Below are 72,089 nucleotides of genomic sequence, written 5' to 3'. Positions count from 1 at the left end.
GTGTTAGTTCATGCTAATTTTAACAAACGAACGCTTATTGTAAAGTGTCACCAAAACATCTTTATGGTCCTCAAATGAGTTTATTTTGTTCTGCTATGTTCTGTGGTGAAATATGAGCTAGAGATGTTTGTGAGAATCATCTGTTAAACTCTTGGAGCGCTTCACCCGCGTTCATTCCGTCAGTACCACAACATTCAGACAGCGTTCACTGCAAGTACCACACAACTCAACACACAGAGTCTGGTTTAGTGTCATCATGCTCCATGCACACCAGAGTTAACCGGTTAAACCACAGCATCACCACCGACACGCGGTTGAGCGATCACGGACACGTACCCTTCGTAGTCGTGCCTGGGCTCCTGTCGTCTGATGATCAGGTACGTGACCACAGCGATGATGATGATGCCGATCACGGCTCCGATCACGCCGCCCACGATCACCGCTGTGCTGGTCTGAGGAAGAGACTCTGAACACAGAGAAACACGCTCACTGAGAATACAGCGCCAGCAAAACACAACACAGTCCAGGGGTCCGTTCTTCGTACCTCGCTAACTCAGTTAGCTGGATTTGATTGTTGACGATTCTGCGTGATCTTGGATCGCTCGGTTCTTCGAAGCTCATCCTGGACTTGCTGTCATAGCAACAGGTGCGCAAGCTTAAACCTGCTCGGGAGCAGGTTTATTTCATGTAAACAGGATTTAGGCTGCGCTCCTGGCGGGTTATGATTGGTTGAAATGGCGAGGTCACATCTGACTGGTTAAAGAGCACGACTGACGCGGACTGACTCACGTGGGAAAAGAAAAGTATCTTGCAAGAAAGTGTATATATATGACAGGTTCCAAAAAATATTTGGCAGCACAACTGTTGATATTATCCAACATTGATCATTCTAATAATAAATCAGTATATTAGAATGATTCCTGAAGGATCGTGTGACACTTAAGACTGGAGTAACAGCTGATAAAAATTCAGCTTTTCATCACAGGAATAAATTCTATTTCAAAGTATGTTAAAATATATTAAAAAAACAAAAACATTATTTTATTTTGTAAAAACAATTTGCAATATTACTGTTTTTTCTGTATTTTTAATTAAATAAATGCAGTCTTGATGAGCATAAGAGACTTCTTTAAAGACTATTGCAAGTCTTACTGACCCCAAACTTTTGAACGGTAGTGTATAAAAAAATAAAAAAATAAATAAAATAACATATCAAGGAAAAAACATGTAACATGGGCAGCATTAACGTATTTAATTTGTTCACTACTTTTTGCCAGCCCTCTCTCCTTGCTTTTCCAGCCTTTGCAGTTTTCCCTTGCGTTTTAATTAAACTCTGAAACTCCTGAAATCCCTCAATCAAGAGTTCTTGCTCTGCTGCAGAAAAATACTGAGCTCGCTCCTTCGTCATGTTCGCCGACCAATCAAAGAGTTGCCGATCAGTGTTTCTACTATCGATACGTATCCCCTTTTAAGCCACCCAGTGATCTCAAATAACTTCATCCAGCTATACTGATCATCAACAACAGGTGCGTTCGGAGAACCGGAATAGCGAGCTCATAGTTAGAGCGATGATTTGATCTTGGATGTGTCATTTGATCTTGGATGTAGTAAGCGAGGTACGAAGAACGGACCCCTGATATTAATCCTGATGAGTGTCACTGTGTTCATTTACACGTAAGACGTGTGTTTTCAGCATCTCATCATATCATAGTAAGAGTACAGTGGTGTTTGTTATGTCAGTTCTCACTAGTAATAGTGCTGATCGTGATTAGTGCTGAAATGTTTAATATTGAGTATTAAAGTTGAGTCTGTGCATCAACATGCATCATTTGTGCTCCAAACATGAATAATTCCTTAAATCATGTCTTGTTGAGATTTTATTTTATAATTTATTTAGTTTGTTTTATTATTATTTATTTTTTTATTAAAAAAATATTTATTTTTTTATTAAAAAAATAATAATTTTTTTATTTTTATTTAATTTTTATATTATTCTGATTTAGGGCTGGGCGATTTGGCCTAAAATCAAAATCTCGATTAATTGAACATTCTAACCCGATTACGATTAATGAACGATTATTTTATTCATTAATAAAATTATATTTAATTATATTTAAATAATATTTATTTTTTTGCCCTCATAGTTCACTGACAAGTTTTGTACAGTAAATATGCTCACATATTACAAGTGAGAGATTTTTGAATGAAGGGTGCACACACTATCTACGATCTATGATTATTTATTGAACATCAGTGTTGAACGACTGAAATTAAAGCACATATTGCTTAAAACGAAAAGTCACATTTTTCTTAAATTAGTGAAAATAAATAACTTGCACTTTTGGAAACAAAATAAATTTATAAAATAATAATAAATATTAAAAGTAGAAAATAAGCAGTATCTCTTCTAAATAAAATTACTCTTGTATATCCTGTAAATACTTTTTACTGTATAAATACTGCTTAAGCTCTCCATCGACATGTCGGAGGAATAACGCAACGTAACGGAGCGGGGTCACCTGACTCCACACGCAGTAATGTTTTTAAAGGGAAAGTAATTGAAATAATTGACCTGGAAAAATTTGATCGATTATAGGTTCTGAATGTCGATTTCGATTACTTTTCGATGAATCGCCCAGCCCTATTCTGATTATTATGTTGTAAAGGCAAATGTAACTATTTTCTATATTATTCATATTATTATATTCTTGTTGAGGAGAGGTGATTTAATTTTCTGCTATATTTTATTTATATTACTTTTATTTGTTTATTTTATTCTATTTTTTGTTTTATTTTTTTTTTAATTAAATTTTCATATTGTTCTGTTTAATTATGTTGTAATGGCAAATGTAACTTTTTTATGTTTTTTGTTATAATTATTTTGTAATATACCTGTTTTATATATCATTTATAATTTTACACTAAGTATTAAAGTTCAGTGTTTATGTCGTCCTTTGTTGTCATCTTGTTGAGGAGAGGTGATTAATTATGCACTATATTTTATTTTTGTTATTTTTATTTGTTTATTTAATTATTTTTTTATATGTATATTTTTCTGTTTAATTGTGTTGTAATGGTATAATTATTTTATATATTATTTATTTAATTTTTTTATTTAATTTAATTATTCTGTATTATAACTGTTTTAGATATTATTTATTATTTTACTCTAAGTATTAAAGTTCAGTGTATATGTCGTCCTTTGTTGTCATCCTGTTGAGGAGAGGTAATTTAATTATGCACTATATTTATATTTGTTTATTTAATTAAAATTTTTGATTTGTTTTATTATTATATATATATATATTTTTTTTTCCCCAGTTTAATTGTGTTGTGATGGTATAATTATTTTATATATTATTTATTTTTTTGCTTTATTTAATTATTCTCTAATATAATTGTTTTATATATTATTTATTATTTTACACCAAGTATTAAACTTCAGTGTATATGTCTTCCTTTGTTGTCATCTTGTTGAGGAGAGGAGATTATTTAATTAAGCACGTTATTTTTATTTATTTTATTTTTTGTTTTATTATTATTATTTATCTTTAATTGCTCTGTTTAATTCTGTTGTAGTGGTATAATTATTTTATATATTACTTATTAAATTTTTTGCTTTATTTAATCATTCTGTAATATAATTGTTTTATATATTATTTATTATTTTACACTAAGTAAAGTTAAGTGTGTATGTTGTTGCTTGTTGTTGTGTGCAAGTCACTTTGGATAAAAGCGTCGGCTAAATGATTAAATCCCAGAGCAACCAGATTCACAGTACATGATCCACATCAACTCTGACACACTTTAAAGTGCATTTGAGAATGAAACATGTACCAAACATCTTCACAAAATTGAAAGGAGATGCTCTTATCAACTTATCAAGCTTTATGATTTCCTGCTGTTTTAAAAGAAATGTTACTATCGTTGTAAGAAATTACTTACAGATAATTTATTCACCCGCTTCTCATCCAAAATCATGTCTTTCCTTCTTCAGTCAAAAATAATTTTTTTTTTTTTTTTGAGGAAAACATTCCAGGGTTTTTCTCTATAAAGTGGACTTCAATGGTGCTCAAGGTTAAAAATGCAGTTTAAATGCAGCTTCAAATGACTCTAAACGACCCCAGTCAAGGAATAAGGGTCTTAGCTAGCGAAAACATTTGTCTTTTTTTTTTTATTAATATTTATACACCTTTTTTTTTTTTAACCTCAAATGCTCATCTTGTCTAGTGGAAAACTCCCATCTCATTTTCTCCTCCAACTTCAGAATCGTCCTACATCGCTGTTTTACTTTTTTTGTAAATGGTGTTTGATCTTCTTTGCATTTTGGAAGTTCAAATTCTCCACTATATGGAGAACATTCCTGGAATGTTTTCCTCAAAAAACTTGTGATGGATGACATGAGAGGGTGAGCAAATTATCAGGAAATTTTTATTTTGGAAATGGATTAATCCTTTGAGTCACAGGATATTTTGGTTGATTTAAAAAAAAAAATGCAACTTATTTTCCGGAAAGTACAGGAATCACACAATTTTTTCCAATTTTGCACAGACCTTTCACCCTACAGCCGCTCACCTTTCATGACCACCCTGACTTTTATAATGGACATCTGTCCAGAAATGTCTGGAGGGTTCTTCACGTCGCAGCTGAACGTCCCGTTGTCCTTAAACTGCATCTGGGTCACACGGATCGACGCGTCCTTCTTGTTCATGTCTCCGGCCCATTCCACACGAGACTTAAACTGCGGCACTGAGCCCGGAAACGACCTCCCACCGGAATAATAGAAGATCTGAGGAAGAGAAACATATGTGTTCAGCAGTGTTGGGGTAACGCATTACAAGTAACACAAGTGACATAATAATATTGACAATTGACAAGAATTATTGACAATAATTGACAAGAAAATATCTGAGTTACTTTTTCAAATAAGGAACCCCAGTTATCCCCCCTTCATTTTTTGATTAATAGCTCTCCTGTCCTCATGTTGAGAGAAATTGTGAGTAAGATGTTACTTTAGTTCTAGAATAAATGTGAACATGCATTAATTCATCTCACTCACTAAAAAACAGATACAGTGTTCTTCAAAATGAATAAAAACACTGAAATTCAACGTAAACCTGCAATAATTAAATATGTTCAATAATACAAATATCCTTTGTGTATTTAATCCCATTTTATTAACCGATGTCTTTGCTGCAGACCTTCGATGATCCAATTCATCCATACTAATAAACAGAAATGACTCAAGATAATCTAACATTTGTTTAACTTTTTTATTTCTGAAGAGTTGACATTTGTTCTTCTGTGGTCTACTGTACAGACGTCAATTTACTTTTCTCTAAATCTGAGGCTTTTGCTGTAAAAAGGCTTTTACATTTGACAAAAACAGACATTTTTATATTAAAAACAAACAAGCAAGCCCTGCCCAGATTTACAAAGTAACGCAAAAGTAACATAGCGCATTCCTTTCTATAAAAAGTAACTAAGTAACGTAATTAGTTACTTTTTTAGGGAGTAACTCAATATTGTAACGCATTACTTTTAAAAGTAATATGAGGAAACTCTTACTGAAGTGGATGGTCCTGTTTCTCCCTCTTGAAGGAAAGACCAGGTGACTGACGCTGAACTACTGATCACCTCTCTAGACTTAAAACTACAGGACAGAGTGGCTGTGGTCCCGTTCTCAACAAACACCTCGGCTGGAGTGAACACGTCTATCGCCGACACGCCAAACACACCTGAAACACAGATACACCTCAGTCAAACACCCACAAACATGACCACAAACAACACTAGATGTGCTATGGTGCATTAAACTGCTGTACTGTAATTATATAATATATAGCATGGAAATGAATGATTATCATACTAATATAGGGAAATCATTCTGTGACAATTTAACCAGAGTTCCCCGGCTTGAATTTTTGATTTTGCTAATATTTATTTTGAAGTAAGATAGACATGTATAGTGATGAAAGCCAAAATATTAAATGTCATGGATGAATATTTGCGGAGTAATCCACTATTTTGTAGAAGGAGGTCAAGATGGCAATTTTTAGCTGAGATTCTGAGTCAAGTTACAGGTAGTTCAAAATAACTTCAGAAAGATGGCAGCTGCATAATGTTATTTTTACAGAGATTGGTAGCTCTATTAGTAAAATCTGTTGACTTTAGCTATCTTTGTTCCATTATGTTTTGTTAGATGGAATTCTATAATATAATTTCAACATTATTTCTTTTTCAGACATTGTTCTTTAAATACAATAGGTATCAGCTGGATACAAAGTGATTAACATTTGGATTCGACCACTGAAAAATTATGACATTCAACAATCTAGACATTAAGCATCATTGAGATTCCCATTTCTCGTGGACTGAATGATATAGGGTCTTGGAAATGAACATTTCAAAAGAAAAGTTTATCATTAACTAGAATCTAAAATCACATTGTGGTATCTTTAATACTCCTTGAGTTATAGGCACACAAACTTTGAAAAAGGAATATTTATGGCACTCAGACTGGTGTGTTCAATGCAGTTGTCTTCACAGAAAGAAACGAGATACATCTTTAGTTTTAACATTATTTGTTCTTCAGATATTCCTTTTTAAAAGAAAATAAGTATCTTTTTTTTTTCATACTGACCCACATTTGGATTTTGACCACTGAAAACGCCTTATTGAAATCCCAATATCTCTGGTTACCGAATCTCATAGGGCATTTCAAATAAAGATGCCAAAAGGAAGGCTTGCTAAGACCCAATATCTAAAATGGCATTAAGATATCTTTAATACTTACTAAGTTGCAAACTTTGGAGAAAAACTCAAAAAGTTTCCTCATTCTTGAATGGTCACCATTGGCACATAATGCAACAAAGATTGCTAAAGTCAACAGATTTTACTAATAGAGCTACCAATCTCTGGGTGAAAAATAACATTATGATGCCGCAATCTTTCTGAAGTCATTTTCAACCTCGTAATTTAGCTCTGAATCTAAGGTGAATATTGGCATTTTGACCTCCCTCTACAAAATAGTGGATTATTCAGTAAATATTCATCCATGACATTTAATATTTTGGCTTTCATCACTATACATGTCTATCTTTCCTCAGAGTAAATATTAGCAAAATCAACAATCTGAGCTGGGGAGGTTTTTGAATATTTGACTGATTTGACACAGAATGACTCAGTCATGATATATGATGGTTTTCAATAGCATAGTATTACTATAGTACTCCTTGATACTTTTATCAAGGAGTAAGTTTTTATCTCGTTAAATCCAGACATAAAGGACACTATATTTACACCATCTGCTCACAAAAAAAAAAAAAACAGAAATAAAACGTAATAATGAATTCACATGCTGATTTGATTCTGTATTGTTCGTCTCTAATGTTTGCTAAAGGCTAATCAATCAGGTTTAATTAAATTCACTATTACACATTTACAATCACACGAGTGCTTGATTATATAAATAAAATAAAATATAAACACTTAGTATACTTTATCAACGGATTAGAAAGTGTTTTCGTGAGTAAATATGATATAATGTAATGATAATAAAGAGGGAGGCTAATGTGCTAACAGAACAATACGAGCTAAACTTCCTGAACTGAGAAAGACATTAAACACTCGATTTAATTAAATCAACTGCTTCAGACTATGAAATTAACACAACACAAGAGCTGTTCCTTATAGACTCAGTTCATATAATGTTAATATGATATGAACCTTATATATAATATCCGCGTTCGCGGAGCTGCATGCTAACCTGCTAGCCTCAGATGAGAACAAAACGCCTCGTAGAAATACTAATGAAACTTACCAGCGTAAACAAACACCGCAGAGACACATAATAAAACATGGTTGTGTGTGAAAACAGGAAGCCTTATTTCCATCCTTAAGATTTCATTAATATCGTCCGAGAAGCGGAGCCTCAGCGTTTGTTTACAGTATGAGACTGACGGAGACTCACGCTGATCTCAGATCAGACTCACTGACGACAGCGATGACGCCCAACACACGCCACTCAACGCTAATGGAACGAATGCCATTTCCTGCTGATCTCAGATCAGACTCACTCATGTCATCTCTACCGAATCAGATTAGGCTCATTGACTAAAGCTCTAATGAACTAATGACTAATGTGATCCTAGTTCTAATGCACCGAATGTAATGTAAAGCTGATCTCAGATCAGATATGGAATATGTTTTTAAGATCTGAATGCATTATCTGGGTGATTCTATAATTGCAGCGTAAGCCATTTTTCATTCAATAGTTATATTTTAAATACTTTAATAATGTGTTACCTATTGTTATGAATTGCAAGATGTTATAGTCCATAACAATATACTAATTTCTGTAAAAAAGTGTCTTAAGGCGAGACACTGCAGGTGAATATGGTAAAAAAAAATAACTAATCATCTTAATTACTCAGATGATTGATTACATTGATAATTGCAAAAAAAAAGTATTACAAGTTTTGAATATGCAAATGAGCATTATTTAATAAAATATGCGCAAATTTGGATATATTTCTAGTACAAAAATCTAAACACTGGATAAAGTCAGTTTGGAAATTCTTGTTTAATTTTTGACATATTAGAATTAAATGTTTTTGCTGAGGGGATTTGGGGTATCTCAATTTGTTACTCCATAATTCAGAAAATACTTAGAACAGGCAGAAAGCAATATATATATATATATTTTTTTTACAATTTTGGGGGGGATAAAATATTAAAATGTAAAGTTTGGTGTGTGTAAGTGCTACTGAAGTGGAGATTTATGGCTCAGTGTAGGAGAAAAAAACTCATTTTGAGAAAACAGCCTTTAAAAATATGTATTGCAATTGAAATCTATTGACACAAATAGATAAAGTGCTATAAAACAAACACTTAACAGTGTCTTTGGATGTTTTCTGTCTACTAGTCTTAAAAAAACACTTTATGAAAAAACAAAAAACTACTGTTTTAAGAATATTTTACTCACCACACTGGCAGATCATTTGACCTATTTTAAGCAAACTTGCATTTAATTTATTACTTTTTTATTTACAAATTTTCTATTATCTAGTAAATGCATCTTAATAAGAAGTTTTAGATATTTTACTTAGAAACAAGACAAAAATACTAAGTAAGATTTTTTATTTTTGCAGTGTATTTGAAAATCTGGAATCTGAGGGTGCAAACAAATCTAAATATTGAGAAAATCGCCTTTAAAGTTGTCCAAATGAAGTTCTTAGCAATGCATATTACCAATCAAACATTACATTTTTATATATTTACGGTAGTAAATTTACTAAATATCTTCATGGAACATGATCTTAACATCCTAATGATTTTTGGCATTAAAGAAAAATGGATTTTGACCCATACAGTGTATTTTTGGCTATTTCTACAAATATACCCGTGCTACTTAAGACTCATTAAATTCATCCCCAGATGCCAGATCCTGTCAGAAAATGTCAGTTTTTACTTGTAACAGAACAAAGATGAATAGTCTTATCAGCCAAGAGTTTGACTGAGAAAAGCCAGAAAACAGCAGAAGCAGGAGACGAAATGATGATGATAAAAAATAATGTTTCAAGACCAGCACAAATCCAACTAGTGTTTTACCAAACCGCTTCACAACAACATTCGCCTTTATCTCTCATTCATGAACACAAACAGCCCTTGAAACACACTGAATAACAATTCAGCCACATCAGTTTACACTTCATACACCATAATAATGACAAAGCAAAAACCAGATTTGCAAATGTTACAAATGTATTAAACATAAAACACTGAGATAAGTAGATTTGCATAAGTATTCATCCCCTTAACTCAGTCCATAGTTGAAGCAGCTTTACAGCCTCAAGTGTTTTTGGGTCTGATGTGAGCATCTTTGCACATCTGCATTTGGCAATTATCTGCCATTCTTTGCCTCACCTTTTCTCCTCTCCATCTCTGTCAGCTTGGACATTTTCTAGAGTCCTAGTTGTTCCAATCGTCTTCCATTATGGAGAATGCTTCTGTCAACCTTCAATGCAGCAGATTTGTTTCTGAACTCTTCTCTAGATCATCGCCTTAACGCAAGTCTGTCACTGAGCTCTACAGGCAGTTATCTTGGTTTTTGCTCTGATCTGCATTTTGATCTGCATTACAGCTCATAAACTGGAAGCTGATTTTATATGTGCTATATATAGGTGGACACTCTTGAGACTCCTCCTGCCTTCTTCTTATCAGAAACTGAGAAATAATAATTGCCTTCATAGTCATCAACACATTTTTTAAATCTTGTAATATTTTAAAGCCTTTATTATTTTCCAACTCTACAGCTGTGCAATACAATTCACTTCAAAGATTCACTTTTCAATCATAAAAACGACATGGAAAAAATGTATTTTCACGGCTGCCGTTTCAACTCCATAGTTTTGCAAGACCTCTTTTTTTCAATTTATTATAAAATTACTAGCATAATAAATTGTAGTACTTTTACCGCACTGAAGTATATAGTATAGCAAGTGCAGAAAGTGCAGAAATAAATAAATAAGCTCAGACACAAACTTATAATGATAAAAACAAACAAATTATTGAAATAAATAAATATAGTTCACTACAAATTAAATAAGTTAAAAATGAATGGTAAAAGAATTAAATAATGCACTCGATATGAATTTGAAATATTTGATATAATTTAATAACTACATCTTTTAAGCTTTATCTTGAACTGTGAAAGCTAATAAATTGTCTATATTTAACCAACACAAACTTGTTACTGCTGTAGTTTTGTTATTCTGAATTTAGTCTCATTTAATGCACAGCTCTGTTTTTGACATCAGTTTGTCCAAAGTTTACTGTCAATAATAGCAATGACTCACACATATTTAGCCCATTTATTCACATTTTTTTTTAACTTACGTTTGTCATTCTTGAAACGGTATACATGGACGTTTGGTCCTCTTAGACAAACTTTAAACAAAACTTTTCTTGGATTGTGAATGGATTATGTGGAGAAAATGAGCAAAGTACACTCCTATTATAGCACACTACAGCTGACCGGAAATGACTGAGCTGGCTTGACTACACAAGGAAGTAATCTGTGCATATGGTCCATTAAAATGAGAAAATAAGATAAAGATGATCATATGATGATGATGATGATGATGATGATGTGTGAGTGGGTCAGGAACATCAGAGCAGTGGAGATGAGGAAACTCTTACTGAAGTGGCTATTCCTGTGGCTCCATCCGGAAAGAAAGACCAAATCACTGATGCTGAACTACTGATCTCCTCTCTAGACTGAAAACTACAGGACAGAGTGGCTGTGGTCCCGTTCTCAACAAACACCTCGGCTGGAGTGAACACGTCTATCGCCGACACGCCAAACACACCTAGGAAATGAATAGGAAAAACTGCAACAATTCAGAGAATCTTTTGGTGGTACAAGCTACAAATCAGCCACTGTGCTGAAAACAAGTGTTCAGCAATCGAGCAATTTTAATGCTGAATGAAATGTTGCATTTATTAAAAAATAATTAAATACACAATATATATATATTAGTTTTAGTGGAAAAAATGTTCATTAAAATTGTATAAATATTGCGTAGTACCATAAAAACTCCTCAAAATTCTAAATAACAATCACAAAATATTATTGAACAAAAACGTATTTCATTGATTTTCCAGAAGAAAAAAGAAAGTTACTTTTTAACTGCGAAGGAGCCAAGTGTGACCCAGGGGGTTAAATCAAGAAGGATTTTCTAAACAAGTCAAAATGAAGTTTTTGCTTAGAACAAGCAAAAATAATCTACCAGTGGGGTAAACAAAAAAAAATCTTATTTCAAACAGAAAACAAGATTATTTTTCTTACCCCATTGGCAGATTATTTCGCTTCAAAAATGCACTTAATTTTTACTTTTTTTTCTGAAAACAAGACAATAATCTTTACTCATCTAGAAAATCCTTCTTGATTTAAGAATTTTTTATATCTTGGCTGGAAACAAGACAAAAAATATAAGTATGAAAAAAGCATTTTTTGCAGTGAAACAAACAGAACACAAACTGCAGCATCTCCATCAACTACGGGTGCATTAAAACTACTGAACTGTAATTATATTATATACTGTATATCATGGAGCTGAATGACTACCATACTAAAACAGGAATGATATATAATTATCAATAGCATAGCGTTACTATACTCCTTACTTTGTTTAGTTTTTTCCTGTTAAATCCACACATAAAGGACACTATATAAAATAGAGCATCTAGTAGATGTTATTTAAGGGTTTACACCATCTGCTTATAAAAATACAATAATTAATTCAGATGCTAATGATTTGAGTTAATAAAATAAAACATAAATCATTTGCATGAGTTATTAATTTATTAACAGTTGTTTTTGTGTGTAAGATATTATGTAATAAAGAGGGAGGCTGCTAACAGGACGTTATAAGCAGTGATGGAGAAAGTTACTTCTAAAAGGATATTTGTATTATTGAACATATTTAATTGTTTTATTCATTTTGAGAATCACTGTATCTGTTTTTTAGTGAGTGAGATGAATTAATGCATGCTCACATTTATTCTAGAACTAAAGTACAATTTCTCTCAACATGGGGACAGGAGAGCTTTTGATAAATTAATGGGGGGAAAGTAACGAGTTACTTATTTTAAAAAGTAACTCCGATATTTTCTTGTCAATTAAAAAGTAATGCGTTACTTTACTAGTTACTTGGAAAAAGTAATATTATTACGTAACTTGCGTTACTTGTAATGCGTTACCACCAACACTGCTTTTCGGTTGCTATTAATATAAAATCAGCAGATAATTTAACGTGAACTGAGCGTAAACAAAACTTACCAGCGTAAACAAACACCGCAGAGACACACAATAAAACACGATTGTGTGTGAAAATCGGAAGCCTTAATTCCATCCTTAAGATTTCTCAATATGCGTTCTTGTCTGTGCTTGTGTTCAGTATATATTTCTATAGTCTTGACATAGATCTCTGCAGGAAGGCGAACGCCTTATTCAGCCAGCCGCCATTTTGAATCGAAAACGAGGCTGTGAGGGATAGCAGTCCAGCAGCGCCCACTGTGGCGTATTGTTGCGTACCGGGATGTAGATTGTATAACCGTAAAATAATACGTCATTTCACATTTTTCCACAGGACAAAGAACTCCAGAAAACGTGGATTGTTCGACAGGACATATAACCTAACTTTCAGGTAACAATATTGCATTTATTTAAGAAAATGACTGTGGAAAGACTGCTAATTTCTAATGTGAGCATGTTTATCTTCCTTTAAACGCTTATACAGAGTTTTTCAAATGATGTTATATAGATTAAAATGCTTAATGGTTTGTGTTAAGAGTCTGCAGCTAGGTCATAAGCGTCTTCCCGACCTTTATTATGAAATTACGATAAAAATGATGTTTTCCTTGTCTAAAGCAAAACAGAAACAAAAAATAATGTTCTGAATATCATTTTGCGATTTTAAAAGGGGTTGACCCCAAACTCTACACGGCAAACTAATTAATAAATGTTATCTTTTGATCGCTTTGCATAAAAATAAACTTTCTACCCACTGTTTTTTGTATGACTTAACATGTTCTCTGAAAGAGGCTTACGATCTAACTGCAGGCTCTTAGCACAAACTATTAAGCATGTTAATTTTTAAAACATCATAAAAATAATATCTTTTTCATTTACGATCGCAAGGTTTTCTTTTCGTGAGGTCTTTGAGTTCAGGTAAACACAGACGGAGCTGAACCCTCCTTAAGCTTCCTAATTCCAGTCAGTGTTTTTGAAAAACAATCCTGAGTAAAATGTTAGGAGCACACTCTTGTGTTCTTTGTAATCTATACAAAATGTAGATATTTAGTTTAGTTGTTGTAGTAAAACATAACATTTTAGCTCTGCGTAAACTTTTAAAGGAAGATAAACATGCTCACATTATAAATTAGCAATTAGCCAACCGGCTAGTTTCCACAGTCATTTTCTTAAATAAATGCAATGTTGTTACCTGAAAGTTAGGTCCTATGTCCTGTCGAACTTTAATAATACACATTTTCTGAAGTTCTTTGTCCTGTGGAAATTAGTGAAATTATATTTTCTCTTTATTTTTATGACAAAACAATCTACCTCCCGGTACGCAACAATATGCCACAGTGGGCGCTGCTGGACTGCTATCCCTCACAGCCTCGTTTTCGATTCAAAATGGCGGCGGGCTGAATAAGGCGTAATATGGGAGGAGCTGGAGGTAATGGGTGGAGATAGACACCTAACCACGCCCTAATCCTTCTCCTTTATCCAATCACTAAACAGAACTCCACCCATTTGTTCACACAGAGGTGGAACTGGTCATCAGAGGAGGAATGCCATTCCACAGCGAAAGCGCATTATCAGAATTTGATTAAAGAAACAAACTATTTTTTCAGAGGATTAATTTGCATGGATTAATTGTTCATCTTAAAACTAACAATGTGCACTAACAAAATAAATATTGAACATTTTGATTTCACCCGGACTTTAAAAGATTTGAGATGCGCTCTAAAGTCCTGATCGGCAATCTAAATGATTCAGGAACCCGATCCAAAGTCCTAATCAACTCGCTAGATTTATGAGATTTAACTGAAAAAAGCGAAAAGTGTATGCTGTTTACAAATAAAATATGTAGATTTCTATTCCAGCATCTAACACAAATTAGGAACATATTGAGGTGAGGTGACCAGTGTTGGGGGTAACGCAAGTTACGTAATAATATTACTTTTTCCAAGTAACTAGTAAAGTAACGCATTACTTTTTAATTGACAAGAAAATATTTAAGTTATTTTTTCAAATAAGTAACACCAGTTACTTTTCCCCCATTTATTGATGATTGTAAGATGTTACTTTATAGTTCTAGAATAAATGTGAACATGCATTAATTCATCTCACTCGCTAAAAAACAGATACAGTGTTCTTCAAAATGAATAAAAACACTGAAATTCAAGCAAACCTGCAATAGTTAAATATGTTAAATAATAGAAATATCCTTTATGTATTTAATCCCGTTTTATTAACCGATGTCTTTGCTGCAGACCTTCGATGATCCAATTCATCCATACTAATAAGCAAAAATTACTCAAGATAATCTAACATTTGTTTTCCTTTTTTTATTGCTGAAGAGTTGACATTTGTTCTTCTGTGGTCTACTGTACAGACGTCAATTTACTGTTCTCTAAGTCTGAGGCTTTTGGTGTGAAAAGGCTTTTACATTTGACAAAAATACAACTTTTCATATTAAAAACAAACAAGCAAGCCCTGCCCAGATTTAAAAAGTAACACAAAAGTAACGTAACGCAATACATTCTATAAAAAGAAACTAAGTAACGTAATTAGTTACTTTTTTAGGGAGTAACTCAATATTGTAATGCATTACTTTTAAAAGTAAGTTTCCCCAACACTGGAGGTAACAAGTTTACTGCTAACTTGTGAAACACCATTAATATGACTCAAAATACATGTTATATGTAAACACTGTGCATTATGATAGTTTGTATTATCATTCACTATATTTGAAATAGTTTGAGCTGCAGTTCAATAGGAAATCACTTGAAAGCATCCAGTCATCTCATAGCATTGAAGTCAATCTTACATTTATCAGTATGTAATAAATATTTGAGACATTATTGTTGTATCTGATTGTATTAGTCTATATAGAGTGGTAGTCAATGTAAAAAGAGCAGATGAACACAAACGTGTGGTAATTTAAATCGTTTTGTGGATTACAAATTTAGAAATCTACTGAACCAAAAACTAAGGTGAAGTACATTGCATTTAGTATTTATGGTAAAGATGACGACATCAGATGTTTGTAGCAAAGGCATCCTGTTCACCTTATTGTAAGTCAAAGGAGCCAGATCACTGACACTCTCAGCTTTTGTCTGTAATGGCTCTTGAAGCCCCTGACCCATTCTTTGAGTAGTTACTGTATGCTGATTGGATTAAGACTGGTGAAATGGGGCAGGGTGCTATACCTCAATACTTCATTTGCATACATCTGCATTTCTAAGCACTGTCCCCTAAATGTATATGCAACGTCTGATGCAAACACCACACAAAAGTGGAAACACTTCAGGAGTTTCAAAGTCGTCATCAGATTGGATGAATTGACCATATGCACTTAGTGTTCTCTAGAACTTGCGCATAATGATAAAGCAGCTCGCAAACTTCCGCTGAAGCTGATATTATATAGGTGGACACTTTTAAAACTCCTCTCCTGCCTCGTTCTTATCACAAACTGAGAAAAATAATAAATGCAACATTGTAAATAATGATAGCGGCATAAACATTCAGTTTCATATTATTTAACAACATATCATTTAAATCCCAGAAGAGAACCTGCATATAGTTGTACATTTAAATATGCACAGATTCACTTTTCATTCATAAAGACAACATGGAAAAAAAGGAAAACAATGTCTTTTTAAGATAAAAATGAGATGAAATCACTCATATAACCAGAAGATGGAAGCAGAGGATCAATCATTGGCTGCCGTTTCAACTCCCTAGTTTTTTCAAGACATCTTTTTTTTATTTATTATAAAATTACTAGTATGACAAATTGTAGTACTTTTACAGCACTGAAGTATATAGTATAGCAAGTGCAGAAAGACATTAAAATAAATAAATAAATAAATAAGCTCAGACACAAACAGCCTATAAGGGTGAATTTTTTAAATACTTATAATAGTACACTACAAATTAAATAAGGTAAATATTAATGGTATAATAATTGATGCACTCAATATGAATCGATATGAATTTGAAATATTTGATATACTTGAATAATTACATCTTTTAAGCTTTATCTTGAAGTGTTAATAGTGAAGAGCTATTAAATAGTCTATATTTAACCAACACAAACGTGTTACTGCTGTAGTTTAGTTACTCTAAATTTAGTCTGAATCATTTAATCCACAGCTCTGTTTTTGACATCAGTTTGTCCAGTTTCATTCGGTTATTAATAGGGATGTCCCGATCCGATCACGTGGTTTCAGACTCGATTGGAATCGGACGTTACCTCCGGATCAGGATTTGGATATATATGTATTATATTCCAGGGCTCGCAAAATCCAAAATGTTTCACCGGGCTATCGTAAAGTAGAGGGCTCCCGCAGGTCCTAAACTCCTCAATTTAGTCGTATCAAATTTAAGGCCATAAAAAGTTTTAAATATGTTAAACAGTATAAGAAAAGTCTTAATTATAATTTAGGAGGTCTAATTATTAGATATTAATAATAATTATTATAAGATTTATTATAAGATTATTAATCTTATATTGAGTATATATGCCTTATTTTTTAGAATTCTTACCAAGTGCGATTTGTCTTGTTTCATTGGCAGATTATTTCACTTAATTTAAGAAGCTTTCGTCTAAAATCAAGTATTTTAAGGGTTAGGTTTGTCGAAAGCTTCTTAAATTAACTGAAATAATCTGCCAATTGTCACAGCATACAAGGAGGAAGTGACGGAGGTAAGTATAAAACATAAACGGTGAGTTTATTAACAGAATGGTAAGTATATTGCAGCAGGTTTTGAGGTGAGAATTCTTATCTGAGAAGTGTCACAGTTCTGTCTGTTTTGTCATTGGTTTTTCCCATTTGTCTTCCCCCTGTCATTTTGTGATCATTTGGTTTAGTCCTCGTTTGTGTAACCACAGTCACCTGTGTTTGACTATCAGTCATCTATGTCACCTGTGTGTCTTGATTAGTTTGTCTTTAAGAGTCTGTCTTTGAGTTCAGTTCCCTGTCGGTCTTTAACGTTAATATATGTGTGTGAAAGTGTTCCTGCCTGTTCCTGCCTTGTTCCTCTTGAAGATTTATATTAAATATATTGTTAATCTCGTCTATTGTCTCGTCTCGTCCTGCACACACCCCTAACAAGAAGTTCCAAAGTTCTGGTAAGTAGATCCAACAGGGCAAACAGGAAGACACAGAGTCCAAAACCGTCATGGAGAGAATGCGATCGCAGGGATGTGATCTGGAGATCAGAGGCTGGTGAATGAAACAGTCCAGGTATTTATAGGGTGAGGTAAGTGTAATCAGGTGTGTGTGTGTGTGTGTGTGTGTGTGTGTGTGTGTGTGTGTGTACCTGGTATTCATCACGTTGTGGGGACCAAATGTCCCCACAAGGATAGTAATACCAGTAGATTTTGACCTTGTGGGGACATTTCTCAGGTCCCCATGAGGAAACAGGCTTATAAATCATGCACAATGAGTTTTTTTGAGGAAGTAAAAGTTTGCACAATCTCCTGTGAGGGCTAGGTGTAGGTGTAGGGCGATAGAAAGTACGGTTTGTACAGTATAAAAACCATTACGCCTATGGAATGTCCCCATAAAACATGTAAACCCAACGTGTGTGTGTGTGTGTGCGTGTGTGCGTGCGTGTGTGCGTGCGTGCGTGCGTGTGTGCGTGCGTGTGTGCGTGTGTGCGTGTGTGTGTGCGTGCGTGTGTGTGTCTTCAGGTGGCGTGGCTTGTGGATCAGGCTGTGGTAGAACTCTGACACCAATGTAATAAGACAAATCTCACTTGCTAAGAATTCTCAAAATAAGACAAATATACTCAAAATAAGATTAATAATATAACATCTTCTGCTCTTGCTTAGTATATAAGTCTCAAAACAAGATCAAAAATACTTTTTAGCTGGAAACAAGATTTTTTTTGACTTATGTAATAGATATAGTTTAAGTTTGCATGGAATAGATGACGTAATACATAAACCCCGTTTTTTTACCTGCATATTTTTCAGCAGAGAGACATTAAAAGAGGGCTGTTTATTTCTGTGAGTATTCTACACTATGCTTTTAACACATCTTTTAGTCAACATCAGAGATAATGCTATAATTTGGAAGGTAAAACATCATGGGTTATCAAAGGGGTGTGAGTTAGCTTTAGGGACTTCAGGGTGCTTCATGTTGACCCTTTCACAGAACTCAGTTAATTTGTCTATTAGGCTTACAGCATACTCAGACATGTGATCAGTTAACACCACACCTATCCCTACCATTTGAGACCCGTGTCTGTCGCTGATTAGCTTTCACACACATCTGTTGTTGTGGGCTGAGCGTCTATTTACGAAAATTAATCATGGTTTACAATGGTATCGTGGACAGGTATTTCACGATACTGTATATGAATATAAATAAGAAAGGTAAGAAACCCCTGCGACCGTGGACAGGTATTTCAAGACACTTTATATGAATATGAATATGAAGTTCTTCCCATTCTTCAATTCCAATTGTGTCAGAGCTATCCCCTCTGAAGGAAGATGGCTCCTTGACTTTTCGGTGCTGAATCACTTGACTTTGTGACACATTTAACAAGCTTGAAGGGCTATTAGCTTTAAGATCATCAGGGTGTTGTCTATTTGGCGTGTCAGTGTCCAAGCTAGGACTAAGACGTGATATAATGTTGTCTGCTAACTGCTGACCAATCTGATTGACAATTGAAGTCATCTGCCCTAACATATCAGGCCCACCATGTACAGCATGAGGCGTCGAAGTGCTAGCCTCTGTAAACCTATGACTGACATTTGACTGCCAGTTTGCTGTATCGTACTCTCGTACAGAACACACCCCTCTTGTGACACCAGGTCTATTATCATTATTGCCAGTATTGGGGCTGTCCACTGAAAAGGGAATTGGAAAACCTAAAACCCCTCTACCTCTACCCACTGGTCCAGGAGTACATTAATCAGGTATGTATCAACGGTGTTTTTTAACGGCGTCAAATGGCAATATGAACGGCGTAAAAAGCGGTGCTTTTCTTGTACACTAAAACGCCGTCAGATACGGCGTCATTGATGTATTTTCACGCGTTTTTTACGGCGTTTGTAATCACAACAGTCTATTTTGCGGCGCCAATACTGTTTAAAACGCCGTATTTAACGGCGTTTTGTATGTAAACGCGATTAATCTATAGCGTAATTCTGACCCTTTTGGCTTGCCATACCCGGGGCGCATAAGCAGCACGCAGAACGCTCACTGCCAACAGAAAACCATTCAAAAAAGGCGCCTCTCACTGCAAAAACGCGTTCGGTGTGATCGCGGCCTTAATCACTCGCTGCTTTTCCTCTTCAACCGTTATTTTCAAATGATGCGCCTTACAGTTGCAGGTGAGCTACATTCGGATTTCTTAAAGGGGCCGCGTCAGGACAATACTGTATATAGATGTTCGTATTTCTGTGAATTCTTAGTCACATGTAATACATTTGAACTCATTCGAACATTATGAAATATCATATTTATTATCTTTGCCTTACTTTAATCTTATGAATTTCAATAAATACATATTATTTGTTTATATTTGTGTGTATTCATATAGGCTGCAATTTATTGTGGGTTACCATGGTTAATTTTGTAGTTACTATGGTTTTACCAGAGCCATATCAGAGCCATATAAAAAGAGAGTTGCGACACTCCCATAGGCTTCCATAGGAACTGAGGAATGCGGAAGTAAAGCGTGTCATGGAGCGGTCAATAGTTCCAAACAACCAATAGCTCCTCCATTGAAGCCCATTCATTTCAGCGCTTCTCAAGCACAGTCGCAAGTATATTGAAAAAATTACTGCATTTCTTTACATTTTAAGCATCAGTTGACCTCTCGAAAAACTGGCCAATAGTGGTGTTTTATGAAGCGTGTTATAGTTAATGTTTATCGTTAAAAAATAAACAGTTAAACTGTAAATGCAGCTGGATAACGTGAGAAACACCGTAATAGCGACCATAACCAGATACTAGTTGTCATATTTTTATGTTTTTAGTCTTTCTGCAATCTTTCTCTCACTGTAGGAGGTTGAATGAGTTTCAGTAAAGACTGCATTCAAGAAACACGATAAAAATGTATGCTGAATGCAATTCGTTGCCTTGTGTTTTTTTAAACATTATTTTAATCTTTTCTATTATGTTAAATGCCATTTTTGCTTGCCTTTTATAATATTCACTTATGTTGTATATTTGAATATCATAAAACAAGAGTAAATTACATTTTTTTTTATTTAACATTAAATCGTTAAATCGAAACATACTGTATAAAAAAAGAGTGTTTGATCATGTCCAAATACACATGCAGATGTATTTAACCTTAAATATTACACTAACTGTAATCTAAATACTATATTAGAAAATGTTATCTTTTAAATGGTCAGGATCATTATTGCACATATTAAGTACAAAAAAACCTCCTCAAAATATTTACTAAATAGAACTTAACTATATATATATATATATTACAGTTATTTAATTGAATAAAAGTTACACTTAAGGTGTTTGGTCACATTTGACTGCCAAAGAGTATGAGAACATATTAATTATGTCTCTTTATCACTCCCCAGAATAAAATGCGATTGTAAAGCGTATTCAGAGAAGTTATCAATACACAATCAATGCACATTATGTGTTAATAATTACTCGAAATAGCTGCAAATATAGTAAAACTGCTGTCTATCCTTTTTAACTCCATTCAAACACATTGACAGCGCGGAGCTGTTTGGAACTATTGAGAGCTCCATGAACCACGTGACCGCGCGGCGGCGAGATCAAAGCGTGTCGCAACTCTCTTTTTATATGGCTCTGAGCCATATAAAAAGAGAGTTGCGACACGCTTTGATCTCGCGCTGAAATGAATGGGCTTCAATGGAGGAGCTATTGGTTGTTTGGAACTATTGACCGCTCCATGACACGCTTTACTTCCGCATTCCTCAGTTCCTATGGAAGCCTATGGGAGTGTCGCAACTCTCTTTTTATATGGCTCTGGGTTTTACTATAAAAAACTATAGTTAAACCATGGTTCATTTGTAGTTACTATGGTTTTACTTCACAAAACCATGGTTACTACAAAAAAAAAACATTGTTAATTTTCATAAGGGATTTGAATTTCTGTAGGCGGGATACCACGTGGTGACATCATAGTGTGACGACAGAGGTCGTCATCAAGAAATCCCTAATAAAATTTTGGATCGTTTTTACTTAAGAAAAGGCTCCCCATAACCCATTCCTAGAAAACTAATTTTTAACAGCTATATGTATAAAATAAATCGACTACGCCACCCCAAAATGGGGGGAAAAAAATCACCAAGAAACACAGGTTCAATAACAGCTGAGTCGGGACATGAGACACTGATGAAATACAATAGAAATTTTATTAAACAAAGTAATTTGCCAATGCAAATAACAAAAAATAAGCACAATATGGCAGTTCCACTTCTACTCCAGGGCTGGGGGCCTTGTCTTCCTAATTTCTAAAGAAAACAAAACACAGCAAAACACACGTGCACTCACACTCTACTGCCTCCACATTGTGAACACTGCACACAGAAAGATACCACCACCAGCACAGAAGACGGACTTGTTCCTCACACTACGACTGGTCACCCCTACCTCTGGAGAGAAAGCAAATTACACTTTAAACACAATGTAATGCCAAACACACACACACACACACACACACACAAACACACTATATAACCAAATAATGTCTTAAATCACAAAAATAACGACGAAAAGAAAAACAACAATTAAATAGGCCACCGCTTACAATTACACAACACAAGAAATACAAATCAGTTCAAACTGTTAATCCTTTAAAACACCAAACCTAAAAAATACGGTGTAAACTGTGGAATGTTGATCCCAAATCCTCCGAGAGTATAAGACGAAGTACAGTTTTTCTTGATTGCTTTGACCTGGTTAAAGAAACTAGGATCCACTCAGTTTTCACCATCACTATCTCAGCAGAGCAGAAGACATGTCTTGCAAATGTGTTAACCCTTTCTCACTGGATTGACACATTTACCCCACCCTTTTGCCAAACAGTTAACACAGATGTCATTCAAGCAGTCCAAACTCCATTGTTTTAGCTATGGTGACCAAACCGAAACCATCTATTCCTAACTGTTAGAAACTACCTAGATCAGTATGAAATCACTAAGGTACCTGTTTGACACTCCTTCACACACATCTTCATTTAGCAATCAGTCTGCAGGCCTTATAAAAAAAGGTGCCACATCTGTGTTGTTCTTTGCCAGCACGGATGGAGGAGGTCTAAGGCAGATGAGAGTGAGAGTAAGAGGTAGAGGGGTACGAGAAAGAGGAGGATAATATTCACAGTATTTCAGTTTTTCAGACACGCTTTGAAAAAAATGAATGTCATGGAATCAAGAAAAAATGCATCAAAGCATTTCTTATTCTGGATCCAATTCTTTGCAAAAAGGCAAATTTGACACAGCCTATACAGAAAGACAACAAATGGCACTGGCAATAGGCTACAATGACAAGCAATGGTGCACTGATTCGCATTTTGGTGCACTGAGTTCTGTATTTTGTTGTCCATTGTGTAATGAGTGACTGAAAGAGCTCATATACTTGTTTGCAAGTTGTGTTGTTTGAAGGTTAAATTTGCTTTTGTTGCATATTTTAAATGTTTTGGCGCAGTTAGAGCCTTTTGCAAACAAAATGTGTCATTTTGACCATGAGTGCCACTGTTTAGGCCTGTGTGTTAACTGTGGAGTTTGAGTTGACGGCTGCATCAAAGCAATCAAGAAAAACTGTAATATACAGGAATCGATTGAGTTTGTTTATTGGGAGTCAAACCACCGCCCAGCTGATTCTTCAAGAGTCTAAATGCAGGACGAACTCACAGATTTAAAGTGCCCCTATTATGCCATTTTAAAGGTAGTTAATATTGTTGTAATAGTCTCTTAAAACAGGTTTACATGTATGCAAGTTCAAAAAACACTTTAGTTTTCTCCAAAATTAGATTTATTTTTACCCCGTTTCTAAATGATTCGTAAACGACTCGTTTGAAGCAGTTAGAAGAATCAGTCTCTCTAAACCCCTCCTTTCAGTGAGCCCTCACTGCTGTGATTGGTCAGATGGTGCAGTCCTTTTGGATTGGTCTACCGCTAAAGCGCAAAACGAAACGCCCATTGGCATAACTGAATGACAGCTGCGGAGACCTGTTAATGCATAGAAAAGATAGCCTCGATTTTACCCTATCAATTCGAGCCGGAGTCTGACGATGAAACTGTTGAAGTGGCACATCGACAAGAAACTGTTTTGCAAGCACGACCGGAGCAGGACATTTCTCAGTGGTTGTCATATGTTAACTGTGGACAGTGTTTGCAATTTGCTTTTGTAAGCGAACCGGACACATCTCTACGTTGTGAACTTCAACACTGTACAATCCATAACACTGCGTTAAGCCATCGTTTATCATTATCATTACTTAAACTAATAAGGCAGACAGACAATCAAGCTGCATCAATCACAAGACTTTTTAGACTACATTGCACTCACAGCTGAACAACAGAACTACAGAAACGCAAGTTAGCCGGTTACCAAGACATGTGCGGGGTTGTTACACACCATAACGTACACAAAGACGTATTTTGAACGATCGCTAGAAAATACAATTATTAATCATACTTACAGGTAGGAGTTCAGAGGAGCACGCCGGTCCAAATAAACTGGGCACTGATCCATTTTTTAAAACCAAGCGTTTGGTGAATCTCGCGTTGTAACGTTACTCCCCAAGATTGGAAAAGCAGTCATCAGTAAAATGACGCGAACACAACACAAGATTGGCATTGGACTGCTGAGGTGTTGAAAAAATTAATGTTAACCACTCATTCTTGATAGTTTCATCTTTTGGAAGGGCATATAAAGCAAATTCACTCTCACAGCGCGGGCGTCTTCTTGACATGATGTAATCCACGTGAAAATGGTAGGCCTACTGTTTGTGGGCGGGCAAGTTGTTCGCGAAATTGAATGTGGGCGGACATTACGCAAATGTGTAGCTCGTGACGTGTGGCCGTTACAGAAAAAAGATTCGAATTGCTGACGACTCGTTTAGGCGAATGTGAGCCGACTCTTTTTTTTGTTAGACAAAAACTTTATTTATAGTGCACTATCGGCGTCACAACTTTGCAGATAGTTTATGTTCACATACAGCTACATGACACACTACATGAAATATCATATTTGAAAAGGCATAATAGGGGCACTTTAAAATAAAGCATACACAGTCCGATGGCGGACAAGTTGATGGACAAGTGCGGGTGCAGGTTAGAGACTCGTGTGTGTGCGGGATGCGGGGAAATAAAATTATACACAATTTTGTGGGAGCGGGACTGAAAAATCCGTCCTGCGCAGGTCTCTACTTTGGTCCTCGGCTACAATCGCATAAGGAAAACAAACGCTGTAGTCCAAACAAGCAGTTCATTTTAGTTTTTGAAAATAGATTTTTTTTTTTATACTCAATATCTCCGTTTGGAGTGGACTTTGAGATTTGTAACTTTGTAGATGTTTTTTATGCCCAAACATACACACCACACACTGGCTAAAGTTCAAAAAGTGAAACAGCATACTAGGACCCCTTTAAAACAAGATCAATTATCTTGTAATTTTGCTTATCTAGTAAATGCATCTTAATTTAAGAATTTTCTAGGTATTTTGACTAGAAACAAGACAAAAATACTAAGTAAGATAAGCCTTTTTTTTGCAGTCTGATTTCTTAATTCATTACCATGGTACACTTTGGTGCTTTAGTTAGTTTTTTTGCCCTTCATTTCAGACATAAAGGACACTATATTAAACAGAGCATGTAATACAGATCCCAGATCAGACTCACCAACGACATGCTAATGTACAATATACAAAACTCAATACATGTATGCATGTTATGTACTGATCTCAGAACAGACTTACTGACTTCAGACGGCACCACCCTGACTTTAATGATGGACATCTGTCCGGAAATGTCTGGAGGGTTCTTCACGTCGCAGCTGAACGTCCCGTTGTCCTTAAACTGCATCTGGGTCACACGGATCGACGCATCCTTTTTGTTCATGTCTCCGGCCCATTCCACCCGAGACTTAAACTGCGGCACTGAGCCCGGAAACGACTTCCCACCGGAATAATAGAAGATCTACTCAAGACAAACACATATATATTTAGATTCACTGAAGAGTCATTCTATGTCAACTCTTGATTTTGGTATTTTTTTTGTCCTGGTGAAAGAAATGCATTAATGAAGATGACCAAAATATTAAATGTCATGGATGCATATTTACTGAGAAATGCACTATTTTGTAGAGGAGGGTCAAAATTACCATTTTCACCTGAAATTCAGAGACATCAATCTGACATAAAAGCGTTTTTGGGAAGATTACAGTTTTGGTGCTCAACATATTGTTTCAGAAATGTAAACAATTAAATATGATTAAAAATAATTCAACATAATTTGGTTAACTTTATGGAAAGAAATATGACTGTTTGTAAAAGGAAATTATCCGCATCTCAACAACGATAAAGCTGTAGCAATGAAAATCACCAACATGCTGAAAAACTCTCTAAATTAATGTTATTGCACTTATTTTAAAATAATTTACATACAAATTTTAAAAGTACTTCATTATCTTTTTTGAGCAATTCAATGCATCTCTGAATTAAAGTTATTTCTTAAAGGGGTCTTATTATGCTTTTTTTTTTTTTTTTTTTTGCTTGGTGGTTCAAAAAACACTTTTTTTTTTTCATATCCCTGCTGAAAAAAAACTTCTAAAACCAGCCTAGGTTGGCTGATCCTAGCTGGTTTAAGCAGGAAGTAGCTGGTCTCCCAGCCTGGCCAGCTAAGACAGTGGAAAGTGGCCAAAACCCCTCTAAAACCAGCCAACCAGCCTAGGCTGGTTTCAGCAGGGATAATTTACATTACTACAATGGCTTTCCCCCGAGGCAGGCACAAATGGCTCGATTAGTTCTGGGTTTGATAAAGGTCCGCCTTCTGAAAAACCAAATCTGTTGTGATTGGTTAGCAGTCCCAATGCGTTGCGATTGGCCAACAGCTCAGACGGTGTTTCAGTCCTGCCACGCCCCTTCCCAAAGCAGCAAGTTCCACTTACAACTTGCAAGCTAGATTAAAGTGATTCTTACGTTTTAAATATGGATATTTTTCTTACAAAAACACATCGTTTAGCTAAAGGAGGCTTTTACTGATCCCTGATCCCTTGTGTGGTTCCAAACCTGTACAACTTTCATTCTTTCATTCTTCAGTGGAACACAAAATAATCTTTTGAAGAATGCTGGGAATCAAACAACATTGGACGGCACTGACTTTTGTATAGACCAGACATTCTCCTTTTGTGTTCCACTGAAGAATGAAAGATGATCATGAGCTAAAGACAAACATACATGATGATCACATGCTGACTGAGATCATACATGAACATCAGAGCAGTGGAGATGAAGAAACTCTTACTGAAGTGGGTGTTCCCATGTCTCCCTCTTGAAGGAAAGACCAGGTGACTGATGCTGAACTACTGATCTCCTCTCTAGACTTAAAACTACAGGACAGAGTGGCTGTGGTCCCGTTCTCAACAAACACCTCGGCTGGAGTGAACACGTCTATCGCCGACACGCCAAACACGCCTGAAACACAGATACACCTCAGTCAAACGCCCACACTGGTGTTTCATATGTGCTACAGGAAACCACAGTTCACTTTTGAGTCTTTATTGTTCACGATGACATTATATTCCTCTAAATAACCTGCTTCAGAACATTACATTAATTCATTAAAAGAGCAGTTCTTTAAGCTCAGTCCATGTGCTGTAAATATGAAATCAGCAGATGTAATTTGAGGCATTTGATCTCACGGATGAACAGAAGGCCTCAAACACTCTTATAAATAAAGGTGCCTCACGATGCCATAGAAGAACCTTAAACATCTGAAGAACCTTTCTGTTTCACAAAGGGTTCTTTGGCGAAAGAAGGTTCTTCAGATTATAAAAAGGTAAGAAAGAGATGGTTCTTTAAAGAACCTTTCACTGAATGGTTCTTTGTGGAACCGTAAATGTTTTATTTTCTACGGGATCGCTGTGAAGAACCTTTCAGAGCACCTTTTTTTTAAGAGTGTAGAAAGATGCAGATAAAACTTACCAGCCAAAACAAACACCACAGAGACACCCAATAAAGCATAATTGTCCATCCTTCAGTGATCAGATCTGAACATCCAGCAACAACAGAAATAAGGAAATGAAAGTGAGCTGGAGTCTGTTTATAGACTGCCCTGTCACTCCGCTTCTTCTTGTGAAATGTTGATGTATTGTAGTCTAAGGTCCACACAGTTGACCCAATGAAGGTATCCAAGGGTGGCTCAAGGATACATGTTTTTTTTTTTTTTTTTTTTTTAAATCTTATAATTCTGACTTGTTTTCTTGCAATTGTCAAGTCAATTCTGACTTTTTTTTCTCAGAACTGTGAGAAAAGTACTAGAGCGAGAAATAAAGTCAGAATTGTGACATATGTGACCCTGGACCACAAAACCAGTCTTAAGTCGCTGGAGTATATTTGTAGCAATAGCCAAAAATAAATAGTATGAGTCAAAATTATTGATTTTTCTTTTATGCCAAAAATCATTAGGAAATTAAGTAAAGATCATGTTCCATGAAGATTTTTTGTAAAATTCCTAATGTACATATATCCAAATGTAATTTTTGATTAGTAATATGCATTGTTAAGAACCTAATTTGGACAACTTTAAAGGTGATTTTCTCAGTATTTTGATTTTTTGCATCCTCAGATTCCAGATTTTCAAATAGATGTATCTCAGCCAAATATTGTCCTATCATAACAAACCATACATCAATAGAAAGCTTATTTATTTATTAAGCTTATTTATGTAAACATCTCAGTTTTGTAAAATTTAACCTTATGACTGGTTTTGTGGTCCAGGGTCACATATAAACTTGCAATTGTGAGTAATAAAGGCCAGTTCCGAGGAAAAAAAGAGAATTGCAAGTTTATATCATACAATTGTGAGTTTATATCATGCAATTGCAACTTTATTTCTCAGAATTGGAAGTTTATGTAATGCAATTCTGACTTTTTTTCTCAATAGTTTTGTTATTCTGAGTTATAGAATAGTTATATCTTACAGAATAGTTATTCTGAGTTATAAAGTCACACAGAAAAAAAGTCAAAAATTGTCAGATAACAAGTCGCAATAACTTTTTTATTATTTTTATTTCAGTTTGTTACTTAGTAAAAAAAAAAGTTATTGCGACTCACAATTCTTTTTTTTCTTGCAATTCTGACTTCATTTTCTCAGAATTGCGAGTTTATATCATGCATTTCTGACTTTATAACTCACAGTTGTGCTTTTATATCTCACAATTCTGAGAAAAAGGTTACAATTATGAGATGAAGTCGTAAAATAAGTAACAAACTGAAACAATCAAAAAAGAAAAGAAATTTCAGTGAATGCAAAAAGTTGCAGATAAGAAGAATCAGTTACTATATTAGAGAAAAAGTCACTATTAAAAAGGAATGCTAAAAAATGTGCCATACTGCTTCTTTCTTCTTCATTTGCATACTTAACGTTTATCGCAGTCATTTTTCCAAATTTTGTTTCATCTTTAACCACTAGGAATAAGAATTATATTGTTTGTTTGATGCTGATCATATAATAATGCCATATCATAATGCATTTTCATGTCAAATGTCCTGTTGCAAAAAGAAAAAAAAAAGTTTAAATGCAGATCCATGTGTGAGATGACAATAAAATAAACATAATAAATGTACTAAAACAAACCTTGTAATAGTGCTTAATAATTTTCATATATCAACACTGTTGAGATATGTATTACCTTAACTTATAGTAGTGCTTTATATTATATTATAGTGCTGTGATATATATATATTATCTGACATATACACAATACATTTGTTTAAAGGCCAAGAGTTTTTTCTCCTACACTGAGCCATAAATCTCCACTTCAGCAGCACTTACACACACCACACTTTACATTTGTATTCCTGTCTATATCCTGAAGGATTTACAGCGGGATTTGTTCAGATAATCTCTCTTGTTGTTTTTATGTTTTTTGTTTTGTTTTTGCTTTTAAGCTGCTGATTGTACAGCACTTTGGTCTGCAGGTGCAGTTGTAAAGTGCTTTATAAATAAAGTAAAGTAAGTAAGTAAGTAAGATATAATTAGCTTGATTTTATACAACATTTTATTCCCCCAAAAATGGTAAAAAAAAAAACAAAAAAAAAACAAAAACATTGTTTTCTGCCTGTTCTAAGTTTTTTTCGAAATTATAGAGTGACAAAATGAGACCCAAAATCCCCTCTGTAAAAATATTTGACTCTAATATGTCAAAAAATAAATAAATAAACAAGAATTTTGAAACTGACTTCATCCAGTGTTTAGATTTGTGTACTAGAAATGTATGCAAATTAGTGCGTTTCATTAAATAATGCTCATTTGCATATTTAAACTTAACATTTAAAAGCGTGTAATACAAAAAATGCTTGCAAATCAATCTAATAATTTAAGTAAGGTCATAATTATTAGTTATTTTTCACCTTATTCACCTGCAGTGTCTCGCCTTAAGTATGATATTAAAGATAAAATGTATAATATATAATATATACATTTGATTATGAAAGTGAAAGTTAGAATAATTCTGATTGTGATTTGTTATTCAACACTCATATACCAATTTTACTGATAATAATTTTCCCAAAACAAAATAAAAGTCCGTAAATCTGCAGTTAGTACTTCCGGTGTGTGTCAGGCTAGTCCCATAGCAGCGATCATTACACAGCACCTCACAGTTGTATTTAATGAATTAATCTTATAAATCGTCGAATATGGCCACATTTTTCGGTGAGGTTTTATCGGTGTATTCTCGAGCTGTTGAAGAGGATGAGTATGATGACATGACCCATGAAAACGAGGAAGATGAACAGATCCGACGCGAAATAGAGGAGAAGAGGTGAAACATTGATCATGTTTATATCTAATATAATAACCTGTGTCTGTCTCTAACATTTGAGCTAAAGTCGTATTTCATCCGTTTAGACTGAATAAACGCAGAGTACTTTCGGTTTCAGTTCAGCCGCGTGTTTCTGATGCTGAGTAACGTTATTTATCACTGAATGGTAGTCTGTTGAGCTCTATTTACTCTCATATCATACATATAAAGGTGAATATAGGTTGGAAATAACGCTATAAAGTTGGATATAGTGTATATAAGTTGAGGATTATGTATGTACAGGGCTGCCAATTTTTGACTTCAGCTTGGAGTGAGAATTCCCACAGCCGTCCCTGTAGGGGGGTCCGGGGGCATGCTCCCCCGTAAGAAAATTTTGTACATTTTACAGTTAAATTCATCTATCTGGTGCACTTTGAGAGTTCACAATTAAGAGCGCCAATACAGTTTCAGTGTGCAAACTAAACAAAGAAAAAAGCTGGTCAATTGACTTGATCTTGAGGTTTAAAGGGGACTCAATCCTCTTTTTAGTGTGATATGGTGTCTCAGGCTCCGTCCACACGAAGCCGGTGCGTTCCCTATCCGATCATTTTTTTTCCTCGTTCTAAAAAAAAATTCCGTAAACACGAAACCACTGAAAACGGTGTAGTATATATGCCAGACCAGTGTGGGGTGCTGTAATTCTGCCATAGAGATACGCTATACACGGAGAAGAAGACTTTGAGCATGCGCATAACCTTGCGCGCTGTATATGAACTAAGAAGAAGAAGACGAAGATGCGAACATTATCACTTGTTGCTCATAACAGTTGCATAGAAGCAAATAGATTTTGCTGTAATAAAGCTATAGGATTAGTAGTCCGCCAATATTGTTGTTGCTGTTACGTGTGACGCAGCCGACACGTGATGTGATGACATCATCGTTTCAAAAAATATACGGATTGGCTGTACACACGAAACCGCGAGGGTGTCGTTTTCAGATTTATCCACTTTGGGACCCGGTTTCAAAAAATAGCGGATTCAGGCTCCGTCCACACGAAGCCGGTGCGTTCCCTATCCGATCATTTTTTTTCCTCGTTCTAAAAAAAAATTCCGTAAACACGAAACCACTGAAAACGGTGTAGTATATATGCCAGACCAGTGTGGGGTGCTGTAATTCTGCCATAGAGATACGCTATACACGGAGAAGAAGACTTTGAGCATGCGCATAACCTTGCGCGCTGTATATGAACTAAGAAGAAGAAGACGAAGATGCGAACATTATCACTTGTTGCTCATAACAGTTGCATAGAAGCAAATAGATTTTGCTGTAATAAAGCTATAGGATTAGTAGTCCGCCAATATTGTTGTTGCTGTTACGTGTGACGCAGCCGACACGTGATGTGATGACATCATCGTTTCAAAAAATATACGGATTGGCTGTACACACGAAACCGCGAGGGTGTCGTTTTCAGATTTATCCACTTTGGGACCCGGTTTCAAAAAATAGCGGATTCAGTCTCCTAAAACGCCGGATCCGTGTGGATGAAACGCCAATACGATAAAAAATGTATACGTATACAGCGAAACCCGTCTCCGTGTGGACAGGCCCTCAGTCTAAATTACTCTCACACTGGTATATTTAGAAACCAAACAATTTAGAATTAAAAAAGAATTGGAAAGAACAACAACAATAATAATTTTATATTAACAACAGTAATATTGAAAACAATTCTGTAAAGTAAATAAAAACAAGTATTTCACCGATATGTTATTTTACCTTTTTCTACAGTTTTCTACATTTTTTGGTGATTTGAGAAAATTTACCAGCCATAAAACTGGCCATGAAACTGTTTTTGCAGAGGCTGCTACTACTAAACATTTTTAATAATAATAAAAAAAATAATAATAATACATTGAAAATTAGAACTAAACACTGCATTTTAATCTTGATACAAGCAAAGATGCTACACACATTCGCATGAGCAGTCTGTGATACTGTTTTTATCATAAAATGATGTAAAGTAACTGTTGCAGTGCTGCAAAACTGTTAACTTTTTACCACAACAAGAAAAGCAATTTACAATGAAAGAATTGCAAGATTTAGTCATTATACTTATATATATATATTTATTTATTTATTTTTATTTATTTTTTTGACACGAAAAATTCAAATATTTTGCTGTTGATATATTAGTCTGCTGTTGTGAGAAATTAAATTTTTCTCATTTTCGAAAAAGAATCCTTCATTCATGAGATTTATTACTCTCAAAACTTTTGAAATTTCTGAACGGATGATAATTAGCCTTGGAGTGCGCAATAGCCCTTCCTTGATAATCACTAAAACGTGTCGCTTCAGTTAATCGCAAAAGTCCTTTTATTATCAATGAACCGCTTATTTACAGTGAGAGGACTGGCAAGTGCAATCTGGCGTTTAGAGGTGAGTGAATTCAGAACGCAATGGCCAATCACAGGCGTTCTAGATCAACATATATGTCTGTGATTGGCTACATTGCTCAGCGCTACAAAAACACGTTGTCTTTTGGCGATTTCCAGAGCACAAACACAAATACGCACTGGAGCTTTTGCCAAATCTGTTTAGCCAATATCTTATTAATCCAGTTTTAACTGAGGGTGCTTTTGACAGCGTGAGAAAATGGATGTGTGGCGTGAGAGCGTGTGAAAAGTGTCAATTGCGTGAGTCTCACGCTGAATGCGTGAGAGTTGGCAGCCCTGGTATGTATATATACACTGCCGCTTAAAAGTTTTGGATCTGTAAGATTTTTAACGCTTTTTAAAGACTTTTCTGCTCATCAGGGCTGTGTCTATTTGATTAAAACACAGAAAAACAACTGTAATATTGTGAAATGTTAATGCTATTTAAAATAGCGGTTTTCTATTTTAATATACTTTAAAATATAATTTATTCCTGTGAACAAAGATGGATTTTCAGCATCATTACTGCGGTCTTCAGTGTCACATGATCCTTCAGAAATCATTCTAATATACTGATTTATTATTAATGTTGCAAACACTAATATTTTTTTGAACCTGTGATACTTTTTTCAAGATTTTTTGATCAATATAATGTTAAAAAGAACAGCATTTAAAAATAAAATAACATTTTTAAAATAAATAAACTTCTGTAAAAATGAACACCTTGTTCAAAGTTTGGGGTCAGTCATTTTTTTTCTTTTCTTTTTTCCTCTTTGAAAGAAATTAATACTTTTATTCAGCAAGGATGTGTTAAATTAATAAAAAGTGATAGTGAAGACTTATATTCTTAGAAAAGATTTATATTTTGAATAGATGCTGTTCTTTCAAACTTTTTATTCGTCAAAGAATCCTAAAAATAGATAAGTTTGAAAAAGACAGACTGTAGGTTGGTTTGAGAAAGTCTAGCTTTAAAGTTTAAAGCAGCTGAAAAGCTTAAAGTTTTGAACTTAATATAGATAGATTAGATGATTAGCATGTTGCTAACATGATTAGAATGTAGTTCTTACATTTTTGTAGCATGTTTGGTATGTTTCTCACATGATTAGCACGTTACTAGCATGTTATTAGCCGTTTTCTAGCAGGATTAGCAAGTTGGTAGAATGTTGTTAGCATGTTGCTAGCATAATTAACATGTTACTTGCATTATTAGCATGTCATTAGCAAGTTGCTAGCATGTTTTTAGCAGGATTAGCAAGTTGCTAAAATGTTTCTAGCATGATTAACAAGTTGCTAGCATGTTGCTAGCATGTTTCTAACATAATTAACACGTTACTTGCATTATTAGCATGTCATTACCAAGTTGCTAAAATGTTTCTAGCATGATTATCAAGTTGCTAGCACATTTCTAACATGTTTCTATCATTAGTAAGTTACTAGCATGTTTCCAACATGATTAGCAAGTTGCTAACATGTTTCTAGCAGGAGTAGCAAGTTGTTAGCATGTTTTTAACATGATTAGCAAGTTTCTAGCATTTTTATGGCACAATTAGCAAAATGTTAGCATGTTTTTAACATGATTAACAAGTTACTAGCATGACTGTAGTTGCTAGGCTAGGCTAGATAGTTAAATAGATGATAAATATTAGAATTGAAGTTTGATTGGATTATAAATATAGTTGACAGAAGGTAAGTTTGATTAAGTCTCAAGGGATTGTGGGAATTTTGTCAGTTGGAGTTTGAATTTTGTCAGTTGGAGTTTGAATTTTGTCAGTTGGAGTTTGAATTTTGTCAGTTGGAGTTTGAATTTTGTCAGTTGGAGTTTGAATTTTGACAGTTGGAGTTTGAATTTTGTCAGTTGGAGTTTGAATTTTGTCAGTTGGAGTTTGAATTTTGACAGTTGGAGTTTGAATTTTGACAGTTGGAGTTTGAATAGTGTTGATCATTTGAACATTCCCTCAATGTAAGTCTATGGGATTTTGATGATTTTTAAACTTCAATTTGATAAACTATAAGTGAGATCAATCTGAAGAGCTGGGTTAAGTTTGGTGCTTCTAGTGTGAAGATGTTTTTTCTGTATTTTTGATCAAATATATGGAACTTCGATGAGCATAAGAGACTTTTTAAAGAAACATTAAAAATCGTACTGATCCCGAAGTTTAATGAGTGCTCATCTGTTGTTTCAGGTGTGTTGAGGTTCATTGGCTCTCACAGACGGAGGGTGGATGTGTGTCGTGTTCAGATCTGATCATCGCTGTGGGTCCAAACGCCACCGGTGAGTCCCGCTCCAGACGCTGATGATCTCCACGTAATAATCCTGGGTTTGAGCTCAGCTCTGGTGTTTTTCAGGTTTCATCTCGGCGTATGTGCTGAGCTCCGGCGGATGGACGGCGGTGGGATGGGTCTCGCTGTGGAACGAGCAGAGCCACGGATCGGAGCGGCCGGACACGGCCCCGGGCCCCGGAGAGCCCTCCTGCATCCTCTACCAGCAGAAACACACTCCATCCGTGAGGAACACTGTTCATTTATTCATGACCAAACATATCTGTTGGTGATGAGACAACACTGACCTCAGGAAACACTAACTCTGACTATATCAATCAGTTTCACTGACGAATAAAGACAAAAATGTAGTTAAAAAAAAAAAAAACTCTATATATCCAGCAAAAAAAGAGATCAAATTAGGGGTGCTCCGATTGACAGATCTACGAAATGATAAATCTCTTGGATTCAATCTGTTTATCAGCTTGTTTTCTTTCAATTAGCACAGGTTTTGTATTTGATTTCTGGAGCTGATCGATCACAGGCCTCATTGATCCAAGCTCGTGCACTGCAGTTTTTGAGCAAAAATAGCATTATTTGTGAACCATTTTGGCTCAAAAATCGAGGGGAATGAGCTCAGATCAACACAATTTGTTATCAGTCAGCTCCAAAAAGAAACACAAAACCTGTGTTGATTAAAAGAAAACAAGCTGACAAAAAGATCAAATCCAAGATTTGGTGATAATATAGCATGATGAGAGTTTTACAAGAATTTTAGAAAAGGCCAATCAGTTTGGATCAGGAACACCACACGTGTAAAATGGGAAACAAAAAGTTGTTAAAAAACAGGATTTCTCTCCATATAGTGGATTTCTATGGTGTCATAGCTGCATTTTAACTTCCAAAATGCAGTTAAAATGCAGCTTCAAAGGACTCTAAACGATCCCAGCCGAGGAAGAAGTGCCTTATCTAGCGAAACGATCAGTTATTGTCTAAAATAATTACAATTTATACACTTTTTAACCTCAGATGCTCTTCTTGTGTAGCTCGATGTCAACTCTGTGTATTTCGGTTCAAGACAGTTAGGGTATGTCCAAAAACTCCAATCTCATTTTCTCCCTCAACTTCAAAATCGTCCTCCATCGCTGCAGAAGTACCGACCCAGTGTTTACAAAGTGAACGTGCAAAGAAGATCAGATGCCCTTTACAAAAAAAGCTAAAACAGCGATGTAGAACAATTTTGAAGTTAAAAATATGATGGGAGTTTTTGGACATACCCTAACTGTCTTGAACCGGAGTACACAGAGCTAGACAAGACCAGCATTTGAGGGTTAAAACGTGTATAAATATTAATTTATTTACGAAAATGGCAGATTGTACGGCTAGATAAGACTCTTCTTCCTCGGCTGGGATCGTTTAGAGTCCTTTGAAGCTGCATTTGAACTACATTTTGGAAGTTCAAACTCAGGGCACCATAGAAGTCCACTATATGGAGAGAAATCTGTAGATAATCTGTAAAATGAAAGTCCTGCCCGGATCAAAACCAGAAGCTGTGTGTTTTGTAGTGTTTGATGTGTTGTGTGTTGTGTTCAGGTGCTGATATGCCAGTGCTGCTGTTATGTGGCTGAAGATCAGCTGTTCCAGTGGACAGAGAAGGTGAAGCACAGACAGAGAGAGAGAGTTTAGACGTGTGAGGGTGAACTCGTGTGTCATGCGTGTGCTGTTGATCCGCAGGTGTTCAGCTGTGTTCAGACGAGAGATCTGACGGTGACCGTTCTCTCTGACTGCAGCGCAACTGAATATAAAACACCAGACTACCTGAGTGGAAGCAGCCTGCCCTTCCTGCGCTCTCTGAAGACCAGCAAACACACGGGTCCCGTCTCATCTCCAGCGTTGGAGCAGCCCAACATCAGCACTGGACTGGCAGCAGCAGGTACATCACTGACTCCTGACGCATCACATCCACACTCACTCCTCCTTTAACTCTACAAACTACAAACTCAGCCCAGATCCTCAGACTGATCTCACTCCAGATGATCTCTCTTTCCTAACCGATCCCACTTACGGTTTTCCTAAAACTACTGATTAAAACTGGGGGAAATTATCTATCTAGCAACATGCTAATCATGCTAGAAACATACTAGCGACATGTTAATCATACTAACAACATGTTAGCAACATGCTAACCATGCTAGAAACATACTAGCAACTTGTTAATCATGTTAAAAACATGCTAATAACATGCTAGTCATGTTAGAAACATGCTAGCAAAATACTAATCATGTTAGAAACATGTTAACATGCTAGTAACATGTTACTCATGCTAACAACGTGTTAGCAACATGCTAACATGTTAGAAACATACTAGCAACTTGTTAATCATGTTAAAAACATGCTAATAACATGCTAGTCATGTTAGAAACATGCTAGCAAAATGCTAATCATGTTAGAAACATGTTAACATGCTAGCAACATGTTACTCATGCTAACAACGTGTTAGCAACATGCTAACATGTTAGAAACATACTAGCAACTTGCTAATCATGTTAAAAACATACTAACAACATGATAATCATGCTAGAAACATGCTAGCGACATGTTAATCATGCTAAAAATGTGTTAGCAACATGCTAACCATGCTAGAAACATACTAGCAACTTGCTAATCATGTTAAAAACATGTTAATAACATGCTAGTTATGTTAGAAACATACTAGCAACTTGCTAATCATGTTACAAACATACTAACAACTTGTTAATCATGTTAGAAACATGCTAGCAACTTGTTAATCATGCTAGAAACATGCTAGCAACATGCTTATCATGTTAGGAACATGTTAGCAACTTGTTTATCATGTTAGCAATATGCTAGTAACTTGCTAATCATGCTAAAAACATGTTAATCATGTTAAAAACATGTTAGCAATTTGTTAATCATGTTAGAAACATGCTAGCAACTTGCTAATCATGCTAACAACATGCTAGTAACTTGCTATCCATCTATCAACTTTAAACTTTTAAAACTACTTTAAACTATTTCAGACTGAAAACAGTCAAACTTCAAACTTTTTAAACTTATTAAACTTTTCAAACATTCTGGTCCGGCTTTCTCAAGCCAACTTATAGTTTGTCTTGACACAGTTCTATCTAGTTTAGCTCATGTGTTCTGACTAGCTGTGAATTGTGTGTGGTTCAGTGTAATCGTGAGTGTTGTTGTGTGCAGTGCTCAGTCATTGTCAGGTGGAGCGGATCGCAGCGGTTCTCTATCAGTGCTACAGCGATGTCCATCTGCCGGATTCCCTCAGCATGCAGACCTACAGAGCGGCTGTGAGCGGAGTGCTGAAGGTGAGTGAGTGACAGAGGATTCTCTGAGTTCCACTGCTCCACGTCTCACAGGACTCAGTCTCTGTCTCTCCATTGCAGCTGGATCAGAATCCCAGTCCAGACGTGCTGCAGAAGATCACACGAGTCAGCGAGCTCCAGAGTAACCTCTACACCTGAACTAACCACTCCACACCGCTCTGCATTTACATTAAACATGTCTTGTTTTATGTTGATGTGAAGGGCATGTCTTTATTAGTCTAAGTGAACTGTGTTTGTGAGTTTGGACACACGGTGGCGCCACAACCATCAGTTACGAGAAACACTGAGACTGAGATATTCTTGGCTATTTTAGATTAACATTTAAATCATTGAACAGTAGTCAACATTTAAAGTGGATCAAAAAAGTTAATCTAGAACAGCTACTGTTTTGGTCTTACGACAACTTTGATGAACGGTCTTAATTCATAACTTATGACTTATGAAATATTATTATAATTCTTAAAACTAAATTAGCATTTCATATTAAAGACAGCAAATATTATAATTGAACAAAAGCAGTGAAATCTCAGTGAAAATAAAGTTAGATACTTTATCATTTCTTATTTGGTAATTTATCATAGAAGCATTTTATTATCATTTAAAAACAAAGCAATTTTTGGTAACAATAGTGAACTACTTTAGTAAACATTAACTAAGAATGAACAATACTTCTATATCATTTCTAAATCAATAGTTATTGTTAATTTCAACAGTTTCTAATGCATCATTTACCCAATGTTCTATTAAAAAGTGTTGGGTTGTAGTTTAGAAAATTTTATATTTTAATAAAAGCAGTTAAACAACACAAAAGCCATTTAATTAAAATGGTTTAATTAGTAAAATTCTTATTTTATTATTTATTATAGGGATTTTTTCAACAAAAGCAGTGAAAGCTCAATGAAAGTGATTAAAATATTGCTCATTTGCATCATTCAAAACTTTTCCTGGTTTGCTAATCCAGGGACGCTTCATAATGCAAGAATGAATCAGACGGCGTTTAATCCGATGATCCTTCAGCCCGAGGCCTCGTCTTCTCCTTCATCTGGTGAATGAGTGTGTGTTTCAGATGAATATTCAGCGCGATGTTTCACGATGACGGTGAGAGTGTGAAGACGTTCAGTGGGAGTGGTGAGAATCTCACAGTGTGTCCGTGTCAAAGATCTCAGCTCTTCCCACGTCCTGCCGAGCTGATTATCAAGTGTCCTCCGACACAAACTCTCATATACGCTCACATATACTCACACAAACACAGCTATACAGATTGAGTGTGAGTGAGTTTGTGTAAGGACCTGCACTGACACAATGCAATCTCTAGCTCCTTACCCTAAACCTTACCTTTACCCAATTACAACCTGATCTCTAAAACCAAGTCTTGACCCTCAAACAGGCCTCATATTATGGTGTAGTGATTATGTGCTGCAATCAAACTTGTAGAAAATTAGTGTAGTGCTGTATGCTGTTTCAAGGCTGGCATCATCGGCGGTCCTCTGAGGGGTTGGCATCATCTCTTCTTGGGTTTTCTGAATCCAGACTGAATCTTGTGTAAATCCTAGTTACCACGGGATGGAAATCCCGTGGCAAAGACAGAGAAACAGAGAAATAATTAGCGTAGCTGCTGTTCCAACTTCCGACCAAACAAAAATGATGGTTTAGCCCAAGCTGAAGAATATTAATGTGCATTTGATCAGATGTAACTGAAATTACAACGTTATGAGATACATAATGTGAATGCTTGGCTAAAGAGATGAGTCTTTAATCTAGATTTAAACATAGAAAGTGTGTCTGAACCCCGAACGTTATCAGGAAGGCTATTCCAGAGTTTGGGAGCCAAATGAGAAAAGGCTCTCCCTCCTTTAGTGGACTTTGCTATCCTAGGTACTACTAAAAGTCCAGAGTTTTGCTCCTTAGGGAGCGTGAGGGATTGTAGCGTAGTAGGAGACTAGTTAGGGAGCGTGAGGGATTGTAGTGTAGTAGGAGACTAGTTAGGGAGCGTGAGGGATTGTAGCGTAGTAGGAGACTAGTTAGGGAGCGTGAGGGATTGTAGTGTAGTAGGAGACTAGTTAGGGAGCGTGAGGGATTGTAGCGTAGTAGGAGACTAGTTAGGGAGCGTGAGGGATTGTAGCGTAGTAGGAGACTAGTTAGGTATGCAGGAGCTAAACCATTAAGGGCCTTATAGGTCAGAAGTAGTATTTTGTAAGTGATACGGAACCTAATAGGTAGCCAGTGCAGAGACTGTAAAATTGGGGAAATATGATCATATTTTCTTGATCTGGTAAGGACTCTAGGAGATGCATTTTGGACACCTGTAGCTTATTTATTGAAGAAGCAGGACAACCACCTAGTAGTGCATTACAATAGTCCAGTCTAGACGTCATGAATGCATGAACTAACTTTTCTGCATCAGAAACAGGCAACATGTGCCGTAGCTTGGAAATGTTTCTAAGATGGAAGAATGCTGTTTTTGTAACATGAGAAATATGATTTTCAAAAGACAGGTTGCTGTCTAATATAACACCCAGATTTTTAACTGTAGAGAAAATAACAGTACATCTGTCTAGTTGCAAATTGCAGTTTAAGAGATTCTGTGTACTGTTTTTTGGTCCAATAAGTAATATCTCAGTCTTATCTGAATTTAACAGTAGAAAATTATTGGTCATCCAGTCTTTCACATTTTTAACACACTCTGTTAACTTTGCTAAGTTCGAAGTTTCATCTGGTCTTGTTGAAATATATAGTTGAGTATCATCAGCATAACAATGGAAACTAATCCCATATTTCCTAATAATATTACCGAGGGGTAACATGTAAATTGAAAATAGCAGAGGACCTAGGACAGATCCTTGTGGCACTCCATACTTTACTGGTGATAACTGCGATGACTCTCCATTTAAATACACAAAGTGATAGCGATCGGACAGGTATGATCTGAACCATCCTAAAGCCTGCCCTTGAATACCTGTATAGTTTTGTAATCGATCTATGAGTATGTCATGATCTATAGTGTCGAACATAGCACTAAGATCAAGTAAAACTAGCAATGAGACGCAGCCTTGATCTGACGCAAATATTATACTTTTATTAAAAACAAAGAAGCAAACCCTGCCCAGATTAAAAAGTAACACAAAAATAACATAACGCATTACCTTCCATAAAAAGTAACTAAGTAACGTAATTAGTTTCTTTTTTAGGAAGTAACTCAATATTGTAACGCATTACTTTCCATAAAAAGTAACTCAGTAACGCAATTAGTTACTTTTTTAGGGAGTAACTCAATATTGTAACGCATTACTTTCCATAAAAAGTAACTCAGTAACGCAATTAGTTACTTTTTTAGGGAGTAACTCAATATTGTAACCCATTACTTTCCATAAAAAGTAACTCAGTAACGCAATTAGTTACTTTTTTAGGGAGTAACTCAACATTGTAACGCATTACTTTCCATAAAAAGTAACTCAGTAACGCAATTAGTTACTTTTTTAGGAAGTAACTCAACATTGTAACGCATTACTTTCCATAAAAAGTAACTCAGTAACGCAAATAGTTACTTTTTAGGAAGTAACTCAACATTGTAACGCATTACTTTCCATAAAAAGTAACTCAGTAACGCAATTAGTTACTTTTTTAGGGAGTAACTCAATATTGTAACGCATTACTTTCCATAAAAAGTAACTCAGTAACGCAATTAGTTACTTTTTTAGGGAGTAACTCAATATTGTAACGCATTACTTTCCATAAAAAGTAACTCAGTAACGCAATTAGTTACTTTTTTAGGGAGTAACTCAACATTGTAACGCATTACTTTCCATAAAAAGTAACTCAGTAACGCAATTAGTTACTTTTTTAGGAAGTAACTCAACATTGTAACGCATTACTTTCCATAAAAAGTAACTCAGTAACGCAAATAGTTACTTTTTTAGGAAGTAACTCAACATTGTAACGCATTACTTTCCATAAAAAGTAACTCAGTAACGCAATTAGTCACTTTTTTAGGGAGTAACTCAACATTGTAACGCATTACTTTCCATAAAAAGTAACTCAGTAACGCAATTAGTTACTTTTTTAGGAAGTAACTCAACATTGTAACGCATTACTTTCCATAAAAAGTAACTCAGTAACGCAAATAGTTACTTTTTTAGGAAGTAACTCAACATTGTAACGCATTACTTTCCATAAAAAGTAACTCAGTAACGCAATTAGTTACTTTTTTAGGAAGTAACTCAACATTGTAACGCATTACTTTCCATAAAAAGTAACTCAGTAACGCAATTAGTTACTTTTTTAGGGAGTAACTCAACATTGTAACGCATTACTTTCCATAAAAAGTAACTCAGTAACGCAATTAGTTACTTTTTTAGGGAGTAACTCAATATTGTAACGCATTACTTTCCATAAAAAGTAACTCAGTAACGCAATTAGTTACTTTTTTAGGGAGTAACTCAATATTGTAACGCATTACTTTCCATAAAAAGTAACTAAGTAACGTAATTAGTTACTTTTTTAGGAAGTAACTCAATATTGTAACGCATTACTTTCCATAAAAAGTAACTCAGTAACGCAATTAGTTACTTTTTTAGGGAGTAACTCAACATTGTAACGCATTACTTTCCATAAAAAGTAACTCAGTAACGCAATTAGTTACTTTTTTAGGAAGTAACTCAACATTGTAACGCATTACTTTCCATAAAAAGTAACTCAGTAACGCAATTAGTTACTTTTTTAGGAAGTAACTCAACATTGTAACGCATTACTTTCCATAAAAAGTAACTCAGTAACGCAATTAGTTACTTTTTTAGGAAGTAACTCAACATTGTAACGCATTACTTTCCATAAAAAGTAACTCAGTAACGCAATTAGTTACTTTTTTAGGAAGTAACTCAACATTGTAACGCATTACTTTCCATAAAAAGTAACTCAGTAACGCAATTAGTTACTTTTTTAGGAAGTAACTCAACATTGTAACGCATTACTTTCCATAAAAAGTAACTCAGTAACGCAATTAGTTACTTTTTTAGGGAGTAACTCAACATTGTAACGCATTACTTTCCATAAAAAGTAACTCAGTAACGTAATTAGTTACTTTTTTAGGAAGTAACTCAACATTGTAACGCATTACTTTCCATAAAAAGTAACTAAGTAAGGTAATTAGTTTCTTTTTTAGGAAGTAACTCAACATTGTAACGCATTACTTTCCATAAAAAGTAACTCAGTAACGCAATTAGTTACTTTTTTAGGAAGTAACTCAACATTGTAACGCATTACTTTCCATAAAAAGTAACTCAGTAACGCAATTAGTTACTTTTTTAGGAAGTAACTCAACATTGTAACGCATTACTTTCCATAAAAAGTAACTCAGTAACGCAATTAGTTACTTTTTTAGGAAGTAACTCAACATTGTAACGCATTACTTTCCATAAAAAGTAACTCAGTAACGCAATTAGTTACTTTTTTAGGAAGTAACTCAACATTGTAACGCATTACTTTCCATAAAAAGTAACTCAGTAACGCAATTAGTTACTTTTTTAGGAAGTAACTCAACATTGTAACGCATTACTTTCCATAAAAAGTAACTCAGTAACGCAATTAGTTACTTTTTTAGGAAGTAACTCAACATTGTAACGCATTACTTTCCATAAAAAGTAACTCAGTAACGCAATTAGTTACTTTTTTAGGGAGTAACTCAACATTGTAACGCATTACTTTCCATAAAAAGTAACTCAGTAACGCAATTAGTTACTTTTTTAGGGAGTAACTCAACATTGTAACGCATTACTTTCCATAAAAAGTAACTCAGTAACGCAATTAGTTACTTTTTTAGGAAGTAACTCAACATTGTAACGCATTACTTTCCATAAAAAGTAACTCAGTAACGCAATTAGTTACTTTTTTAGGAAGTAACTCAACATTGTAACGCATTACTTTCCATAAAAAGTAACTCAGTAACGCAATTAGTTACTTTTTTAGGGAGTAACTCAATAATGTAACGCATTACTTTTAAAAGTAACTTTCCCCAAAATTGATCTTACATTATAACTCTAGCAAAAGTTTTCACCAAACACAGATAAATAAGGCCACAGATTTGTACATTTTGTCCCGGGTTGCCAGGTTTTTACAACAAATATTACCCAACTGCTACTTAAAACTAGCCCAAAAACTACGGACTTGGCAACACTGCTTTTGGGGTACAGCAGCTTGTCCCTTAAAAGGACATCTTTGTAAGTTTTTACCCCTAATAAGTACATATTAGTACCTTCCCTGCTGACAATAACAGCTAAAACCAGCCTGGTTGGCTGGTTTTAGCTGGTCAAGCAGGCTGGTTTTAGAGGGGTTTTGGACACTTTTTTTCAAATTAAAAAGTAACACAAAAGTAACATAACAGATTATTTTCCATAAAAAGTAACTTAGTAATGTAATTAGTTACTTTTTTAGGGATTAACTCAATATTGTAATGCATTACTTTTAAAAGTAACTTTCCCCAACACTGCTCAGCACATACTCGCTCTCATCTACTCACACACACACACACACACACACACACTGGTTTACACATGTTTTATGGGGACATTCCATAGGCGTAATGGTTTTTATACTGTACAAACCGTACTTTCTATGGCCCTACACCTACCCTACACCTAAACCTAGCCCTCACAGGAGATTGAGCACACTTTTACTTCCTCAAAAAAACTCATTGTGCATGATTTATAAGCCTGTTTCCTCATGGGGACCTGAGAAATGTCCCCACAAGGTCAAAATCTACTGGTATTCCTATCCTTGTGGGGACATTTGGTCCCCACAACGTGATGAATACCAGGTACACACACACACACACACACACACACACACACACTGTTGTGCTAATGCTGGTCTGCATGTGTCAGCTAGTTCTGAAGTGAAAGAGGAATTCCGGAGTTCCACAACCATCAGCAGACGCACCCTAAACACACAAACTCACACAGGCTGATTAATGTGTCTGATCATGTTCTGCTCAGATAAAATGCTTTCCTTGTGTAATGTATGTTCTACCCCATAACACATTTTACGGCTTGCCATAACTAGACAAATCGTGTCAGAAACACTGATGGAATGTGATGATCATGCTCATTTACACAGCTCTGTTCTTATTTTAATAAGGGTGAGGTCCAGAACCCCTTGTGATGTTCTGAGTGGTTACTAGGGTGTTCTGTTTTGTTATTCGGTGGTTGCTATGGTCTTCTGGGTTGTTGTTAAGTGGTAGCTAGGGTATAAGTGAGTTAAATTGTAACACAATCTGGTTTAACCGCCTCAGGTCAGGTCATTAGTAATAGCTATGGTTGAGTTAGGAAACACAGTTTAGTGTTGTGGGAATATCCCTGCGCTGATGCATCATCGCACAAACACACACCTCACCTTACAGCTTTTACAATCATTAGAACACATTTCTCAATACTTAGCTCACTCTTTCAATCAGTCTGTGTGGGCTAATCTGTGGATCAATTGTCATTGCTTTGACACTAAGTGCATTATTGACAACATCTGTCATATTGCTTTAATTCGACACAATCACTTCGACACAAACACCACTAAAACTTTATGTAGTAAACAAGGCACTTTGCATATTCGCATACTGTTTAAGTTTGTAACATTTCTACAGTAATATCACATAGAAAAATATTCTAAATGTAAAGTTTCAAAGCAGTTGCATGTAGCTGAACATCTTCAGTGTTAGTTTTTCACTTTCATTCTAAACAAAAGAGGAAAACTTAGGAACAATTTTGTACTGTGATTTCAACATGAAGCAACATTCGGCAACGATTTAGAAACAGTACAGAGGATCATTTCTGTGTTGTAAAGAAATTGAATAAAATAAATCATTGTATAATGCTACCTGTTAGTGTTCTGAGTGATAAAGTGTGTTTGTTTACACAGAAAAAAAGGGTTTAAAATTTTAACTTTTGGGGTACAACAGCTTGAAGCAGTGTCCTTGAAAGGACATATTTGTACTCTTTTTACCCTTAATAGGTACATATTAGTACCTTAGAGTAGTAATACGTACCCTTAACCCTGTTGAAAAAAAAACAGCTAAAACCAGCACAGGCTGGTCTTAGCTGGTTAAAGCTGAAAGAAGCTGGTTTTAGCCTGGCCAAGCTGGGAAAGTGGCCAAAACCCCTCTAAAACCAGCCTGGTTGACCAGCTAAAACCAACCAGCCTAAGCTGGTTTTAGCTGTTTTTGTCAGCAGGAAAAGTAGTAATATGAACCTATTAGGGGTAAAAATGTACAAAGATGTCTTTTAAAGGACAAGCTGTTTTACCCCAAAAGCAGTGTTGCCAAGTCCGTGGTTTTTGGGCTAGTTTTGAGTAGGTGGGATTTGTTGTGAAAACCTGGCAACCCTGCCCAAAAGGTACAATTCTGGACCCTTATTTTTCGGTTTGGTGAAAACCTTTGCTAGAGTTATAAGATCAGTGTTGGGGAAATTACTTTTAAAAGTAATGCATTACAATATTGAGTTACTCCCTAAAAAAGTAACTAATTTCGTTACTTAGTAACTTTTTATGGAAAGTAATGTGTTACGTTACTTTCGCGTTACTTTGTAAATCTGGGCAGGGCTTGCTTGTTTGTTTTTAAATAAAAAAAGTTCTATTTTTGTCAAATGTAAAGCCTTTTCACACCAAAAGCCTCAGGCTTAGAGAAAAGTAAATTGACATCTGTATAGTAGACCGCAGAAGAACAAATGTCAACTCTTCAGCAATAAAAAAAGGAAAACAAATGTTAGATTATCTTGAGTCATTTTTGCTTATTAGTATGGATGAATTGGATCATCGAAGGTCTGCAGCAAAGACGTCGGTTCATAAAATGGGATTAAATACACAAAGGATATTTGTATTATTTAACATATTTAATTATCACAGGTTTGTGTTGAATTTCAGTGTTTTTATTCATTTTGAAGAACATTTATTCTAGAACTAAAGTAACATCTTACTCACATTTTCTCTCAACATGAGGACAGGAGAGCTTTTGATCAATAAATGGGGGAAAAGTAACTGCCGTTACTTATTTGAAAAAGTAACTTGTTGTCAGCAGTAATGCGTTACTTTAGTTACTTGGAAAAAGTAATAATATTACGTAACTTGCGTTACTTGTAACGCTTTACCCCAACACTGTGTAACGAACGAGTTGATTTAAGGCATTTAGTGCGGTTTGAATGAGAAATGAACTGCTGTGTCAAACTGAATGATGGTTAGGAGAACTGTGTCAAGAGTTTTGAAAAAGTGCCCTAAGTATTGAGAAATGTGTTCTAGCGATTGTAAAAAACTAAAGCGCGTCTACATGAAGGTTGATAAGTTCGTGTGTTGTTCACATGCAGCAGCTGCTGTGTGTCATTAACGCTCATAAACGCAGGTGTGTCTGTCTGTCTGTGTTTACCCATCGCTGACTAGCGCTTCATTATCTCACAGATAAATAATTGACCCAAACAGCCGTCAATGAGCGCGTTCATATCAGTCTGGATTCTGATTGACTCAGTGAGCGCGTTCACATCATGCGTCACAACCTGACCGCACTCAACATCCACGATCCGCTGCATTCGCTTCGACTAGGTTTCGACACGCCTGCCGCGATAAACCCCCCGCGGCGGGAAATTTGCATGTGCCTCGGATTGCGCAAATGTTCTCGAAGCAACGCAGCGTTGTGGTTTTCAGAGTTTCGCTGTTGTGCATGTTCTGTCTGAACAGAGGAAGTTCACATGAGGGCTACTGCCACTTCAAGGGCGTCCTGTGATTGTATGAATGTAACGGCAAGATTCCTGTCGAGAAAACACAAACTCAAACCCAGCGACCTCCAGCGCACTTCTGTGTTCAGTCCAGAGCAGAACGCGCCGGTTTCCAGGAGGAGGAGCTAAGGAGCCTGACTCCTCCCCCATCAGGCCAGCGCTGCCAGTAAATGACGCTCCAGTAAAACGTTTCCCAAGAAACACAAACAGGCTGGTGCTGTCAATCACGGGCTCTTTGTTTGTGTCTCAGAGGCTGCTTCAGCAGGTCTAGTGCTGCTGATAACGCCAGGCGTGGGTGTTTCGCGGAGGCGGATTCATGCAGATACCTGTGAGAAAGAGAGAGAGAGAGCTTTACTGCAGCTCATGTGTGCTTACAGATCAACAGCTTACAAGTGTGACCCTCGACCACAAATCATCTAATAAATGAGCTTTCCATTGAGGTATGGTTTGTTAGGAGAGGACAATATTTGACTGAGATGCAACTATTTGAAAATCTGGAATCTGAGGGTGTAAAAAAATCTAAATACTGAGAAAATCGCCTTTAAAGTTGTCCAAATGAAGTTCTTAGCAATGCATATTACTAATCAAAAATTAAGTTTGGATATATTTACAGTAGGAAATGTACAAAATATCTTAGCTTTTTACATTTCTCAACACTAAAGTCACTTTTTCACAACCATCTTTCAGTTTGACACAGCAGTTTATTTCACATCAACTCAAATCTTAGAACAAGCAAAATAATCTGCCAATGGGTTAAGCAAAAAAAAAAAAAAACTTATTTCAAACAGAAAACAAGATTTTTTTTCTTACCCCATTGGCAGATTATTCAGCTTGTTTCAAACAAAAACACACCTAATTTTGAATTTTTACTCGCCTAGAAAATTAGATTTTTTGAAACTAATGCCTGAAATCAACTCATTCTTGCACGACTCTAGCAAAGGTTTTCATCCAACAAATACACTTTATCACTCAGAACACTAACGACAGCTAGCATTATACAGTGTTTTCTTCTGTAAACTTGCTTTACAAAACAAGAATGATACTCTGCTGTTTATAAATCATTGCAGACTGCGAGTTTACACTGCAAAAAAATGCTTTTCTTACTTTTTGTCTTGTTTTTCAACCAAAACATCTAAAAATTCTTAAATCAAGGAGGATTTTCTAGACAAGTAAAACTTGTTGTTTTGTTTTCAGAAAAAACGGGGTAAGCAAAAAACACTTATTTCAAACAGAAAACGAGATTATTTTTGTTTCGCGGCGGCAGATTCATGCAGATACCTGTGAGAAAGAGAGAGAAAGAGCTTTACTGCAGCTCATGTGTGCTTACAAATAATCTGACCCTGGACCACAAAACCAGTCATAAGATTTAGACAGCATCTAATAAATAAGCTTTCCATTGATGTATGGTTTAGGATAGGACAATATTTGGCTGAGATACAACTATTAGAAAATCTGCAATCTGAGGGTGTAAAAAATCAAAATATTGAGAAAATCGCCTTTAAAGTTGTCCAAATGAAGTTCTTAGCAATGCATATTACTAATCAAAAATGAAGTTTTGATATATTTACAGTAGGAAATTTACAAAATGTCTTACCGTTTTTTAGATTTCTCAATATTAAAGTCACTTTTTCACAGCAGTTCATTTCACATTCAAAACACACTAAAACTAAAGCCTCAAATCAACTCTTCTTGCACAACTCTAGCAAAGGTTTTCTCCAAGCGAACTCACTTTATCACTCAGAACACTAACAATAGCATTATACAATGTTTTCTTAATTTCTTTACAAAACAAAAATGCTTTTCTTACATGGATTTTTCGTCTTGTTTCCTGCCAAAATATCAAAAAAATTCTTAAATCAAGGATTTTTCAGAAAAAAACAAGTTAACATTAAGTGAGTTTTTGCTTAGAACAAGCAAAATAATCTGTCAATAGGGTAAGCAAAAAAAAATATTTCAAACAAAAAAAATTGGCAGATTATTTTGCGTGTTTCGAACAAAATTTTCACCTAATTTTGACTTGTTTTTTTTTCTGAAAACAAGAAATTAATTTTTACTCGTCTAGAAAATCCTTTTTGATTTAAGAATTTTTAGACAAAAAATCAAGTAAGAAAAGCATTTTTGCAGTGTACAAAATTATTCCTAAATGTTCCTCTTTTGTACAGACGGTCATGAAAGTGAAAAACTGTAACACTTGTAAAGATATTCTGCTACATGTAGCTGCTTTGATAGTATTTGATTTCAGAACCGTCAGAATATTTTTCTATATGATATTACTGTAGAAATGATACCCATTTCTGTCTCGTTCATTTTTGTACTCAAGTTTAACAATTTTTAAAACAGTATGTGAATGTGCAAATTGCCTTGGTTAGTACATACAGTTTTGGTGGTGTTTGTGTCGAAGTGAAAGAAGAATAAATGTAATTTGACAGATGTCGTCAATTAATTCATTTTTGTGTCAAACCAATGATAATTGATTCACAGTTTAGCCCACATAGACTTTTTGAAAAAGAGTTTTGAAAAAGTGACCAAAGTATTGAGAAATGTGTAAAAACTCTAATATCCTAATGACTTTTGGTATAAAAGAAAAATTGATGATTTTGACCCACGTAATGTACTGTTGGCTAATGGGTTTGATTCTTAGGGAATGCAAGAACTGTTCAAATATACTCTATCCACCTTATTTTTCAATTTTCAGTGAGCTGTTTTCTGTGTTTTAACATCTATATCTACTCCAACCCTAATGCAAAAACACTTTATTAGCCGCTGTAGGAAAGTAAGGAGAAGAATAACAAAGCACAAATAAACAGTAAAACTGTTTGCATTACAAACCAGTGTGTTCATAATTAAGATAATACATTTAAATAATATGATAAGACACAGCAGTTGGCAATATCAAGCAGCAAAACAAGCTCTTTTGTACAGTTACAAGTAGCTGGAAGCCATGGAAGACCATTTCCACCACTGAATAAAAAAAAATATTAAAAAGGAAATTGCAACCTTTTTTCTTACAATTGCATGATACAAACTTCTGTTTTTTTCTCAGAATTATGAGATATGAACTCACAATTGTGAATTATAAAGTCAGAATTGTGAGATATTACCTAGCAGTTTTGAGAAATAAAGTAAGAATTGTGAGATATAAAACTCAGTATCAGTCTTTTTTCCCTTTCAAAACTGGACTTTATAACTAAGTGTGAGTTTCTACCTCACAATGCTGAGAAAAATTGCCCATAATTGCATAATTGACTTTATATTTCGCAATTCTGACTCTATAACTTGCAATTGCGAGTTTATATCTCATAATTCTGACTTAATAACACAGAATTGCAGATTTATCGCAAAAAAGTCGCAATTACATTTTTTATTGTTTATTCAGTGGCAGAAACCGGCTGCCATTGAAAGAAACATTAAATTTGCAAATGTCCACTGAAAATAAAGGTATTAAGTAAAAAACGTGAATAAAAGTTAATAAAAAGTAAGATATAATAACACATACAATACCAGTCAAAAGTTTTTGAACTCTAAGATTTTTAATGTGTTTTAAAGAAGTCTCTTCTGCTCACAAAGCCTGAATTTATTTGATTTAAAGTGCAGAAAAACAGTAAAATTTAGAAATATTTTTACTATTTAAAACAACGTTTATTTATTTGAATATATTTTAAAATATAATTTATTTCTGTGATCAAAGCTGCATTTTCAGCATCATTACTCCAGTCTTCAGTGTCACATGATCCTTCAGAAATCATTCTAATATACTGATTTATTAGACATTTCTTTAAAAAGCATTACAATTTGACTGGTTGTTTATGTTATTCCATCTTACTTTTTGTTAACTTTAATGTTTTTTACTCAATACCTCATTTTGATACTACTGATGCCAATAGAAATTATGTTGAAAACAGCTGAGTAGAATTTTTTCAGGTTTCTTTGATGAAAAGAAAGTTCAGAAGAACAACATTTATCTGAAATAGAGATCTTTTCTAACATTATAAACATCTTTATCATCACTTTTGATCAATTCAAAGCATCCTTGCTAAATAAAAGTTTTCATTTCTATAATTTCTTTACCAAAAAACAAAAACAAAAAAAAACCTCATATACACTGACTCCGAGCTTTGGAAGGCATAGTGTATAATATAACACAAGCTTTTTATTTCAGATAAATGCTCTTTCAAATCTTTGGATCTTTCTGTTCATCAAAGAATCCTGAAAAATGTACTGTTTTCAACATTAATAAAAAACATAAATGTTTCTTGAGCAGCAAATCAGCATATTAGAATGATTTCAGAAGGATCATGTGACACTGAAGACTGCAGTAATGATGCTGAAAATTCAGCTTTGCATCACAGAAATAAATTACATTTTAATATATATTCAAATAGAAGACACTTACATTAAATAGTAAAAATATTTCTAAATTTTACAGTTTTTGCTGTACTTTGGATCAAATAAATGCAGGCTTGGTTGAGCAAAAGAGACTTCTGTTAAAAACATTAAAAGTCTTTCTGTTCAAAAACTTTTGACTAGTGTGTCATTTATTCTGTATAATATTGATACGGATATAATTTTACACCAACAGAAGGTTCTTTCTTTCTGATGTTCAGCAGATTTCTGTGCTGTGTTTTCCTGCTCATTGTAATAAAGATAAAGACATAAAGTCTGGCAGGGACTCGCTGCAGTGTTTTAATGAAACGCAGCTCGGTTGCCATGACAGCGTGACGTCAAGCGGCTCTAACGACAGGCCTTTATTGCATTACAGGGAAAAGCCCAATAAACTCTATGTGTGTGTGTGTGTGTGTGTGTGTGTGTGCGACGTATATAAATGACACACACACACACAGTTTGAATTGTAATTCATTGACGTAGAATCCCTCATGAGTCAGTCTGATGTACAGAATACAGTACAGTAATAACACAGCTGTGTGTGTTTTATGTGTGTTGACTGAACAGTTATTCATTGGGGATAGTTCACCCAAAAACACACATTCTGTCATCATTTATTCATCCGCATGTTACTTCTTTATACAGAAGTTAACACAAAAGAAGATGGGATCAGTAAGGTTTTTAAATGTTTTTTATGCTCATCAAGGCTGCATTTATTTGATCGAAAATATAGAAAAAAACTGAAATTTTTTTTACATTTAAAATAACTTTTTCTATTTGAATATATTTTAAAATGTAATTTATTTCTGTGATGCAAAGCTGAATTTTCAGCATCATTCCTGCAGTCTTCAGTGTCACATGATCCTTCAGAAATCATACTAATATACTGATTTATTATTAGAATTATGAATTGATCAAAAATGCAGAAAAAACTGTAATATTGAGAAATATTTTTTTAAATTTAAAATAACTTTTTTCATGTGAATATGTTTTAAAATGTAATTTATTTCTGTGATGTAAAGCTGAATTTTCAGCATCATTACTGCAGTCTTCAGTGTCACATGATTCTTCAGAAATCGTTCTAATATATTGATTTATTATTAGAATTATGAATTGATCAAAAATGCAGAAAAATCTGTAATATTGAGAAAGATTTTTTTAAATTTAAAATAACTTTTTTCATGTGAATATGTTTTAAAATGTAATTTATTTCTGTGATGTAAAGCTGAATTTTCAGCATCATTACTGCAGTCTTCAGTGTCACATGATTCTTCAGAAATCGTTCTAATATATTGATTTATTATTAGAATTATGAATTGATCAAAAATGCAGAAAAATCTGTAATATTGAGAAAGATTTTTTTAAATTTAAAATAACTTTTTTCATGTGAATATGTTTTAAAATGTAATTTATTTCTGTGATGTAAAGCTGAATTTTCAGCATCATTACTCTAGTCTTCAGTGTCACATGATCCTTCAGAAATCATTCTAATATACTGATTTATTATCAGTGTTGGAAACAGTTGTGCTGCTTAATATTTTGTTGGAACCTGTGATTTTTTCCCCCTTCAAATGTAAAAAGACCAGCATTTATTTAAAATAGCAATCTTTTGTAACAATATAAACTACCATCTAAAAGTAAAAGGGGTTAATACATGTTTAGTCTTTCTTTTTTTAAAATAAATTAATACTTTTATTCACCAAGGATGTGTTAAATTGCTAAAAAGTGATAGCAAAGACTCATATTAGAAAAGATTTATATTTTGAATAAATGCTGTTGCTTTTTAACTTTTTATTCATCAAGAATGCTGAAAAAAGAATCACAGGTTCTAGAAAAATATCAAGCAGCACAACTGTTTCCAACACTGATCACAGTAATTAATCAGCATATTAGAATGATTTTTGAAGAATCATGTGAGAAATACATTATATTTTAAAATATAAAAATATAGAACACCAATATTTTAAACTGTAATAATATTTTACATTACTACATTTTTTCTGTATTTTTGATCAAGTAAATGTTATGGAAGGCCGTTGCAGCCACTAAATTAAAAATTAATAAATATTGTAAATTTTTATGTCACAATTCTGACTTTTTTCTCTGAATTGCGAGATATAAAGTTGCAATTGCGGGAAAGAGTCAGAATTGCGAACAAGTGCAAAAATATATATATTTAGCAATTTGGAGACAAAAGTCAGAAATGTGAGATAAAAAGTCACTATATATATATATATATATATATATATATATATATATATATATATATATATTTATTTATTTATTATTATTTTTTTTTTTTTTTATTCAGTGGTGGAAACGGGCTTCCATAAAATGCAGCCTAGATAAGAATATAAGAATAATTAAAAAAAAAAAAACCTTAAAAATCTTACTGATCCCAAAGTTTTGAGCAGCAGTGTACACTTTTAAGACACTTTTTTTTTTTTTAATATTTTGCATTATATTCCACAGAACAATTAAAGTTGACGGGACGTAGGACCTAACTTTCAGGTAACAATATTGCATTTATTTAAGAAAATGCCTGTGGAAACTAGCCGGTTGGCTGATTGCTAATTCATAATCTGAGCATGTTTATCTTCCTTTAAACATTTACGCAGAGCTAAAATGTTATGTTTTACTACAACAACTAAACTAAATATCTCCATTTTGTATAGATTACAAAGAACACAAGAGTGTGCTCCTAACATTTTACTCAGGATTGTTTTTCAAAATCACTGACTGGAATGAGGAAGCTTAAGGAGGGTTCAGCTCCGTCTGTGTTTACCTGGACTCAAAGACCTCACGAAAGGAAAACCTTGATGTTATCTATATAACATCATTTGAAAAACTCTGTGTAAGCGTTTAAAGGAAGATAAACATGTTCACATTAGAAATTAGCAGTCTTTCCACTGTCATTTTCTTAAATAAATGCAAAATTGTTACCTGAAAGTTAGGTTATATGTCCTGTGGAACAATCCACGTTTTCTGGAGCTGCTGGACTGTCACTGCTATCCCTCACAGCCTCGTTTTCGATTCAAGATGGCGGCTGGCTGAATCTGAGTGTGTAGATGACAGGAAGCAGCGGACGTTAGCTACATTAAAAACAGATGGACGCTATTTGAATGGGTTCCTATGGAGACCGGAACAGAAAAGCATTCAATCAGTCGTTAGAATTCGTAATGGCGGCGCTCATCGTTTACACAGGAAAAAGGTCTATACTCTAAATAAAGGAGAATATATGATGACAGAACGATAATTATCGGGTGAACTGGCCCTTTAAGGCTGGTCTTGTGTTTAACGGTGGTTTCAGTGATTCGACAACGGCAGCAGGAGCGGTTCACAGGTAACGGCTTGTGTTCGGGGTTAATAACAGAATTCATGGAGATGGAGAAAGAGAAAGAGACCGATCCACAAATACAGAAAGACACTGATCAACATTATCCTCTCGGCGCCATTACAGTCTGTTTGACTGTATGTGTTTATATCCACAGTAATTTGCACATTTACTGCCTCACGTTCATAAGAGCTTTTCACGCTGCGATTAACGGTGGATTATCGTCGTTCTAAATCCCGCTTAATTTGAGTTATTAAACCCTGCTCCGGTGATAGAAAAATGCGCGCCTCACGTGATTCACCGAACAGTCGCGCCTTTATTAACGGTCGTTTCAGCGAGCTATTAGAGTTATTAAAGTTATTACTATCGGGGTTATTATCTATATAATCCAAAAACTCCTTTCAGGAGAAACTGAAAGGGTTAGTTCACCAAAAAATGAAAATTAGCCCATTATTTAACCACCCTTAAGCCATTCTAGGTGTATATGGATTCCTTCTTTAAGACGAATCAATCAGAGTTATATTAAGGGGACACAAAACGTTGTTTTTTTTTTCATGCACCATGTTTTTCATGAAGTGTTTTTTCAGACTAGTGGAAAGAAAACATCCAAAAGACACTGTTAAGTCTTTCTTTTATAGCACTTTATCTATTTGTGTCAATAGATTTCAATTACTATACAGATTTTTAAAGGCCAAGAGTTTTTTCTCCTACACTGAGCCGTAAATCTCCACTTCAGCAGCACTTACACACACCACACTTTACATTTGTATTCCTGTCTATGTCCTGAAGGTTTTTACACAGGGATTTGTTCATATATAATTTGCTTGATTTTACACATTTTATTCCCCCCAAAAATTGTAAAAAATATGTTTTTTTTTCTAAGTTTTTTTCTGAATTATGTTGTGACTAAATGAGGTACCCAAAATCCCCTCTGTAAAAACTGTTGACTCTAATATGTCAAAAAAAATTAACAAGAATTTTGAAACTGACTTCATCCAGTGTTTAGATTTGTGTACTAGAAATGTATGCAAATTAGTGCATGTTTCATTAAATAATGCCTCATTTGCATATTTAAAGTAACATTTTAGAAAACTTGTAATACAAAAGATGTTTGCAATTATCAATGTAATCAGTCAATTGGGTAAGTAAGGTGATATCTATTAGTAATTTTTTTTTACCCTATTCATCTGCTTTGTCTCGCCTTAAAAAATGTCCTGGCTCTCTCTAGTTTTATCATGGCAATAGGCATCTCTTCATCAATCCAAAACAAGTCCAATAAAGTGGATTCATCCATAATAAAAAAGTGCTTCACATGGCTCCTGGGGGTCAATAAAGGCCTCCTGTAGCGAATCAATGTGTTTTTGTAAGAGAAATGACGAAATTTAAAACTTAATAATCGCTTTAATCTAGCTTGCGCCAACGTTTGTTTACAGGAGCAAAGGAAGCAAAGTTTTCTTACTTTAGTCTCCTCTTGGCTTATATTAAAATCCTCTGACATTTTTCTTTAAAAATCCTCGTTTTCTAATTCGTGACCAGTTTTGTTTACCTGTCTCCAATGCGTTCACACTGGTTACTTCTGAGCGGCGCAACCCCAGCGTAAAAAAAAATAAAAATGCCAAAAAGGTGCCGTGTGAGGCTTTTTATTATGGATAGATGCACTTTATTAGACTTTGGATGCACTTTGGACTGATGAAGAGAAACATCCGCCTATTTTCATGATAGAGCTTGACAGAGCCAGCACAGCTTTTAATATAACTCTGATTGGATTCGTCTGAAAGAAGGAAGTCATATACACCTAGGATGGCTTGAGGGTGAGTAAATAATGGGCTAATTTTCATTTTTCGGCTAACCCTTTAATGCTGCTTTCCAGTTTCCCATTTTGACACATCTTGTATTGTAAAAAGCGCTATATAAATAATCTTGACTTGACTATCCAACCTCTATTTGTGAACTTGATACTATGGCATTATATGTGTAAAAATGGCTTTGGATGTGTTTTTAATTGACTGATTTTGCTAACAATGCACACGTCCATCTTGGTTTTCAGACTTCTCTACTGGAACACGGTCTACTTGAGTCAAACTCAGCTCTGACTTCCAAATTCTGAGGTAAAATGATAATTTGGGTAAATCATGATCAGTGTGAAATGTTAAGATAACCCAGAATTTTGGGTGTGGACTAACCCAGGGTTATACATTTACAGAATATTCATCTAGACTCACATTTGATTACATATTCAGCGTTTGTTTTGTAGTCTCAGTCGTCAGAATGAAAAATTAGATTCATTAAATAGTAGTGTTTCTATAACATGTCTAGAATGTTTACAGTTCTGACTGAGTGAAGTGGATGAGGTGTCTTCAGCTGCATCATCATTACAGTAGATAAAAAGTTAAAGATGCTGCAGAACCGGTTACTGAACAGATAATCAGTTTCGTTCCTCATTCTTTCCCGTCTCAGATTTGCTCATTTAGTGTGCGTACGCTAATTCATTTCTCATGATGCTTGTAATCGGCTATGAGCTCTTCACAGGAGGAGCGTAGAATAGTCAGTGAAGCGTGTGTGAAGGCCGTCTGTGTATGGAGAGTATCAGTTGGGTCTTTATCAGGAGTGTTGACTCAGCTGTGTGTGTGTTTAATGTCTGAGAGCTGCAGGTTAAACACATTCAACCATGAGCTTCTGTATGTTACTAATGCAGCTTCTCAACCAGGGGTCCCGGGTCCACTAGGGGCCTCAAGACGACTTAAGGCGAGACACTGCAGGTGAATGTAAAAAAAAAGAACTAATAGTTGTCACCTTATTACCCAGTTGATTGATTACATTGATAATTGCAAACATTTTTTGTATTACAAGTTTTCTAAATTGTTAGGTGTATATGCAAATGAGGCATTACTTAATGAAATATGCGCTAATTTGCATACATTTCTAGCAGAAAAATCTAAACACTGGATGAAGTCAGTTTCGACATATTAGAGTCAAAAGTTTTTACAGAGGGGATTTTGGGTATCTCATTTCGAAAAAAACTTAGAACAGACAGGAAACACTATATTTTTTTACCATTGTATATGTGTTACGGGTTGCTGAGGAGCCAAAGGGAATCACGAAGAGCCAGGAATATAAAACAAACAAAGTATTTAATAAATCAAAACAGGAAATCCAGGAAACATACAACCACAGCACAACGTTAAGACAGGACAGTGATACTCTGGAACAAACGGCTTATAAAGGGTGACTGATTAACAAAGACACCAGCTGAGGAAATCCAAATATGGGCAACGGGTGAAACCAAAACCAACAGAACAACAGGGGGGGAGACAAAGGGAAAAACCAAAACATTCAGTCCATGGGGGAGAAACACTAGGAGACATGTAACAATATGAACAAATCCCTCTGGAGTAACTTCGCGAACACGATCCGAACTCCTGAACTGAAACAAATGATCCGTGAACACGGTTTTTGTGTTACAAACATTTAAATAATCGTCGAAGTACTGGAATAAAAGTGTATAGTATATTATATAAACATCGTTGTCTACAGTAGTGAACAAAATAGAGTATCACCTTTTTGAACAGACTCCAAGTGACAACGCTTCAAATAAAGATTGTATCGATTACAATGTAACACCAGTAGGTGGCGACAAGTGACTGATGAAAAAGAGATTTGTTCATTAAAAACCTTGATTCATTCAGGACTGAAACATTTGTTCAACTAATTTTTTTAAGTTTAACAAATGTTTTATTAAATATTTTATATATTTTATAAATAGACTGCAGCAATTAGTAGAAACTGTAGTAAATTACTTGTTATTTTGTTTAGTTGTGTTTTTTTCTGTTAGAATCATGGTAGGAGAAAATTAATATCCATTTAAAAAATTTTAATTGTTGCTCTCCATTTATCCAAAATTGAAAATTGCACAGCTCTAGTTGGTCATTTATCCTCATGTAATGAAAACAAATAAATGACTTAATAAAACATCAAAGGTCTGGTGAGTGAAGTTCAGCATCCAGAACATATACAAGTATTCTACAAATACACTTACATATTTATGTGCTTACTAAAAATACCCTGCAGTTGTACTTTTACTATACTAAACTGGTATGCCAAAATTGTGCTATTAATTGAGTTTAATTTAATTTAATTAAAAGTAGTGCTGAAGTCCAACTAAAGATATAGCTACTGTATATTTGATTGGTGTTAGGATCGATCTATTATACTTTAGGTACACTTTAAATATCTTGCATTTAAAGACCGATATTATACAGATCTTTATTAAAAGTGATTTTAAACAAATTATTAAGAAATGTGCAATAACAAAATCCTCCAAATGAAGCTAAATTATAATTTTATGTCAAGAAGTGTTATTTCAATAACTATGTTAATGGGTTCGAATTTTACTTATAAAATAATGCATTTTAAATATATTTTTCACACCCCTATTCAGAAAGAAACAGCTCCACACGTCACGCCGTTTAAAGAGGATTTATTTCTTGTTGACTTTCACAGAGATACTAAACTGTTCACAGCGTGTTCATGACATAAAGATGCACGTCTGGACAGATTCTCATGAGTCAAACGCCTCTCAAACACACACAGATCCCGCTGAACATGTTTCCACCGGTGTAAAATCACTCGGTTCAGAGGACGCTCGGCACAAACAGAACTGCTTTGACTAATAAAGGCTTTATAATAAAGAGACACTGCAGCGACTCTCTTAAAAACACTTGAGCGGATCAATAAATCTCATATATATTTGTAAAATAGACTTGCTGTATATAGAAAACAATCAAATACAAACATAAACACACGTACAGACACAGCCATGATCGATCACATGGTTTTCTTTATAAATTAAGATAATAATAGTCCGGATAATAAAAATGTACAGCATAAATGTACAGTCAAACAGTCGTTCTGATCCTGAAAGCGGTTCCCGTGCGATCAGAACGAGACAATCATCGGTGTAGGAAACGAAAGCAAACGGATCCCGGTCTCCTCCGCCAGAGCTTTGGTAAACGTAAACATTCAGACGTGAGATCTCCACGTCCCTTTGGCCTGAGCGAAAACAAGCAACAATACTCAAATAAATACACAGATCATCTCATGTACAGTGGTTTCTACCGAAACGCTCACAAAATATACAGGAATGTGAGGAAACACAGAAGCGGTCGCTAAAGTCCCCAAATCAAATCAAAGACGTTCAGAGCGATTGTTAATAAACTCAGTCTCTTCGTTAGAAAAGGCCACCAGATGTGATTCAAACCCGAAAATCCGTTTCTCAATCAATCAGAGCATTGATAAGGCAATCCCGGAAAAAATAAACTCTCTCTGCGTGTAAGGCTTCTTCCGTCTCTTGGTTATTCTACATTATTACAGGAATCATCTGGTTCAGCGAACACAGTGGAAAAAGATCAGATCCAGTGTTTTAAAGTGTGTTAAACACTCGGCTGACCGTAGAACCGCAGCGAGAAGCGTAGTCAGCGCGGTCAACGCATCAGCCGCACGACCAAACCGGCCGTTTGCCGCAAACAGAGACCTCCGCTGAGGTCTGGAGCGTGACACGAGGGTTCCCCGCCAGCGCTTCAGTCCTCGGTGTCCGGCTGCACTCCCAGCATGCTGTGCAGCTCCTCCACCGTGTATCCCAGCAGGTTCTGCAGGTCGCAGACGAAGCGGTAGACGTAGCGTTTCCCCGACGTCTTGTGGATGATGTTCTTGTCGTAATAGTAGCGCAGGCCTCGACTCAGCTTCTCGTAGTTCATCTTGGGCTTGTTTTTCCTCTTCCCCCAGCGGCGGGCCACCTGACGGTCACAAGAGAACCACGTTAGATCATGTTTTCCTCACCATTAAACATCTAGACCTCCAGGAACTAGTCCTCACCTCGTCGGGGTCGGTGAGTTTGAACTCCCAGCCGTCTCCCGTCCAGCTGATGATGCTCTGACAGGTGGTGTCCGTCAGGAGCTCCAGGAGGAACTGCCACAGCTGGATGGGGCCACTTCCTGTTGAACACCGGTGACATACAGGTTAGGATTCGGAGACTCAAGCATTTGTGTTTAATACGGTTTAAACATATCTTTAGGAAGTCATTAGTTATATAAATGCATTCTTTTCAAAAATTTGTTTTTAAAAAGTGCACTATTTTTCAGTAGTAGCACGGGTATGTTTGTAGCAATAGACAAAAATACATTGTATGGGTCAGAATTATGATTTTTCTTTTATGCCAAAAATCAATAGGATATTAGGATCATGTTAGATGAAGATATTTGGTAAATTTCCTATCATAAATTGTCAAAACATATTGTTTGATTAGTAATATGCATTGATAAGAACTTCATTTGGACAACTTTAAAGGCGATTTTCTCAATATTTAGATTTTTTTGCACCCTCAGATTGCTAATAAACTCAGTGTCTTGTGAAGCTTATTTATTCAGCTTTCAGATGATGTATAAATAAAAAAAACTGACCCTCATGACTGGTTTTGTGGTCTACATTTTTAATATAAATAGATATTTTAAATAAGAATTAGAATAATAAATATGAATGGTTATTACTAATAATTACGCATTGATATGAACAATAAATATTCATATTTTAAATTGGTTAGAATAATAAACAAATGTGTATTATTCCTGTATGAGTTAGAATGTCAATAAAATATTGCATATTAATAAATATGAATGCACTATTCATATCAATGCATACTTTAGGGTTTAGAATAATTAAAATATTTAAAATAGAGCTTAGAATAATAAATCAGCTTAATAAACATAAATATTTATTCACATCAATGCATACTTTGAATAGGGGTTCAAATACATCTGAATAGTAAAAAAATATTATTTATTATATGTGCATATTTTAATTCAATGCATATTTTAACTTCTTATTTTAATGGTGCAATAATAACAAAACAAAACTGAAAAATGATTCCTAATGCCCAGCGCAAAAATGGCCTAAACTGATATGCATCCAAAATGCACTAATTGTTCTCTCTCCAAACTGTTTTTGTGTTCAATTAAAAGTGTCAGCTACTGTTCTGCATAGGTTTTACTCATATTTAGTGAAAATGAGCTATTGCTATTGCTGAGACGCACCGGTGAATCCAGCGAGCACGGCGGCGGGTATGACAGGTTTGCCCTGCTCCATCGGCTCGTTCCTCTCCTGGACGTAGTCTTTGAAGGACAGTCCCTGTTTGCTCAGGCCCAGCGGAGCCACGCCGAGCTCCTCCTCAAAGCTGTCGTAGGACGGGACGCGCTGGGCGTCGGCGAGGGACGAATGGCTCCCCCAGGAGCGGAGGACACACTCGGAGCCGTCCGCGTTCTCCACGCTCTCCACCGACGTCTGCTCGCGGGACACTGCGGAGAAACAGAGCATCGGTCACCACACGCGCTCGACCGGACCTGCGGAGATCAGCCGTGACCACAGACACACGCGTGACATCTGACCTGCTGCACTCAGACGCGGAGCCGCTTTCAGCTCCCGGCTCACGTAGCTGATGCTGACCGTGCTGAGCTGCGGTTTGGGGTACATGGAGAGCTCCTGACCGGACGACAGCAGGCTAGACTCGTCAGACGTCTCGAAAAGCTCCCGCAGGAGACTGTTGCGAGCGTCAGGGACCCTCAGAGAACACTCCTCCAGACTGAGACCTTCACACACAAACACACCGTTCATCAGTCTGATTACTGGAGCAAACAACCATCAGGGTTTGTTTTCTTTAGTTGTAGAGTAATTATGTTTTTTGAGGAAAACATTTCAGGAATGTTCTCCATATAGTGGACTTCTATGGTGCCCAAGAGTTCCAAAATGCAGTTTAAATGCAGCTTCAAAGGACTCTAAATGATCCCTTATCTAGTGAAACCATCAGTTATTTTCTAAAAAAAAATATATATATATTTGTACATATTTTAACCTCAAATGCTCATCTCGTCTAGCTCTGTGATGCACATGTATGTTCTGTGCACTCCAGTTCAATACAGCTAGGATTAGGGCTGTGCAATTAATCGAAATTCAGTTTCGATTTCAATTTCTGCTTCAAACCAGCATGAAAATGCAGTAATGGAGATGAAACGATTACTGCGCCCCTTTCCAGTGGTGCGCTTTCGCTCCTTCATAAAAGCCTAATTTCACATGCAAATCAGCAAAATCATGTAACGTGACTTTCATAAAACGAAACGTGCTTGATATATTAATGTTTCTCTGATGTTGTGTTTTTAAAAGCACGTAAGAACTTCTGTGTTTGCGCTCAGAGACGGAGCAGAACACGGACATGTGAAGTTCTCTTTTAGCTCAAGGTGCGCTTAAACGCTCAAATACACACAAAAATATTTCAAAATGAGGCACTTGATGATTATTCGTGTAAACCCTTGTCAGTTCTGTCTGAAATGATCATAAACCGTTGAGAATGTAAATCCGTGAGTAACAGTATATTAGATCCGTGTGGCTCTTAAAGCGGCAACACATAATATTCCTTCTGCCGTCTCTGTGCTTAATATTAATAAAACGTAAAAATACAAAGAGAAAAATCACTCACTGCTCTTGAATGAAGGACTTTTGTAGTTTTAATAAGAAACAAAGCATGTTTAATTATTACAGTGAAGACATGTTTTATTTTACATTCAAATAATTTCTGTAGCATTGTTAGACTACTTTAGACTTGAATAAAAGTATTCAGCATTTTTTTCCAAAAAAAAAAAAAAACACTATCTTTAAATTAATCACTAATATAAAGTTTTGGACCCAGTCATAATTGTGTTAAATAATCATGATTACAATATTGACCAAAATAATCCTGATTATGATTTTTGCCAAAATCGAGCAGCCCTAGTTAGGATAATGTAGGACAATTTTGAAGTGCACAGAGTATGCCTCGCAGAGCGAGACAAGACCAGAAATAGTGGTTAAAAAGTATATAAATTGTACATTTTTTAGAAAATAACTAATTGTTTCATTAGATACGACCCTTAATTTTCATCTGGGATTGTTTAGAGCCTTTTGAAGCTGCTTTTAAACTGCATTTTGGAAGTTCACCATAGAAGTCCACTATATGGAGAACATTCCTGAAAACATAATTTCTGTATGATTGAAGAAATCTTGAATGACAAGAGGGTGAAGTGCACTACTTCTTTAAGGCAAAACACTACAGGTGAATAAAAGATTGTAGACTAGACCAAAACCAGACTTACTTCCAGAGCTGCTGCTGGTCCAGCTGCACTCAGATGTTCGACTCAAGACTTTGGCCTCTTCATCCTCCTGACAGGCTGTAGGAGTAAAACACATTGGATCAAACATGAGCTTGTGTTATGGCTCACCAGTGAAAGTCCAAGACAAGAATCCTCCGTTACCTCTCATCATCTGCTCCAGATGCTCCCACAGGATATCACCCACGAAATCCGGAGCCAGATCCAGGAATCCGTCCTTCCCCAGGCCGCACAGCTCCTGTCCGCTCATGTCAAACTTGAAGAAGTTGATGTTGGTCAGACTGAACTCTCCGGACGCCCAGTAGAGCCACTGCAAGACGTGCTGCTTGGTCCACTTGCGTGGGTCTGTGAACGGAAGAACGGTGTTAACAAACACATTCGTCCTCAAAACAAACACCAGGATTCACAAAGAGGTGAAAACTCACTGTTGGAGATCCCACAGACGCGCTGGACCTTAGAGAAGCCGTTAAAGCTGTCCTTTAGCGCCTGACTGACCACAGCTTTACTGCAGGGCGTCAGCAGGGGAACCGAGCACACGCCGGCATCTACAGCACACCAGAGACATCTGCGTGAGCTTACATACAGCAGTGATGTTCAGTAGTGTGTGTCTGGGTTCGGCTGGTTTTATTTACCCTGAGAGAAACAGTCCAGACCGGACGGGACCTCCTGAGCGGCCTGCTCCTCCTCCACCGGATAAAACCCCGAGAACAGAGACATGGGGTCCTCGAACATCTCGAAGGCCACCTGACGCTGAGACAAAGACAACACGAGACGCCTTAAAGACTCGCATGATATTAGACTGTGATGAAAGTGGTTTTTGAGCTCAGACCGGCACAGGCAGGAAAGCCCAGAGGACACGCCTCACGCATGACATCACCACTCGAGCGCTTTATCCGCTCCACCAATGGGAGCGCACGACCGTATATGGCTTTCCTCTTCCGTGCCAGCGTGGGCGAACCCCGGCTGACCTCCAATGACTCTACAGCAGAGCTAATCTCGGCCAATCAGAGCATAGCACAGACCCAGCCCTGATCTAATCAACTATTCACACACACACACACACACACACACACACACACACAGATGCGTTTATACAGCAGTCACATCTGGGTGTGTATCAAACACACACTGCTCTCACCTTTAGTGTGTTCCTGAATCCAGGTAAAAGAGGCTCCATGTTACACATTGCAACCTGAGACAAGAAAATATATATTAATCAATGACTTTATTATGATTATTGTTAGTATTATTCCAGAAACATATCTACTTTAGTACATCCAAACAACATCAAGTGTTAACCCATACTGTATCCAGGACAATCAGTGCATATAAAGTTTGAGTCAAACGTGAATGTGATTCATGATTCATGAGTCAGTGATGATCGAGCGCTAGAGAATGTGATTCAATTCTGATATTCATTATATAACACTATTGTACGTGATCTAAATCAGATTATTGATGTTCATCTCAGCTGCAGCGACACAATCAAACACACTAAATATAGAATAAATAATAAATAGGAGAAATATAAACAAATATAATATGGCTGATACTGGTTTAGCTACTAACCTGTTGAATTCTCGCAGAAATGGTTGAACTAATGTTAGATCCGACGTGAACGCGCTGCGCTGCGCTTTGTTTTTATTCCTCTGATAGATTCGCTTACAGTCCTGATATCGATCGATCGATCTGCTGATATTCCCAGCTGGTCAGCTATGTGTTCTATGTGTCTAGATGGGTTAGTTATCGCGTTTAGGTTGAGTCTCGTCTGTGCGCGTCAGTTTATGAGCGAGCCCTTATGAGCGAGTGGAGCGCGCGCGCGCACGGCTGATGCTGGCGATGGGAGGGGCCAATGCGCGCTCACGCTTCCAATTCACTTATACTGAAGCTAAGGTCCAACTACTTTTGCCACACCTGAAATTTACTGCCGGGAAACTGTGTGTACTTGATTTCATTAAAAACAGGTGGAACGGATTGAGGAAATACAATTGTGATTGCAGTTTCTAACGTGTTTTGAAAAGAAATGTGACCCTGCAGCACAAAACCATTCTTAAGTACTAATAGCCAAAAATACATTGAATGGGTCAAAATGGTCGATTTTTTAATATGCCAAAAATCATTCATTCACCCTTGAAGATATGTTGTAAATTTTCTACCGTAAATATATCAAAACTTAATTTTTGATTAGTGATATGCATTGCTAAGAACTTCATTTGGACAACTTTAAAAGCGATTTGTTTCATTATTTCGATTATTTTGCACCCTCAGATAGTTGTATCTCAGCCAGATGTTGTCCTATCCTAACAAACCATACATCAATGGAAAGCTTATTCAGCTTTCAAGTTTATAGATCTCAATTTATAAAAAAAATTGACCCCTATGACTGGTTTTGTGGTTCAGGGTCACAAATAGATATTAGATCACAATTATTATTATTATTATTAAATTAAACGAATCATCAGCTTACAGTAAAACAAGAAAACTGAGTATTTAATAATAATAATTTCTTTTGACAATAACAATAAAATCACATTATGTAGAGCTTTTATTTTGAAAAGTGCAGGATTATTTTAACATAACATTTTACTATTTGTTACCACATTATTTTAATGTATTGTAAACACACTGGTTTGCAAATAGTTTTACTATTCACTTTGTAATTCTTCTTGTTGTTTATGGATAGCAGCTCAGGAACTCAAAGTCTCACACATTTACAGAAAATAGTTTTATTTCCGCTTTGCAAAACAAGGCGGATAAGTGACCCAGTTTAGTGTAAATTTGCATGTATTTATGTAATTAAATGAATAAGTGACCCTGGAGCACAAAACCAGTCTTAAGTAGCACGGGTATATTTGGTGCAATAGCCAACATTACATTGCATGGGTCAAAATTATACATTTTTATATATGCCAAAAATCATTCATTCACCCTTGAACATATTTTGTACATTTTCTACCATAACCCTAACCCTAACCATAATTTTTGATTATAATATGCACTCCTAAGAACTTCATTTGGACAACTTTAAAGGCAATTTTCTCAATATTTAGATTTTTTTGCACCCTCCCTAGATTTTCAAATAGTTGCATCTCAGCCAAATATTGTCCTATCCTAACAAACCAGACATCAATGGAAAGCTTATTTATTCATTGTTTCAAAAAATGACCCATGTGACTGTGTTTTTGGTTCAGGGTCACATATTAGAATTATAACATTAAAGTAGTATTTCATAACATACTTGGTAAGTTTAGCAAGCCATGTTGATGCATTGTTATTATAATTCATAAACAGTAATGGCCAACTAATGAGTCAAACGCTGGATTCATTTGGGAATTACAGCAACAACAATGATAAGTTTAATTTGTGTGGCCTTTAACATGATGGAAAGTGGTGTTGAAAATCTTTAGAGAGAGTGGAGCCAATGACAAACTCAGATCATTAGAGACATCATGCATATCATAGATGCCTTCCTGATGCTGATTTGCATATAGAGAGACAGGACAAACAGGTTGTGTGCTGTTGTTGATTGAGTGTTTGTAATGGTGTAACAGCAGGTATCACACCTTCAGCTATAGCTATGATTGTCAGTTTCCTCCCACACGCTCCAATTATTCAGTGTGATCTCCTCACTATTGTCTCCAGCGCAGATCACCACCTTCTCTGTCAGATGATGCTCCTCCAGTCCACAAACTCAGCTCTCAGATCGTTTATTCATGTGTGAGTTAAACATATCAGCGGTTTCTGAGCAGCTCTGAAGGACAGGGAAGTGTTTGCTGCTTTATGACTCATAACAACACTTTTGTTTGAAGAGAACAATGTGTCATGAGCTTCAGCTGAACTGGGCCTGTCAGAAAACTGTGTGATTTATTAAAACTCGCTTTAGGTTTACAGTTGTTCTTAATCATGTTGGCTCAATTTTAATGTATATATTCTAAATATTATATCTATCTATCTATCTATCTATCTATCTATCTATCTATCTATCTATCTATCTATCTATCTATCTATCTATCTATCTATCTATCTATCTCTTTAAATATATGCTAAATCTATGTTATAAACAGTGAAGCGCAGTGACATATATTTTTAATTTATTCAAAATAAATAATTGCAACCTTCATCCTCCCTACACCAAAATATATGTTTCAAAATGTATATTTCACTGCAAGAAAGTACTTTTCCCATCTTAAAGTTGACTAAATTTATGTTATCTTGTGTTATTCTGTGTCATTTTAGCATTGACTGTTATAGTTTTTAATATTTTGAATTTGACTTTATTTTTTAGATTTTTTACTTTTATGTTAAATTTAATTTTGTGGTGTTTTTAAGGCATTTTTAGTACTTTCCTTTGTTTTAATAGGTGTATATAGTTTTATAAGTCTATATTTATTAATTTTTATGTCAGTTTTAGTTTTAGTTTTTTTAGTACATCAATGTAAACTTAATAAAAATGAGAAATATTGCCTTGTAGTCTAGCAAGAAGTATTTTTGCACATATTTTAAATTATATTTCAGTTTACATTTATTTTATTTCAGGTAACTATATATATATTTTAGTTAAAAACAATAACCTTATTTATAATATTTTTATAATAGTAAAAAAAATCAATATATTGGTATTAAATTTTGTTCCCCATTTTTTTTAAATATATTAAAATATACTAGAAAATATTTTGTTTATTCATCATATGTGTAATACTCAGTGTTACTCTAGTATTAAGAAACTATTATAGTTTTAGTTAAATACAATACACATGATTATATATATCATTAGACTTGAATTAGACTTTATTTTTAGATTTTCTGCTTTTATGTTAAATTTAATTAAAGTTTTAGTAATTAATTTGTGTTTTTAAGGCATTTTTAGTACTTTCTGTTGTTTTAATATTTATATATAGTTTTATAAGTCTGTTTATTTCCGTTTTAGTTATTCTAGTATAATAAAGGTAAACTTAAAAATGAGAAATATTGCCTTGAGAACTAGCAAAAAGTAAAATTAGTTGTTTTTTTTATTTTTTATTATATTTTTGTTAACATTTATTTTATTTCAAGTAACTTCTTAATATATATATATATTTATATTTTTATATGATTATATTTTTAGTATATATTTTAAAAAATATGTTAAAAATGGCCAAACACTATTGGTAGGAAAAAAATGTGAACAATTTTTCTACCCTATTTTTGTAGATTTTTAAATATATAAAAAAATTACAATAACCCTGATTATATTTTTTAAATACATTTTTTAAAATATGTTCAAATTGCAAAAAATATATATTGGTAGAAAATAAGTTTTAACAAATTTTTGTACATTTTATATATATTAAAAATATATTTGAAAATATTTTGTTTCTTCTTCAAATGTGTATATTCAGTGTTATTCTAGTATTGAGATACTATTACAGTTTTTAATAGTTTTAGTTAAATACAATAACCCTGATTATATATTTTAAATATATTTTCAAAAATATATTAAAATGGCCAAAAAATATATTGGTAGAAAATATATAAAAAAAATAATAATAATTGTACCCCATTTTTTGTATATTTTCAAATATATTAAAAATATATTAGAAAATATTTAGTTTCTTCATCATATGTGTAATACTCAGTGTTATTATATTTTTTACAATATGCTAAAATGGCCAAAAATATTAAAAATACATTTGTAAATATTTATTTTTTTCTTTGGATATGTAATATTCAGTGTTACCGTAGTATTGAGGTACTGTTAGAGTTTTTAATAGTTTTAGATAAATACAATAACCCTGATTATATTTTTAAAATATATTTCAAAAACATGCTAAAAATTGTCAAAAAAAAATGTTGGTAGAAAAAATATTTTAACAATTTTTTACTGCATTTTTGTACATTTTCAAATATATTAAAAATATTTTGTTTCTTCTTTAAATGTGTAATATTCTGTGTTATTCTAGTGTAGTTTTAATAGTTTTAGTTAAATACAATAACCCTGATTATTTTTTAAATACATTTTCAAAAATATACTAAAAATGGCCAAAAATATATTTTGTCAGAAAATATATTTTAACTATTTTTTACCCCATTTTTTTGTACATATTAAAATATATTTGAAATGATTTAGTTTTGCCATATAGGAAGATCTCTCAGCAATCAGTATGGTGTTCACATCATGGCTTGCGGATGAGTTGATTCTCAGTGAAAAATGATTCAGTTATCAAAATCTGTCAGAATATATGAATATCTCATAAACACGTAAATTGGCAAATGTTGATTTTATGACTTCAAATGTAAAAATGTGGACATGCAAATGCATGCAGTTAAGTTAGTCAACTGAGTCGATCACAGAAAGACTGAAATGTTTGAAACATCATTATCTGACTGAGAATATGAGGGGAAAGTTCTCCAAGTCTCGTGTTGTTCAGTTTGCTAAATGTCTGTCATCATGATGCTGCAGTGTTTTCTGTGCTCACATGAATATCTGAAAGTGTGTTTGTCTGCATCTCGTTTGATCTGAAGATCAACTTCTCACTCTCTGTCCTGCTTTCTATCACACTGACTGTTGCTTAGCAACCCATGGCCTTCGTCTCATGTCCGTGACAGTGGCGTGTGTGAAAACACTCA

The 72,089-nt window shown here is 35.0% G+C and overlaps 4 protein-coding genes across 4 annotated transcripts in view; 1 reads left to right on the top strand and 3 right to left on the bottom strand.

The window, feature by feature from the left end:
* LOC141299093 (myelin protein zero-like protein 1) overlaps positions 1–7,977 on the bottom strand; it is a 19,391-nt gene extending 11,414 nt beyond the window's left edge. Inside the window, exons 1-4 of the mRNA XM_073829377.1 lie at positions 7,823–7,977; positions 5,569–5,738; positions 4,576–4,789; positions 337–466 (exon numbers count right to left, since the gene is read on the bottom strand). Coding sequence (XP_073685478.1) covers positions 337–466; positions 4,576–4,789; positions 5,569–5,738; positions 7,823–7,895 — 587 coding nt within the window. The 5' untranslated portion in view covers positions 7,896–7,977. The remainder of the gene's footprint in view (positions 1–336; positions 467–4,575; positions 4,790–5,568; positions 5,739–7,822) is intronic.
* Positions 7,978–22,226: 14,249 nt separating this feature from the next.
* On the bottom strand, positions 22,227–28,009 carry LOC141299803 (myelin protein zero-like protein 1). Its single transcript, XM_073830174.1, has 4 exons — positions 27,961–28,009; positions 27,281–27,450; positions 25,735–25,954; positions 22,227–22,409 (listed from the first exon to the last, which is right to left on the bottom strand). Exons 1-4 carry the CDS (start codon positions 28,007–28,009, stop codon positions 22,312–22,314), a joined length of 537 nt encoding a protein of 178 aa, XP_073686275.1. The 3' UTR covers positions 22,227–22,311.
* Positions 28,010–30,602: 2,593 nt separating this feature from the next.
* On the top strand, positions 30,603–39,023 carry psmg1 (proteasome (prosome, macropain) assembly chaperone 1). The gene is made up of 7 exons (XM_073829990.1): positions 30,603–30,803; positions 35,398–35,486; positions 35,561–35,718; positions 37,067–37,129; positions 37,208–37,406; positions 38,696–38,817; positions 38,896–39,023. Exons 1-7 carry the CDS (start codon positions 30,679–30,681, stop codon positions 38,971–38,973), a joined length of 834 nt encoding a protein of 277 aa, XP_073686091.1. The 5' UTR covers positions 30,603–30,678; the 3' UTR covers positions 38,974–39,023.
* A 22,278-nt stretch (positions 39,024–61,301) lies between these two features.
* Positions 61,302–67,271, bottom strand: ets2 (v-ets avian erythroblastosis virus E26 oncogene homolog 2). Its single transcript, XM_073829607.1, has 10 exons — positions 67,053–67,271; positions 66,622–66,675; positions 66,116–66,233; positions 65,909–66,028; positions 65,628–65,828; positions 65,469–65,543; positions 63,732–63,932; positions 63,381–63,641; positions 62,167–62,285; positions 61,302–62,087 (listed from the first exon to the last, which is right to left on the bottom strand). Exons 2-10 carry the CDS (start codon positions 66,667–66,669, stop codon positions 61,872–61,874), a joined length of 1,359 nt encoding a protein of 452 aa, XP_073685708.1. The 5' UTR covers positions 66,670–66,675; positions 67,053–67,271; the 3' UTR covers positions 61,302–61,871.
* Positions 67,272–72,089: the final 4,818 nt, after the last annotated feature.

This window comes from Garra rufa, chromosome 23 (genome assembly GCF_049309525.1).
Source record: "Garra rufa chromosome 23, GarRuf1.0, whole genome shotgun sequence".
In the NCBI taxonomy this organism is placed as follows: domain Eukaryota; kingdom Metazoa; phylum Chordata; class Actinopteri; order Cypriniformes; family Cyprinidae; genus Garra; species Garra rufa.
This window is presented reverse-complemented; position numbering and strand designations above follow the sequence as displayed.

Bases quoted from the DNA above. Each gene is read 5' to 3' on its own strand.
- psmg1 (XM_073829990.1), top strand. From the start codon at position 30,679: ATGGCCACATTTTTCGGTGAGGTTTTATCGGTGTATTCTCGAGCTGTT. The intron at 37,130-37,207 runs GTGAAGCACAGA...GTTGATCCGCAG, and splicing joins TGTTCCAGTGGACAGAGAAG to GTGTTCAGCTGTGTTCAGAC. The intron at 38,818-38,895 runs GTGAGTGAGTGA...TCTCCATTGCAG, and splicing joins CTGTGAGCGGAGTGCTGAAG to CTGGATCAGAATCCCAGTCC.
- LOC141299803 (XM_073830174.1), bottom strand. From the start codon at position 28,009: ATGGACAATTATGCTTTATTGGGTGTCTCTGTGGTGTTTGTTTTGGCT. The intron at 27,451-27,960 runs GTAAGTTTTATC...TCTGTGTTTCAG, and splicing joins TGTGGTGTTTGTTTTGGCTG to GCGTGTTTGGCGTGTCGGCG. The intron at 25,955-27,280 runs GTAAGAGTTTCT...TGTCTTGAGTAG, and splicing joins ACATGGGAACACCCACTTCA to ATCTTCTATTATTCCGGTGG.
- ets2 (XM_073829607.1), bottom strand. From the start codon at position 66,669: ATGTGTAACATGGAGCCTCTTTTACCTGGATTCAGGAACACACTAAAG. The intron at 66,234-66,621 runs GTGAGAGCAGTG...TCTTTGTCTCAG, and splicing joins GATTCAGGAACACACTAAAG to CGTCAGGTGGCCTTCGAGAT. The intron at 63,933-65,468 runs GTAAGTCTGGTT...TTGTGTGTGAAG, and splicing joins GACCAGCAGCAGCTCTGGAA to GTCTCAGTCTGGAGGAGTGT.